General features: G+C 31.5%; 2 long non-coding RNA genes across 2 annotated transcripts; one reads left to right on the plus strand and one right to left on the minus strand.

The window, feature by feature from the left end:
• The first annotated feature begins 26,037 nt into the window (after positions 1–26,037).
• On the plus strand, positions 26,038–27,192 carry LOC132757176 (uncharacterized). The gene is made up of 3 exons (XR_009629413.1): positions 26,038–26,294; positions 26,667–26,752; positions 27,170–27,192. It is a non-coding gene; the product is annotated as an uncharacterized LOC132757176 (long non-coding RNA).
• Positions 27,193–28,340: 1,148 nt separating this feature from the next.
• On the minus strand, positions 28,341–30,109 carry LOC132757183 (uncharacterized). Its single transcript, XR_009629415.1, has 3 exons — positions 29,942–30,109; positions 29,454–29,563; positions 28,341–29,122 (listed from the first exon to the last, which is right to left on the minus strand). It is a non-coding gene; the product is annotated as an uncharacterized LOC132757183 (long non-coding RNA).
• Positions 30,110–72,089: the final 41,980 nt, after the last annotated feature.

Consider the following 72,089-nt stretch of genomic DNA (forward strand, 5'->3'; position numbering starts at 1 on the left):
AAATGAAGCAATTTACGAGAAAGGAGAATACCAATGTTTCATAAATTCCAATGAGTCTTGATATACTTTTATGATATTAGCCCCTTGACGCTACATTGTATGAGAAAAGATAATATGTTACAGTAGATTAAATAACTGACACATACGTTTCGCTTTATACTGATTTAAGAAAAATGGTTGTTACATGTACCAAACAGGGATATCATATCAGAAAAACTATTCAAACACTGTTTTAATCATATATAGGATTATGCTGTCTGTTGTTTTATAAATTTGTTTCTTGTTATAAGCAAGTGTAAAAACTTCATCGTATAAGCTACATGATTGCAAGAACCCTGTGATAGATGATAAAACTGCATTTAATATTACTTTTTATTCTTTTTAAATTAGTTTTTGAGATGTTGGTTTACATTAGCTTGCATCAGCTACTAACGTAAAGGAACGGAATATGCATTTATCTTACTGACCCAGCAACATTTTCAATTTGCCTTGTTGTGTTTTCTTTAAAAAGCACCCATTGTGTCTATTTTATTGTCAAATAAGCGTTTCGTGTACCGTTAGCATCGGATATCTGTAATGATTCCCGACTTAGAAGATACCAGAAATTCTTTTAATGGCATGTTGTAAAGGTATCTATAGGTCAAACACCATACACGAAAAAAAATCACAATGCACTGAAACAGTAACATATTAACCTAATGACGTTCAGATCTATGTTAAAAATCTGGTTTAATCGATCAAAGTACTTTACTGAAAATTGTTTTGTCAAAAGTGGTCTAAAAGAAACATGAAGAAATACTGATTTCTATCATTAATATGTTCAACTAATCGTGATAAATGAAGCCATTATCGACTGATTGAAGTCCATCGAGATTCAAAATAGTTATTACACACGAAATTATCATGGTATCATTATTTATTATGCAAAATAACACAAGAAATTTTAACTGAAACATGAAAAAAAATGAAATAAATCACCATTACCGCGAGTTAAATGATGATATACTGATTTCAAAATGGCCGACACGCGGTCTACATCTGACAAATTTAAACTTATTTTTATTGAATATATTGTTGTTTCCTTGTGTCATATAACAGCAAAATGACTAAATGATACAATTTATGACCATTTTTGCAGTGTTAGATTATTGTTTGTGTTCTTTACTGTTTTAAAGTGTTAAGTACCGTGAACTAAGAGGAGCACAGTATAATACATTTATAGAGATTTGGTACTTAAAACTATAATTTAAACAGTGCTTGATCAATATTTGACAATAAAAATGATAAGGATAAAATACAAAAATTACTAGTTTAGGGCGCATAATGCTTCAGAAACGAATAAATATTTCCCTATTTATAAAGGGTAGACAGGTGTTTTTAAATTGTTTAAATAGCGGTTTTAGAACATTAGATGCTAGATAGTTATTTCCTTGTTGTTTATTTCTTTTGAAAATTAAAATGCCTCCTGTAATTAATCTTAATTTTCGTGATTATGTTTTAATATATTTGAACTCATAGGTTGTTTTAAGACGCATTTTTAGAATTTCAACAAATATCTTTTTTCTTTAAAAGATAAAAGCCTCTTATTAAATGTGTTAAAATTTCCATGATGATTGATGAAAACGAATTGCAAGAATGAAATCAGATTTTACTCCTTATTCAAAATAAATAATCAGCTATTTAAGTTTTCGAAAACTTTTTAAAATTAACAGTATTTGTTATGGGTCAAATAGGTTCCAATAGAAAAATCAACTTATACATATGATTCAAAGAAGGAATAAACAATGCTCGTTTTTCGCTAATTTGGTAAATATAATATTTTCTTAAAACAGAACATTTTTCAAGACTCAAATTGTGACTTGACACATGAATACGAATCGGGAACTTAACAATAAAAACATTTTGAAAGGTTTAAAAAAGCAGGCATAATATCCTTAGGGTGGTTATACAGCATTTTAGTAGGACTTTTTGAACTACCCAATTAGAACTACAAAAAATATCAAGTAAATGGAAAAGAAATACCATAAACATGGACATAAAAAATAATGCCGTGTAGTCAGAGACCTGTTAAGTTATCATATTTTAAGTATTTTAATAGATAAGATAACATACCTAGTTACTGTCGTATTTATAAGATTATGTTATAATTCTAATAAAAAAATATATTATTTATTTAAGCTTACAAATTTGAAACTGATCTGAAATAAAGAGAATCAAAATGGGAGACTACGCTGTTACTATAAGCAGATTCATCCAACACAAAAATGACAAATGAATAATGCAGTGCAAATGAAATCGTTGTTTAATAAAAAAAGTAGTACATCCAATAAAATAAGAGACAGACAACATCTAAAGACACATCATTGCATTCTTATTATTCAATACAATTCTATTAAAGGATATTTATTACCACCGTATCAACAAGATACGTCTTATTGAATTACGATGTAATGTGAAATCTCATGGTGTATTACAAGTTAATATAAATCATAAATTGTGAAATTGATTGGCATAATAAGATGCCCAAATGAGACAGTGTGTGATTCAGACATAATGTCAATAAAGCTAGTATTGATAACTTCCGATGGTATAGACATAAAATTTGCATTACGAAACTTATAAGTTTTCAAATAGATTTATCTTTTTGTTGTTTTGATATCATGAAAATAAACTGAAATTATTACCGATTACCGAGGGCCACGAATCTAGCAGTAATAACGCTTTTACAACGAATAATTTATGAAAATAAACTTACCAAATCTAACAGTTTTTAGAAGCTTTAAATTGCATCCAATTTCTTCAAAATGACACATTCGTACAACAAAGAAGTCACTCAGAACAGTTTATTTAGGCCACCAAAGGTCACACTGTGGCAGCTATTTGCAATCAAACTCGCGGAAGACTGGTATACAAGCACATTTGTCTATTGTAAGGTTAAAAACAACTTTTTTTTAAGTCAGGAAGAACTTCAAATCATATCATTGTCACAACAAGGTTACTAGTAAATTCAACAACAATAACATAAAACTTTTGCATTTTTAACAGAGTCTGACAGTCTTAATTTATTCACAGCATTTGCAGAAGAAACTGACACCTCTTCTGAGACTTGATATTTCACTACAGTGTGTGAGATGTTTCCAGTGATCACATGTGTCACATTGAGCCCACTTAAGGATGACCAGACCTGGATATCCTTTCAAATGTGGTGGAAAAGAATTTTTGCACGGGCAACAGGGCTCAGAATCATCTTCTAAAGAGGAGTCCTAACTTTCAGTGCATTCATCAAGATTTATTGGTCCACCTTTGTTACTGTTTAGTCCTGATGTTGATGGTTTAGGGTTAGTTTTTATTTGGCGAACATTTGCATTTACTTTTGTGTTTTCAGATTTCAGACTATTTGCCTGATTGTTTTCTTTAATTCCTGATTTTTCATGATTTTCTTTAAGAATCTCCTGATTGTTTTCAGAATGAAGATTTCCAATAATTTTTTTTTGAGGATAAGTTTTTTCTTTGGCTTTGATTTTACAACTGTGGTGATTTTTTTACTTTCAAGGAATTGATTTCCTTTTTCAAGAATTGATATTTCAGGGGAAGCAGTTTCAACAGGACTATTAATAACCCGTGACCTTACATTTTCTACCTCTGTTGTGCAGGGAGCATGCTCTGATAGGTATATCTCTGCTTGAGCTGTTTGCTTATCGCATATCACGTCAGGATTAAAGGGAAATATCCAAGCTTTCTTAAAAGAACTGACAATATTATCAGGGCAAAAAGCCTTAGCATATGGCCTGGCAGTCAGTTTTGCAACCTCATATCTAGAAATATACCTTCCTGGGTTGGCATGCATATATAATTTGCATTCACTGTAAAAGTGGCGCTTCATGTGACCAAATAAACCAACATTAAGGGGTTGTGTCAGATGAGATGAGTGTGGCGGGAGTACAAAGAGAATAACATTATTTTCTTTTGCCCAGTCTGTTAAAGTCAAGGAGATATATGCTTTGCATCCATCGTATAAAACAATAATCTTAGTACATGTAGTATCATTTCTAAGATTGACCTGTTTGAAAAGTGGTTAATCATGTATGACTCAAATAGCCCACGGTTTACAAACCCACTCTCAGACATGTATCCATCAGCTCCAGGGGCACAACCTTCAAGAAGTTCATCCATCTAGCGTTTAGTAAAGCTAATTTTAGTTGAAATATAAATTCATTTAAATATATTAATGATGGAAAATATTAAGTAGTTTCACACTAAATTAAGTGGCCTGGACACAGTCTACTTAATTTGCATAAAATTTAGCACTTTGAGCCTCATTTGTTTGACAGACGATGGATGTAATTGTTGGATTTGGGTTATTTTCAGGAACATGTGAGTGAAATTATTGATAATTTTGTTTGAAAACGTTAAAATATTATTAATTGTGTATATTTACTTACCCAAATTGGCGGCATGTTGATGAAAAATATTTCCTTTGTAAGCATGAAGAAATCGGGTCACGATTGTTTATGTTTACAACGGCTAGGTGGCGCTTTTGTAAACACCGCGAGTTTAGTGATACCGCGAGATTGATGGCCCCGAGTATATGAGCCACTATTCCACCAGGCAAAGGTTTTGTAAAGACCATGCACAGTGGTTTTGATTTGATACGTTTTAATGCAAATATAATTATATCTTACAAAATTTTCTCAGCTCAATAACAATTCATATGTAGCTCGGCATTAATCATACTTAGCGTTGTCACATTTTAGTATTTATTTTATAGAGTGCATAAAGACGGTATAATATGTTTTAGTTAAAAAGAGACTCCTATTTTAAAATTACTTTTGCAAAAATAATCTTTGATGAATGATGAGGTTGATCATCCTAATGCAAAGACGGCATCGGTAGTTTTGTTATCAATACATATCTGTGAAACTATCATACAGTTAGATTTAATTAACTTTAAATATTGTAAAGTGATGTGATGTCTTTATACTGAACGTGATATTTTGCTGTACACATTCTCATTGACATGGTAGTATTAACAGCTTTGCAAATTGATGTAACACGTTACGTACACGTTGCTATTGAAAAATGGATGACTGATTGTATCATTTTAGGCCAAAGCATTTAAGAATCGTTGCATTTTTTATACACTGACTGCAATTCTTTCTTGGTCAAGTATTATATCAATGTTACATATAAATGTAAATGTTGAATAGTCGCCTTATACCAAGGAAAGAAAGGAATTAACTGTTTTGAAAATTCCAATTAAATAATCTAATCGTTGACAAGGGTCAATAATCATTTAAAACATAAGTAACAAGAACTTGCTATGAATATTTTTGACAATTTTAATGTTATATTCAAACCGTATCATTAAATTCATATATAAGCAAATAATATATAAAACGATAATGTTATATATTCTAAGAAATACCTGTTTTCCTCATTTGTAACAGTCCCTAAGTTAGTACACACTCATTTGGCACTTTCTATGCTTAAAACTGGCAAACAAACAAACAAGAAGACTTAACATGACACTATTTTTACTGTATTAATACGAGTTGTCTTATGACATGTTTGTTAATCTATTCTGGTTTGTTTTTGACAATTTAAAAAAAACTGTGCGTCAAAGTCAAAATTTAAATTCATAAAAACACAACACCAATATAGTATCTAAAGTATGGTCCGAGGAGCAGAGCGGTTCATTTTTGTCAATTCAGCATGCTATAGTAGGTGGCAGTGATTACGACTTTTTATCCTTTTGACTCAAAATGTGTATGACGGGTAGGATTTAAGTTATATATACAACGTACATTCTGAGGTTGGTGGCATTCATTTAATGCAGCCACTTAAGATTTTCGGTGAGGCATCAATCAGGTAGATGAGATACGTTTTGAGATGCATGGCCGACAGAGCTGCATCAGTACTTAGGGTGTAGTACTTAAGTACCAGTACCAGTACTTGGCAAATTATGCAGTACCATTACCAGTACCAGTACTAGATTTAAGCTCGGTACTGCAGTACCAGTACTTTTTTTGGTGAAGTAATTAAGTATCAGTACCATTACTTTTATATATTCATCAAAGTTTGAATAAATACAGTGTCAAACAAATAATTGCAAATATTATTCAGCAAAGAAATAAAATCATAATTTACTTTAAAGTTAACATAACATATTTACAACTTTATAGTTTTAAAATACTTTTTACAAACAATATTTACAACATATTTTCATGTCATATCTAATTGTTTAATAACCAGTCAACTGTATAAATACAATGCAAACATCTTTCATTTAAAACACAACAGTCTTTTGTTGCCTTTCACACCTTCACACCTCTGTTCAATTTATACCAAAGTAAATAACAACTTTTTATGGTGCTAACAATATCACTTTTTTCACTTGAAATGGGTTTATTTAGAAAAGAAGAAATTAATTAGTGTTTATTTTGCTCTTTTACTAGTAAATACAAACTAATAAAATATTTTAATAAGGATATTTTAGAGTAAAGAGTTATTGAGTCTGTTTATCTTAATTTATTTTTTACTTAAAGTCTTTGGTGCTTTTTATGATGAGTACTATGTTAACATTTGAAGGAATATTGCAGCAAATTATCTTTAGATTTGATAACTTACTTTTTCACAAAAATAAAATATAGTTAATTTAATTTACAGCTTTATTTTATGAGAAAAATTGATGCTATTTTTAATTTTTATCAAAACCCAAAGTACTGGGTAATGCAGTAGCAGTACCACTTTTTAAGACAGTAATGCAGTACCAGTACCAGTAGTAGCAAAATTTTGTAAGAGTAATTCAGTATCAGTACCAGTACTTGCAAAATCGCTGCAGTACGTACTGCAGTACCAGTACCAGTAATGCAGCTCTGATGGCCGATAATGAAATTATATTAATGAATCGCAAAGTGTATACCACACTCCTCTAAACTATTTATTACTACGGTCTTAAGGCAGGTTCTTAACAAATATGGCATAAAATTGTTAATGGATATTTCTAGCAGTTGAGGAAATGACTTGTTGAACATTGGATTGCAGAGATTAACAAAATTCCCCTAAAAAACAAATTTCTAGAAAAATTGAAGAATATTGAACGTAATCATGCAAATGTGAATAAATGCACGTGTTTATAATTTCTATAAATTAATCAACAGTAACGTCCGCCAACGTTTAGAAAACAAATCAAGAGGCAGCACGTTTCATTAGTTGGTTATCTTATTTTGCGTACACGTGGGCATTTCTGAGGTCCTTTTGCAACTTTACTACTTTTTTCAGGTTTCGTAATACCTAAGGTTTCCTTCTTTGTATTATTTCCGTTAAGGGTTGGTATCTGAGATGAGTAAACGACCTTCCAAAACCTACCGGGGTTATCTATCGTTCGAACCAATAATGTTAAAATGGATGCGAGTAAAAATCAGTGATTTGAAAAAAAAATCGGCCGCGTAAGTATTGATTTTATTGGGGGAAATCATTTAAACAAGCATTAGGATTAAATCATAAATTATAAAGAAGTTCTGGAAACATTTAACCTTGTGCTTGTCCATTACATGTTTAGACGAATTTTGTGTGCGACTTTCCAAAAAGCAGTTTTGCCTTATTGAGTTAGAGGTACTTTCTGTCATAATCATTTCAGAAGACAAAAGTCTGTATTTTACATTATAGTACCCTGGAATAATCGGTCTAATGAATATAAACGTCTTGGACGACAAATTTGTTATAATGGTCTCATAAATCACAGTTAAAAGACATCGATTTCTTATTGTTACCTAATATATCCGTGTACGTACTATTCAACTTTTAAGAATGATGGAAATATCAATTTCAACACAGTTAAGTTTTTTTGTCCCGGAAATTTGGCATATTTAGGTATTTTCTCTAAATAAGATAGAATACATGTGTCGTGCACAAGTCTTATATTTTTTATTTCTCTATCTTCGAGTATATCAATACGATATATAACATACGATGGATTATGTTCTTCGGTCATAATCAATAGGTCCTTACAATAAAAATCAGAGATTCCTGAAACTTAATTTTAGTTCTGTGGACCTGTGTTTACTAGTAGTTAAGACTTTTAGATATGCCAAACCATGATCGCTCAGATTATTGTCGAGAACTTGTCAATTTTCTTTTAGGTTAAAAGGTATTTTTATTAATATTTGCCTTGCAGTATAAGCGCCTGCATTGGCTTGATAAAATGCCATTTTTTCAATCAATACATCATCATAATAATCACAATAATATGGAAAAAAATATCAAAAGGTATTTGAACCCATGTGGCTTATGGGGGTTTGAGGCATCAGAATGGCAGTCCCCGTTTTCCTTGGGTGATCGTAAGATACGAATAAATGGGTTCAAATACTGGAGACTATGCATCTCTTATCTTCTGCAGATGAAGTGGTTAAGACATCTGGTGTTGCTTTAAGCTGGAAACACCCGAGGTAAGCTACACCTATTTTTTCATGTTCCGGCGCCATATGATCTGAAATATGATGGCGTGCCGCAAAACCAAACAAACAAACAAAAGGTCTTTTTCGAAACCAATGATAAATGTGTCCAGAATTTAATATCATTTGTAAGTTCACTGACTTTCAGTTGGGGAATTTCTAAAATAGCTTTCATCATTAGCACAAATCATTCTGCATAAAAGTGCACGCTCATTTTGGAACATGCAAGTTATTTAGAAAAAACAATTTCTCAGTCTGATTAATGTATTCTGTCATGCTAATATCTTAATTCAAACGCACAAGCTTTTACAGACGCAACAATAATATGAGCACATTTTTAACACCAGTTAGACTTCTTCAAGAAATTATTAACAGATGACATACTTGGAAAATCAAAAACACCATTCTTAGTTTTTCACTGTATAATTAATAAGACGAAACAAACATAAAAATATATATATATTTTATCTAATATTATATATTCTAATCAATATAATTTGGTAACAATATATTGCTCGTCTGGGATATTAAAATGCATTTATGTACGGAGCCCTTAAGGCGACATTTTCGACAATTTTTCCCTGGCATTTAATTCGTTTTTACGAAATATTAATTCGTAATAACGAAATATTAATTCGTTTTTTACGAAATAATAATTCGTTTTTACGAATTAGTAATTCGTTTTTACGAAATATTACTCCGTAATTACGAATATTTATTCGTCATTACGAACTATTAATTCGTTTTTAGGAAATATTAATTCATTTTTACGAAATATTAATTCGTTTTTACGAATAATAATAATTTGTTTTCACGAAATATTTATTCGTAATTACGAAATATTAATTCGGTTTTACGACATCTAATTTGAGGTCATTATGAGCTTGACAAAAACCTACACGTTAATCTTACAAAGGGGTCATTTACAAACCTTGATCAACCTTCCAATTTCAAGCCGGATGGTTTTCAAGTTTTGATATCTAAGTGAACAGGGTCTTTGAGTGAAAGTCATTCTCAATCCTCTTTTTCCCCCATTGTAAAAGACATGTTCCTATCAGCAATGTTTTAATTTTAAGGCAATTAATAATTTCTGACATGTTTCTTCAAGAAGGAAACATGCTATATTATTACTTTCTTTCTCATATACATTAGTAAAACTAAAAGGGAGGCTCCAGATTTTCGCTAATCTTATTAATTTAAAAAAGTATATTTCCTTACAATTTATGTATTGGGACCATGCGATCATAAAAAAACATAATATTTTATTTCAAAATTCTAAAATATCGACAAAACGAAACAGAAAAAAAAACATTTCCGTGTTTGGATTTGAAGCTTATAAGCATTGGGTTTCTAGTCAAGTAAATGCTACGATTGTCCGTTTATTAAATCTAAATACATGCCTAAATGATATAAAAAATATTACATTATGTAATTCAAATACCTTAACAAAAGTTTTAAATACTTGTTTTGAAAGACTGTAGAATATTTTCAAATGTTGCCAATAAAGCATCAAGAAGGCTAAATCCTCAAACCTACCGTGGCTCTTCCTTAAAGTTGTTGGTTTATGTTTCATTTTTTTTCTGATTTTGTTTTTTTGTTTAGTTTTACGGCGCGCAAACACAATTTTTGTCACAAAGTGCCGAAACATAAAAGCAACACACTAAGGGTCAGAACCATCATGCCTGCTGGAGCTAAGTGATGCATAGACTCCAGTAATTCGAACCTATTTAGTCGCCTTTTACGAGCACACGGGAAGAAACGATGGCTGCAATTCTGATGCCTCAATTGGAAAAATTTACTTATATATTTTCTAAATATTAAAAGCGTCATCTTTCGTTTTGTCATCAACTCATAGCGCGGTAGAAATGGACGTTTTCAATAGTTCATATGAACCTAGCGTGACAGTAAAATATATATTAAGACAAATTGTTGCTGGTGTAAAGATGTTCGTTTATTTTTATTTTGATGTAAAAACTTACTTGATTCTTGCACTCGAGTCTCATCAGTCATGTTAAAATGTTTCGTCGAAATAAATAAATAAATAACGTCAATTATGTAAAAATATAAAATATTTGCTAGATCTTTCATACACGTTGCTAATGAAAAGTGTATGACTGATTTAGTCATTTAAGACCAAAGCATTTAAGAATCGTTGCAATTTTTATACGCTGATGCAATTCTCTCTTGGTTGAGTACATTTACATTGAAATGTAAATGTTGAATAATTAATTTATTATACCAATTGCAAGGAAAGAAAGCAGATGAATATTTTGAAAATTTCCGATTAAATAATCTAATCGTTGACAAGGATTAATATGTATTTAAAAATTAAGTAACAAGACCTTTTTGAATACTTTTGACAATTTTAATGGATAATAAAATCAAACTATATCATTGAATGACTATATATGTACAATGCATATGCAAATAACATATAAAACGATTATATGATATATTCTGAGAACTCCCTTAAGTCCCTAAGTTAGTACATGTATACATACATTTGGCAATAATTCCTTTGCTTAAAACTATTAAAGAAACAAACTATAAGTATTGAACATGACAATGTATTATTAATTATGTTATGAGTTGTGATTATGACATATTTTACCTTTGTTTATTTATTCATACTAATTTTTTTGTGACCATTTTAAAGTATTTTGCGTCAAACTACTTAACTTTAAATTAATATTAACACATCATCAATATATTATCTAAAAGAGTGGTTTGAGGAGCAGAGCAGTTTATTTTTGTCAATTAAGTATAGGTGACAGAGACAGCGGGAAGGATTTAAGATATATACGTACATTATGAAAAGGAAGTTGAGGGTTCGTGACATTCATTAAATGCAGCCACTTACGATTATCGGTGAAGCATCCATCAGGTAAATAGTGTTTTGAGATACCTGTCAAATTTGCATGGCCGATAATGAAATTATATTTAATTTAATAAATCGCAAAGTATATACCACACTCCTCCAAACTATTTATTTTTACGGTCTTGAGGCAGATTCTTAACAAATATGGCATAGAATTGTTAATGGATATTTCTAGCAGTTGAGGAAATGACTTGTTGAAAATTGGATTGCTGAGATCAACGAAATTTCCCTAAGAAACAAATTTCTACAAAACTGATGAATATTGAGAGTAATTATGCAAATGTGGATAAATGCCCGTGATTATAATTTCTGTAGTTTAATCAACAGTAGGGACCCCAACGTTTAGAAAACAAATCAAGGTGTGGCAAGTTTCATTAGTTGGTTATCTTATTTGCGAGTGGGCATTTCTGAGGTGCTTTTGCATCTTAAATACTTTTTTCAGGTTAAGTAATACCTGAGGTTTCCTTAAGTGTATTATTTCCGTTACGGGCTGGTATCTGAGATGATAAACGACTACTCAAAACTAACCGGGGTAATCTATCATAGTCCTTCGAACAAAAATTGTTAAAATGGATGCGAGTCAAAATCAGTCAATTGAAAAAAAAAATCGGCCGCGTAAGTATTGATTTTATTGGGGAAAATCATTTAAACAAGCATTAGGATTAAATCATAAATTATAAAAAAAGTTCTGGAAACATTTAACCTTATTTTTGTCCATTACATGTTAAGACGAATTTCTCGCGCGACTTTCCAAAAAGCAGTTTTGCCTTATTGAGTTAGAGGTACTTTCTGTCATAATCATTTCAGAAGACAGTAGTCTGTGCTTTACATTATAGTAGCCTGGAATAATCGGTCTAATGATGATAAACGTCTTGGATGACAAATTTGTTACAATGGTCTCTAAAGACATCGATTTCTTATTGTTACCTTATATATTCGTGTACATACAATTCAACATTCAAGAATGACGTGGAACGATATTATAGAAAATATCAATTTCAATACAGTTATAAAGTTTTTTTCAGAAAGTTGGCTTTCTAGTACATTGTAATATATGATGGATTATGTTCTTAGATCATAATCAAGGTCCTTAAAAAAATCTGAGATTTCTGAAACATTAATTTTAGTATTGTGGACCTGTGTTTACTGGTAGTTAAGAATTTTAGATTCTTTTTTATTATGCCAAACCATGATTGCTCATATTATTGTCCAGAACTTGTCAATTTTCTTTTAGGTTAAAAAGAATTTTTTATTAATATTTGCCTTGCATTGTCTTAATAAAATGCCATTTTTTTTCAATAAATACATCATCATAATAATCACAATAATAAGAAAAATATCACATTTTAAGCCCGTGTGGCTTATAGGGGTTTCTATAAGTATTGAGGCATCAGAATTACAGTCCCCTTTTTCCTTGGGTGATCGTAAGATGCGACTAAATGGGTTCGAATTACTGGAGAATATGCATCTCTTATCTTCTGCAGATGAGGTGGTTTAGACATATGGTGTTGCTTTAAGCTGGTACTAACTAATTTTTTCATGTTTCGGCGCAATATGACCCAAATTGTGTTGCTGCGCCGCAAAACCAACCTAACAAACAAAAGGATTTTTTTTAAAACTAATGATGAATGTGTCCAGAATTGAGTAACATTTATAAGTTCACTGACTTTAAGTTGGGGAATTTCTAAAATAGCTTTCGTCATTAGCACAAATCATTCTGCAGAAAGTGCACGCTTATTTTGGAACATGCACGTATTTTAGAAAGTAATTTAGTTTCTAAGTCTGATTAATATATTCTGTCATGCTAATATATTAATTCAAACACACAAGCTTTTACAGACACGAAAATAATATGAGCACATTTTTTACACCAGTAAGACTTCTTCAAGAAATTATAAATAGATGACAAAGTTGGAAAATCAAAAACTCCATTCTTAGCTTTTCACTGTATAATTAATAAGAAGAAACAAACATTATATAAACTATATATTTCATCTATAAATTCTGATCAATATAACTTGGTAACAATATATTGCTCGTCTTGGAGGTTAAAATGCACATATCGATGTTTCAAGTGTTACCTTTAGTTTGTGTCTTAAATCAGTACTTGTCAAATTCCTCAACGAACAAATCACAAGATTTAAAGGCCCACTACAAAATGAGAAATCGTTTGCCATATAGGTAAGACATAGTTTGCTTTTACTTCTATAGGATTTGGCAATAAGTAAGTTGTATGGAACTTAAAATAATACTTTGTTTTCATTTTACTACTTTTATGGCAACATTATGGGTACTTCCATATCTACTTTTATGGCAAACAAGTATATATATAGTCTAGCTCTTTATCGCCAATTATTACGAACATGTTGTGCCTTTCTGGATAATATTCGGTTAACAAGTTTTATAACAAACAGTCAAATAAATAAGAAAATAATACGCTTTATGTAAAAATAAGTCGCTTCGTAGCTTCACATACATAACAAGACATAACTCAAATAATCTTATCGTGTATATATCTCTATACAAATATAGTACATATTTTTTTATAAGTGTATGGTGAAAATTAAACTTCAAACAACCACTGAGTGAGACATACATAGGTATAATCACATCATATATGAACAGTATTCCCTGTAACACTATAGTAAGCTTGTGTCTGTGAGAAGCCACATATAAGCAGTAGTCCTGAAATTATAAATGACAGAGGATCTAGGGATAGACTCTTATATATATCCGTTATTTATGAGTAGTAACAAACACTAATGTGTAGACATTTTTGTTCTGACTAGTAAGTAAATGTGCTGTTGATCTTAAAGACCTCAAAATTATATTAACTAAATGGCAACTCTTATTGAAACTTCACTCTAGTCGTGTTTATTTTGTTAATATATAGTAGTAATAATCTTCTCTAAAGAGTTCATAAGTATTTATACTTACATAAATAAATATGCCATTAGACGAGATGTGAGTAAATGATTCAGAATTAGAGAATTCTTCTACTCTTGTAACCTCGTACAGCGGGGCCGGTGCTCTGAGAATTAATTATTGTTGAGACACTTATCACACACTCACACTATGGGTTGGCTTGGAGTGTATCAGTTTAGTATATAATATACGCTATAGGATGAGATATATTATACACACATAGCGAACCATGACACTTTCATCACCAGTTTCTCTGATCGGACAGCATAATACTGAGGTACATAGAGCGTCTTCTTTGCATCACTGTTTCATTTAACGTCATGGCTATGACATTCGCTTTATTAGATTATATGGTGTATTTATATATTGATGGCTGTTTTGTAATCGAAGGAAAAGTGTGCATGTTTATAATCATAAAATACTTGATTACCATTAGAGCACGCATCCTATATATAGTCGATATCTAGATAAATCTAGAAGACAACTGAAGAATAATAGTACACCCACACTACGGTCGGGAAGCGTGGAGAGATGTCCAGAGTGACCAGGCTAACGAAAGCGCTAACAAAAAGGTATTACTATTACACGTGTTTTAGAGCTCAGCAGTCGAAGTATTAGTCTAATATGATACACACACGATCTGGGACATATTAGAGTCACGCAATGACGACGAGCTCTTACACTATAAGGACTAGCCAGTCAGAGTGATCGATACAATACCGGTTGCATATAGAGATGAACTAGTTACGTTTTGATAAAGACCGAGACTTATTTAATTCAGTAACAGCGTATCTCTTGAAGACGAGTGGAATATATTCTGGCCATCCGAGAGTAATATATCTCTTAAGTAATTATCCTAAGGCAGTATGAAGTGACAATAGGTATTTTGTGTACCTAAGGAACTCTATATCCCGGTCTTTTATCAGGGAATTGTCTCTATGTTGTAGCACCATCTCTCGAAGAGCAAGCCGTTATCTGCAGTATGTGATATAGCATAATTGACTCGGAGTTCGTTTGTAAAACATATTTTGTGTATAAAGGTAGTAGACTACCAGTTGTATGATCAGCGTCCCTAAACGTTGACTTAATGGTAAGCAAGCACACTGTTCGTATAGTTTTGGAGCATGACAATTTTGGTAATCATGTTGGGTAGTATCACGAGAGCTATGACAAGTGATGTCTGAAGATATATTCTTGTATAAGAAATGAGAGAGGAGATGAGTAAGCACGTGGACACTGTTATAGTGAGACAGTCAGAGGAAAGACTGCTATCGTGTTATCTCGATCTATGTTTGAAGGTGAGTGCACACCCACTTATCAACGCAGCAAGGAGAGATTGTGACCAGCACATAAAGAGGTCGTTCGAGTGAGTCAGATTAAACCAGTGAGTATGAGGTTTCGCAAAACGAGTATGTTGTGAGGAATTATTATATAAAGTCATAGGCAAATAGAAGGAAACAGAGCTTAATACGGGTGAGCAGTTTTCTCGGGTAGCGTCCGAATATCACATCACGAAAAGTTTTAAAAGATGTGTAGTATGTCTATAATATTGTAGTGGGAGAGGACTCTCAGTGTGTTAGTGTTGAGTTCTTATTGCCTGGTCTCTGTGTAAATACAAGGAGAAAGTATCCTAGTTGAGACGACTTCATGAATATAACATAGATAGTTTTTGATGATTTTGGGAGCTATATACGAGTAGGACAGGGAGACAGAGTAATTTATTATCATCGTTATAATAATTAGGTCTCAAAATATGCAGAATTGACATGTTTTCAGAAACATTTGATCATGCTAGAGAGAGACGCCAGAGCCAGAGTATCCGTTATTTATTTTACGCTACCAATTTCGACAATTTAGTCATTCTATCTGACATATATGCGGCCATATGTAAATATGAGATTAAACAGTCTCTAGACAATAGACTCTGGAGATATCTGAAGGTATGACCTAACCGGCGGCTTTATTCGTTTATTTTCTACCAAACTTTCGTATCATTATATATTAAATTATGTCAAATGCTCTGAGAAACCAGATTGGAAAACCTAGTATATATATGTTTCAGGTTAACATATAGTGCTTAGTAAACTCTCGTTTGAGAAAAAGTATAAAATAGACACAAGATTGAACCTAATTGTTCCTAGTTTCACGTTTAAATGCGTCTTGAAAAATAGAGAAAGAGCCGAGAGTTAGAATCATTGATGCTTATATAGGGATGTACCGAGGTCGAGATATGTGACAATGAGGGCGTACATGTATAGTGCCGATTAGATTCGGTATGCTACATTCAAGTGAGAGGAGTTTTAATAATCTCTGTAGTTATATATTGCAGTTATACAGTTTACCGTACTTTCGATATATTAGATTTTTCTGAGTACATGAGTATTAGACTCTTCGAGTGATTAAATTCTTTAGTTATAATGGAACTTGTTACACTAGACTACTGCTGTGTGGAGCATTATATACACCAGATAGGGCTATTCCACGGTAAATGTAATGGAAATGGTTACACCGCTATCTGGTCGTTATATCACGAGACTTTGTGTGTTCCACTCTGATGTTACGTCTTATCCTCTCGGCCCTCAGTAACCTACTTGAAGGACTATTAAGGCTTATTCTCGAGTTTCAGATTTCTTAGATGTACTTTCGATCCAATTCTACATTTGATGTGTGTTCACATATCTCATACTGGGTCTTCTGAGGTAAATTAAAACGTGGGAGAAAAATTAAAACTCGTTTTTTTCTTAATTTCAGACATTCTATATAGCAGTTTTCATGAAATAATATTGAAAAATATAGAGTATTAATTAAGGTCAGACAATTACAATATCTTCTCTAGTGAGCCTGATGGAGGTACATAATAGTGACAGAGTCGGGATAAGGCCTTCGACTTCAAATTATCTTTCATTTACTGCTGTAATTGAAATGCAATCATGACTTTGGATTCTTTGTATGTGAGGAATCTATCAAGCTAATTTACGGAAGGTCGGTGGTTTTAGTCAGGTGCCCGCTCGTGTCTGAAATGTTTCACAAAGGGTATCTGGGGTCTTTCTTTACACTAAAGCAGGAATGTTACACTAAAGCAGGAATGTTTTCACATGACCTCAGTGTCGTTGAAACTTAAAATCCAAGAAAGCCAAACGTAACAAACCCTTTTTAAATACTTACAAAATTCATTATTGTAGATTGAAATTCCAACTTAAAATAAATTTATGGTTGAAATATTGCTCACTTAAATACTGTTTAATCATTATAAGGGTATTGCCTGCTTGTTAATTGTGTCTTTTGACAGCTTATCTATGGTATGCAGGCTTCATAACCTCCGATTTCATTTTATTTAGTTTCACTCATTGTATTCTCGTTTAGGACACACGAAATTTTTAACCTGGGGATAATATGCCGCTTTTCATAGAATGGCAATAACGTGTCACATTGAAGGTTCCATGATAACCGTCATATGAACACATCCACAGATGTTAAAAAATCTAAAGTGTACCAGTTCATGTTTAATGTGAATTCTGCTGAAGCCGGTGCTATAGGAGGCGTGGACGGTAGCTTGCAGTTACCACTACCGTCCATGAACAAGTTTAATCAAACTGATCCTGCAACATTTTCATGTTTTCCGTGTTGGACTTCTGTTAAGGATTCTTTTTTCTCTATTTTATTACTAATAGGCATTATATAATGTGTAATGAAATCAAGCAATTTATATTCATTCTTCTCTCAATACAATTCGATAAAAGTTACTGTTGTTGTCGTGAAAACAGTCCTTACTTAGGACATTACTTATTCTGCAAAAAGTCTCAATCTGAAACTTAAAGTAAGAAAAATAGCAAACTATAACTTTTCTGCTGAAGAAAAAAAGTAATACAACCTTTCAAGAATGTATTAAATAGAAAGGTATGAGTTATTTCATAAAAATAATGGATACACGAACTTTGTTTGAAATTTGGCAAGTATCTAAACTGTAACCGAAATCTGGGTATAAACTGTAACAAAATTGGATCGAAGTCGCTAGGTCTATGCTGTAACCCTTCAAAATTCACCTCGCTCTATACTGTAACATTGTTTATTTTTTCAAACTCATTTTACCAACAGGAAAATAGGTTCAACTGGTCATTTACTTTTATAAACGTTTCTAAACACAAAGGACTAACGTTTTGTAGATTTACTTTTTTAGGCATGCTTAAATAATGTCGGAATGAGGAAAAAATGAGTTGGTCTCTCGATTCAAATTTTTAAACCTTCAAATCTGCACATTTATGAGACAATATAGAGATAAATCTGCGGTGCAGGGTCTGAAGAAATATATGATTAGATACCGGATTTGTTCCTTACAAGCAAAGCACATACACATCTTTTAGAAACTAAACTACTAGTAGTATGGACCTGAATAAAAATCATCTACATCTCTTCCCATAAATAATCCTCCATCTTGAAAATTCTATACTGTAACCGAAAAACGCGATACTGTAACACGTTCCCTACGGTGCAGATGTCATACCAAATATTTTTGTAGAGAAATCATGTCATGCGGAAAAATAACAGTATGGGCAGCAATTAACTCTACAGGAATAATTGGGCCATTCTTTTTCCAAGACCAAGACGGAAATACCGAGACAATAAACAGTGACCGCTATTTGTCTCTTCTAAAATACAAATTCCTGTCTGCACTCAGTCGGAAAGGGGTTGATATGACACAAACATGGTTCCAACAAGATGGTGCCGCTCTACACACGGTCCAGAGAGTTCTTGAAAGGCTTAAAAAAACATTTGACAAGCAATTCATCTCTCTGAAGATGAAATGCAATTGGCCGCCCCACTCTTCGGATCTCAGTCCTTTGGATTTTTTTTCTTTGGGACTATCTCAAGGACAGAGTCAACAAAGTGCAGCCAAAGACAACAGATCAGCTTAAACAGTCCGTAAGATGTGAAATAAGAAAAAATACTAGTGACATGTGCAATAATGTGATGGAAAACTTCATGAAACGTGTAGAGATAGTGCGACGCCATAATGGACGTAATTTACAGTATATGCTATAAATGGACACTGTTTTCAAGCGTAGCTAAAATATAATATTGGTAGGTTATAGTGTTGGCATCAATGATCCCGAAGGACCAGAAAATATAACAACACTGAAGTGAAGTACGGGGCAACTTTTACGGCTGCCACACGGCACTTGACACCTGCTGTTGTAAAGTACAAAATTCTGGAAACAAAGTGATCCCTCGGAAGCCGAGCCCGAAGGACCAGAAAATATAACAACAATAAAGGCTTGTGCTGCAACATTTGTAACAACCTGTAACATTTGTAACAATCATGTGTGAAATTTTCATTTCATTCTCAACTCTCGTAACACTTGTGACAATGCTGTGTAACTATGTTACAACCTTGTAGCTTCTATGTAATCCTATTTATTCCGATTTCTGTCCATTTTAAAGGCTTACGCTGTAACACTTGTAACAACCTGTAACATTATTAACAATAATGTGCGAAATTTTCATTTCATTCTCAACTCTCGTAACATTTGTTAAAATGCTGAATCAACTATGTAACAACCTTGTAACATCTATGTAAAATAGATAAATACAGAATCCCTTAAGAAAGCCCAACACGGCAAAATTGAAAATGTTGCAGGCTCGGTTTGATTGAGCCTGTTCATGGACGGTACTGGAAAGTGCAAGTTACCGTCCATGCCCCCTAGCACCGGCTTAAGCAGAATTCAACATTTAAACATGAAATATATGTAGTAAAATTTTGAATTTGGAAACATCCGCATATATGTTCATACCCTATTTATTCAAATTTCTGTCCATTTTAAAGGCTTATGCTTAAACAATTGTAAAAACCTGTAACGTTTGTATTAATTATGTCAACCTTAAGTATCCTGCTGCCTTGGAAGTAAACGGAGAAACAGTGCGCAATTTATTCCCTGGATGGCACTTAATTCTACGGGGCTCACGTAACTCTAAAGTGGAATCACGTGTCAACGAGACTTACATGAGAGCAGCTGAGAAATAATCTATACTCGTACGTGACGAGACACTTATCGAGGAAGACACAGGGGATGACATTGATTCGATCAAAAGCGATCATAATATAGTACGAACAACGAGCCCAAACCAATACAAAGAATCTGCGAAGTCATACCCTATAGGTACAACACACACATCCAAAGGTTATTTGCTAGAAGTCCCTGTCCCACTTCAAGGTTTTACACTTCTAAGGACAATTTTACAAACTTGTGTTACCCGGGGTATACTTCTGTGAACAGTGTAAAGATAGTCCATGCTCCTCTTAAACATTGGTACGTGAACATCTTAGAAATTGTGATCTTTCTTTAATACATAAATCAGACATAAACATCCAAGAAAGGATCGACACTAAAAATATCGTGAGTGGACAAAATATTACGTTTATGAATCAAATCCCCATTGCATTTCATGGACACTTGAAAATTGAATCGCTTAATGTGTGCGGCTTAAAAAACTAGGCTAAAGTATCCTGAATTCATAAACATGATAGTACAGTATTCAATTTTGTGTGTAACGAAGACTTAAATTGATAAAAATCACATTATATCTGTACCAAATTATACTTTCTTTTCCAAACCTAGGACTAAACATTGTAAACGAAAATCTGGTGGAATTGGTTTTCTCGTACACGATTCTTATGTTAAATATATAGAGATTCTAGACTCTAGAAATAAGTAGGTTCATTGGTTAAAAGTTAACACTCATATAGACGGCATAGTGCAAAATATCATCATAGGTTCCATGTATGTACCACCGAAAAATCACGCTTCTTTAATGTTGACGAGTTTTATGATTTTCAAAATGATATTTCTGTTAAATGTAGTAAACACGAATTTGTATTGATAACTGGAGATTCAAATGTGCATACGTAATAAATATAGTATATGAAACGAGTTAGTTTCGAGGATAAAACACTGGATGGGGCGACATCAAGGGATGTTTCTGCTAAACAAAAATGGCGAGGCCGTTAGGCCGAGACAATATTTTGCAGAAACATCCTCAGATGTCGCCCAGTCAGTGTTATATCATTATAACTAACAAATTCATATACTATAACTGTGTTATCGCAATGGCATAATGTTTTATTTTTTGTAAAATAAATAAATAAATAAATCGTTAGCTACATTACATTTATTAATGATAAGTTGTTTCCAGTTGTTTTCGCTGCCGCAAGAAATAAAGATATACAAAAGACGTCCAATGTTAGAGGCGGATTGTAAACTGTTAATATTGATTCAAGTTTAAAGGGCTTTTTTTAGAGGAAATAATACATTCAGCGGATGTACCTTTTGTGTAAATTTCATTTCATTAATCATCTGTGTTTATATTTTTCATTAATTTATTCATTTATTTTATTTTATTGATATAATTGATTCTATTTTTTTTTGCTACTCGAAATGTTCGTTATCACAGCCCCATTGAAGCCTCTGTGAAAAAACTACATTGATATGTACAAGGTTCGAAAAAAACTCAACTGCTATATGAACAGTGATATGAATCAATGAAAAAACTGTTCGGCTATATATCAATATAGTTTTAAAATGCTCATTGAAATGTACTGAGTATAATGGGTAAGTAAGAACAAAGGAAAAGTTCCAAACAATGCGATAATTCTACATTTATTTACAAGATTATCTAGACTTTTATCATCCTATCTTACTGTTGATGATGCTACTTTAGATTCATTAAATCAATTAATAAGCTGGAAAATTAAATAGTCCACGTGATCGATTATCTCAGTGTAGTAAAATTAATAATAATGGTATGAAATTTCTCGAAATTTGTAAAAATAACAATTTGTTTATTCTAAATTGTAGATTTGGTTGTGAAAAGTCAACAGGAGAATGTACTTTCAGAGGTAAAACAGTTATTGATTACGCCGTTGCTACCATAAATTGTATATTGTTGTTAAATGAATTTGATATAATCGAGCTTGATTCCCTGTTCTCAGACGGGCAATGTCTATTTTCACTGAAAATTCTTATCCCTATGCCAGAATTACCCCATGTTTCACCCAATGAACCCAGCATTAGGAAATCGCAAAATAAATTGCCAAAATGGGATGATAGTAAATCCAGTGAATTTTTGGAAAAATATTGATTTACAAGCTGTGCAAGATTTGGGATTTATGTTAGATTACGAAAATTCTGACCAAAACAATAAACATTACATCAATACAGTTGCTGAGAAATTTTCAAAGATATTTCTTAACTCCACAAAGTTAACGTTTCATCCCTCTAAAACAGGTTTTACCAGTCCACCTTCCTCAACTTATTTTATTTTACCATTTCATGTTTAAATGTTGAATTCTGCTTAAGCCGGTGCTAGGGGGCGTGGACGGTAAATTGCACTTTCCATTACCGTCCATGAACAGGCTCAATCAAACCGAGCCTGCAACATTTTCAATTTTGTCATGTTGGGCTTTCTTTAGGGATTCTGTATTTATCTATTTTATTTATTATAAGTTCATTAATAATATTAATAATTATTATTATTCATACTTCACAATAGCAGGTGTCAAGTACTGTGTGGCAGCTGTAAAAACTTGCCCGTTCTTCACTTCAGTGTTGTTATATTTTTCTGGTCCTTCGGGTTTATAGATTCCAGCACTATAAAGTGTTAAGAATTGAGTACCGCTCAAGCCGGTGCTAAGGGCGTAAGGGATTTGCATTTATAACAAACCATTAATACCTTTATATGTAAACACAGGTATAATAATGAATGTAAATTGTGTGTGCTTAGCTCCAAACAACCGAAAGATTACCGGCGTTATCTAAACCAGTTCTCACGAAAGAAAACTGAAATGCCCCCCTGATATACCCGAAGTTTTCAATTTCTTTAAAGACATAAACTCCCAAAAAGATGAAAACGAAACTTTATCAGGCAACTTTAAAATCCCCAACCCATAAGATAATAACGCACTTCATAGAGAAATCTCGGAAGAAGAAATTTGCAAAGTCATTTCAAAATATAAAATGGATAGGCTCAGTCACAATTTGAAAGTATATCAAATGAATATATCAAATACACAAAATCAATAAAGGTCCCATTTTATCACCAGTTTTTACTTTTGCTCATGTCTCTTGTTGTTTCTCGTCTACGGTAAGTATCTACCCTTTGTCCCTGGTATTTATCTATTTTATATTTATTTTATCCCCCCCCCCCTTCCACGTGTCTCATGTCCCTTTCCCCTGTGCCTTTTGACATTGTGGGCCTTATATTAAATCATTTATTTGTTTTGTTTTATTTCTTTATAAGTTACTTATTATGTATTCTGATGTGGTGGTTTGCCTGCCCGTGCTCTGCCTTGTGCCCTGTCCTGTTTTTCTTTGGGGTCCTCCTGGGCTCCTTGCCGCTGGCGCTTGTTGCTGGGTCGGGTGGGGGCTGCGTTCATTGAATGCCGGCTTTCCTTGTCGATCTTGTCTATCATATTTTAGACTCTGGAGTCATGCCTGACTCGTGGTTAGTAGGAGCTATTTGTAAAAATAAAGGATCCCCTTCCGATCCAGGTAACTATAGACCAATAACTATTTTGAGTTGCTTTGGAAAATTATTAATGGCGCGCAGGTATATTGAGGAAACTCTGATATTAGCATTACAGAAACACTTTTTTCTGTCATCCAAAATATTTATTCTAATATAAAATCTTGTATTACCTCCGAAGGTCAAACATCTGCTTTTCCCCAATTTCTACAGGTCTAAGACAAGGCGAGAATTGATCGCCCATGCTCTTCTTAATCTACATAAATGACCTAGAGTAAGCCCTTAATAAGAACAATTATAACGGAGTCACAATTGACGCTACAGCCCAGTTTTTAAAAATATTTATAGTACTTTATGCAGACGACACGGTCGTAATAGGCGAAAATCCGGAATCATTCAAGTCCTGTTTCCCCAATAATTTCACAATTTGCGAGATTTAAAATTAAATAAAAACTTTCAAAAACCAACCTTTTTTTTTGGGAAAATGAACCCAATCATACCTTCAATAAAAAATGGCCTATCAATCAACAATAAGGGAAAAAAGAATCTGGGTGTTTTTTTCTCTAGCTCGGGTTCATTTCTTGTGTGTGGGAACACCTATTTCACAAGAAACAAATAAAAAAAAAGGAGATACGAACCCCTTTAAAAAGCCCAAACCGAAAAATTGAAAATGTTTCGGCAAATTTTGATTAGTTTATTCTTTTCTGGACCGCAAGGGGAAAGTAAATTTTCCTTCCACGCCTCTGCACCCCACAAAAAATGTGAAATTTTGTGAATTTAAAAAACACCCACAATGTTTTCAACGGGTTATCAGGGAAAACCTCCAAGTGAACATAGTGCCATTCCATGAAAAGCGGCGTATGGTCATGAAAAGCGGCGTATGGTCCCCAAGTAAGAGAATGTTTGTGCCCTAAACGAGAAAACAATGGGCGGAACTAAATACAATGGCATTTTGAAAGGGATCTGAGGTTATGAAGCCTGCATATCACAGATATGACGTCAAAAGAAAAATATAAAAAGCAGGCAACATATTTTAAGGGTGAGGTAGGAATACTGGAACCACCAAAGTTGAAAAAGGGCAAATAGAAGAAACTTTAAGTACCACATAAAATGTATACATGCTGAACGATCTTCATGGATCGAAAATATAAAATCATTGATTAAATGTACGGGGATACTTTTTACAGCCGCCACACGGCACAAATAACACAGATGTGACAATGAAATAGAGAAATACATAATCCCTAATACCATGAATGTTCTATATATTATGCGAATAAACAACCTTGACCTTCCCTTAGACCTACAAATAAAGTTATTCGACCATACAGTGCTTCCCATTCTTACATATGGAAGTGAAATATGGGGGTTCGAAAATTTAAATATCATAGAACAAGTTCATTACATTTTTTTACTCAAGATTACTAATACCAGGAAAAGAACTCCTAGGTACATGTTATATGATGAACTTGGGCGCTATCCTATTGAAATAAACATAAAATCTCGTATGATAAATTTTTGGAATAAATTAATTCGTGTAAGCATTCAAAGATTTAATATATGTTTTACAAGTATATGATACAGTCTTACCAAAACTTTAAATGAATTAACTATGTTAAAAGTATACTGAATTCAACAGTTAATTCTATTTTGTGGTTAAATCAAAATAATATCCAAGCTAAATGTATTTACAAATTGGTTAAACACACATTCATCGATCGGTATAAACAAGAATGGTTCTCACAACTAGAAAACTCGCATAAAGGTAGACTCTATGGTAGTTTTAAAAACAGTTTTAAAGTAGAATATTATCTAGATATTCTCCCCCATCCCCTTAGGTTATCTCTTCTGCATTTCCGAACTGCTTACCATCGTTTTCCAGTAGAAACAGGTCGTTGGAATCAGTCTTTTAAACCTCATGAGCAAAGAAAGTGCCAAAAATGTAACTCGGGGAACATTGGTAATGTGATGCATTATCTGTTAATATGTCCTTTATTCAGAACTAAAAGAATACAGGTAATACCAGAGAGATTCTATATTAGACCAAATATACTGAAATTTAAGGAACTACTTAACACAACTGATAGCGAGAGCCAAACAAACCTTAGCTTATATGTTAACTATATCATGAAAAAATTAACGATTAATAACAATTACATGAATTGATTTATTTTACATACCTTGTGATTGTTAATCCTAATTATCCCCATCGTAATGTGTTTGTTATTCTGTTTCGTTTTTGCTTTTGTTTCATTGTCATTACAATTACACAATAGGGTATGTAAGTCTCGTCATGTGACTTGCGAGATTTCACGATATTTTGCACTTCCGGGTACAAACAAATATCAACAACATTGCTTATCTATATTGGGTAATACTTGTATGCCGGTGGGAAAGTAAAACTTACATGGAAAAGCAAATGATATGTGGAAATTGGCAGAGTTTTTTGTTTTGTAACGAAATGCAAATGGTTTCATCTTGTGAACAAGTATCAATGAAAGACAACTTCGTATAATCTTCAGGTGGGTGTGTCTTTTCAAATTCAGTTTATCCCAATAAATGATGTAATATTTTCATTTCCATGTAAATCTAATAAATTTGTTTTTTGATACAACATCATTCGCATCTGACACCAGACTGGTGAATTTGATTTTATCAATTTTCTATAGCGCTACCTGATTATCTCTCAGAAGTATATAATGTTTAGAAATTTCGGACAGCGCATATTTCGGATAAACGTTTCAATATGATTATCAGTATGTTTTAGTTGAATATCTTTTCTTCCAACTGAAAATGTCATTTATTTATAATTATTATCTTTATAAAGCACAGTCAAGCTGTATATAACCAATTTAAATTGTCATAAAATTCAATGAAATATTTTGCCCCTGTAGATATTTTGACTGAGGACAGTGGTGAGATGAAAGACGTCAGTATCCGATGTAAATACACATGCATGCTCTGCTGTAAAATCGTTTTGGTAAGAAATATATACTTAAAGCTACTTAAACTACATTTATTTAATGAAAAATAAATATTATTGTATAACATAATTATAATGTTCTCGTTTTTGTAAATAATTACAGTGTAGCTAAATAAACAAACAGTATGGCATATGTAGTTAATTCATGTCAAATACTGTTTAAAGTATTTTTCTCAAGAAATTAGGTCATATTTTTTAGTTAAATCATGTTCAGTAAATGGTTAAAAGAACTTAGTCACTATCACATTTTTTAAAGATCAGTTGTCAAAGCAAATCTACAAAAACTAGGACACCAAGAAGTGTTTCTTCCTTTTCAACATTATTTTCTATTCATGACAATATGATAATGATTGAAATTTATAGCTGACCAATTATTATTGCTTTCAACTCATGATTAATTTTCTTTATATACAGGTATGTGATTTCATGGTTTTATCTTGAGTACTTGTCACGGCTCTTGATTTATTTTGGAGTGTTCACCATCAGATTAGAAATCAAAAAGTGATACCATCAGGCATAGTTGAAAGGAAATGTCCATACACAGTCTTGGAGTACATAGTGGTAGAGACATGGCAGTCCATTACAGATTTTGACTGAATTAAAGCTTCTTAAAGCTCCATGTCTTGTGTAAACTGTCTGACTGAATGTTTGTATTCTAATAAAAACTAAGGTTGAAGACACTTCAAAGATATATGTCAGTGTAAAAATGTTAAACAAAATATCTGTCTTTGTTAGAAATAAATAACCTGTCTTTATTAGAAATAAATTACCTGTCATTTGTAACTTTGTATTAACTTAATTATTCAAAGATAATTCATCTTTTGCAAATGGCTGCCCAAAACAGTTTCAACCATGCATCATGTAGTTTCAAAAGAGTTAAAATAAATTTGTTATAAATAGACTTGTAAATTAACAGGAATGGTAAAAAGATAAATGTTCAGCATTAAAATGTTTCTATCTTGATTGAGTTTCATTTCATATTATCATGATCACTGCAATTGTAAAAGTAATGTAATCTTTAACCATTATTTAAATATCATAAAAATCATCTCAAAGAAAAACTTGTTTCTGAGGCAAGATGTGTAAAATTCCTTCCAGTTATAGCCTTTCACTGCTCTTAGAAAAGCCATGATTTGCATTGTACATGGCAGGTAGTAATACCAGAATAAACAATATTAATGCAATTCATCTGTGTTGAGTATTCTGTAGCAAAACACAAGCTTGCTAGCCCTTGTAAGCCCAAGTCTCTCTCTTAATTGGAGAAGACTTGCAATTCTGCATTCCTTGAAGATTTTAGTATCAGAGGGGTAGTTATTCCATGTACATATGTGTAAATGTAGTCATTGAAGAGCTGTCAAGAACTTTTCATCATTATTATTTAGATAGTGTCTGTTTCGATTTCAGGACAGACAAAATTCAAATGACATGCATAGTATTTAATATAGTCAATGCTTGCATATTCAAGCAATCTAGCCATTGCTGTTAGAGAATTAAAGTACACAGTGACACTTATTTTGCAGATGAACTCTTATGATCAAGCACTGCTATAAATATATGCCAAATAGTAGAAACAAAAAACAGTTCATAAGTTTAATAAACTTTTATTTTTACACAATTTATAGTGCACTGCTTAGCATATATATCACACTGATTTTCCAGTGGAAGAAAAACTTCAGGAAAGCACTTGGAATTATTATTAGTTATTTGGACAATGTAACTTTACACTGTGAATGTCTACTGATACAAGAATAAGAATATTTCCTTTTACAAATGTAAAGACTTTGAAAATTAACATGAACAAATTATCATAGAGTTATAAATCATATTCTAATTGAAAAATGTTCAGCTTGATATCAAAGCTTTGATTGCAAATTTGTGAGCTTATCAATGATTACCTCACAATATTAGTAGTAGATGATAATTATATAATAATTTTGCTAATCTTTACTTCATAGTCATTTAATGTCCATAATGTCATATGACTCTACTGTGATTCCATGAAAAAACCTTATCTCTGGCGTGTTATCAGCTTTGGTATAATTATATAGAGTATCTAGTTTTGATACTTAAAACTGCAATGAAATGTGGATATTTTACTCTGTTTCTATCATTGTGACATTAACATGTTAACAAGATCAGTGTCAAACACCATAAAATCGTACTCTTTATACATTAAGATTTTTGTGCTGGATGTCATTCATCTTCTTCAAAAAAGTACATTTGACTATTTTCAGTGGCTTATATTAAACTAATATTTCACTGTAACTGTGTGTTCTCTGATATCATTCTCAAATTAAGGAACTGGAAGATGGTAGTTGCAATAAAGGTCTTCATGGACAAATCCTCCTTCATCTTTTCCCTTTTTATCTGCAGAATGAAAAATCAATAAATATGTTGTTTCAAGTATAAGATACTAGAAATGATATTTACATTACATTTAATAAGCTGGTCATGATTGACAGAAAAAAATCATATTTGAAGTAAATAAACATTAAAGATAAACAACAACACATAATATATTACAGTCAAAAATATTGATCTTCTTGAATGTGAAACATGACTATTTTTAATGTTTTATTTACTTATCAATTATCATGCAGTGAAATCTAAAAGTTATTAAATTATAATAATATATTTTGATAATTGTTTATCTTTCTGATCTCAACTAAAATTTATCAATTATTTTACATGTATTTACCTTTGATGTATAGATATTTCAGGATCATAGGCAGTGCAAACAGTTGATTAATGGTCCATATTGAACAACTGTATATTCTATACTTGTCATATACCCCCTTGTCTATACATCTGAAATGGTTCAATCAAATATTATATTTTTCAATTCAATCATTATTTGCTAGGTACCATATTAACATGTATATATAATTGAAAAAGGAACAAGAATAAAATGGAAAGGAAAAAATATCCGAATTACTGTGCAATGTCCAAATTTTGTATAACTTTAATATACACTAGAATTAAAGTGTTTCTCCGTTGTTTATTTCAATAAGTTAAAATGGTTTGAATTAATTTCTCACATCAGTAGTTTTAAAACAATACTAAAAGCTAAACAACTAGAATTCACTACCTTGACAACACATCCGAAACAATTGTCACTATCCAAAAATAAACTAGTTTTATTAAACTCTATAAATCCCTCGTTTTTCCGTCAGATAAGTGACCTACCTGCATTTTTGTACCCGTGCTATCCATTCCTTCAAATCTGAAGAGGACCGAAACAAATTTAACTTCTATATCCCTCGAGTTCTTCGGGTTACCTATATGCGTAACGGTAAATAAGTCTGCCGATGTACCCGGAAGTGGTAAATCGAAAGTGAAAGTAAACGAGACTTACGGGCCTTATTATGAATAGCCTGTCTCAATGCAATTTTACAACTTTACACCTGATCTATTTATAGAAATGTCACGGAAACCTCGTGCTGCAATGTTATTGTTATTGTTAGGATTTTTCCAGGTCAGCTCGGTTGTACATAGGCCAAAATTGAAATTATTGGCTACTTTATTTATAAATTTTTGACTACTTTATGTTCACTGACTTTTTTATTGTTAGTTGTTATCTTATTAATAACTCAAAACTGTGTTTTTTTACCGCTTTCAAAGAAATACTTCAAATATTGTCTGCTTTCCCCCATCGAATACAGAAACACTAAAACCCAAAACATAATTTATTAGAATATTTTTGATCATGTTGTCACCTATAATTATTATTTATGCTACTCTTCGTTCACCTGTTTTTGCTTGATACATGTTAAATGTGTATTATGTAATTTGTGACAATTGAAAATAAAGTGATTTGTGTTGTATTGTATTGTATTGTATAAAAACTCTCATGACAAGGAACAAGTAATATTGTAAACCACATGTATAAACAAAAGCAGATATAAAACATAGATTTTAAACTGATATTACAAAGTACTTGTGTGAATCTGAAATAAAACTTGGTAAATATCTAAGCTCTATCTCTTTGAGTTTCTAAAAAAATATACATCTTGTTTTATAAGCATTAGGAAAATTATTGACCCTCCCCGGGTCGGGCTAATTTTGACCCCAGTGCTTTATTTGAATAAACTTGGAAAACACCCACTAGAAGATGTTTCATGCTAAACATCTAACCTCTAACTCTTTTTGTTTTTTTAAGAGGAAGATTGTGTTTGTTTTTACAATAATTATACGTATAAGGAAAATCAATGATGCGCTGGGGAGGGGCCAAATTTGACACCAGAGCATTTGTTTGAACACACTTTGTAGACATTTATTTAAAAAATGCTTCATGCTAAATATCTTAGCTCTAGCTCTATGTTTTTTTTTAAGTTTTCACTATATACATAAAAGGCAACTCAATGACCCTGGGCGAGTCCAATTTTAACCCCATGGCTTTTATTTGAACAAACTTTGTAGAAACTTTCTTGAAGATGCTACATGCTTATTATCTAAGCTCTAGCTATGTTGTGTTTTTTTAAAGAATATTGTTTAAGGTTTTATTCTGTTGCTATTACAACCAGAGTTCTGCATTGAATTGAATTTTTCGAAGGTGACCACCAAATGCTTAGCAGTTTATGGGAAGATGTCGTTTAAAATAAGAGTTTACGGACGGACAAACGGGCGCCGGACGAACGACGAAAAACGATCACAAAAGCTCACCTTTTCATTTTGTGACAAGTGAGCCAAAAATGTGTGTAATCAGTTATTATATATTTTGAATTATTATGCCTTTTTGAGAATAAAGATTGAAACATACATTTACTCTTGCCTCGAACAATAAATCTACAGCTAAATACAATAATCTTGATTATATTTTAATATCAAAGGAATGTGTGTACAAAAAGTGTAATGATTCACCAACGAGAACTAACAACGGAATTGTCAATATTCTCCTTCCAAACATTTTTGTTTAGCAGAATGTTCTGTTGCTAATATTATGTTATCGAGCTTTATCGATATGATATGATAATAAGAAACCATTAAAAACACTTTAAATTTATTTTATGAGAAATCATTTCACTTGTTATATACTTTTATCAGTACCGTGAACATTTAAATAAAAATCATATTTTTATATTATATTACTTTAAATATTTATCTGGAACGTTGAATCTTGGGAAGAGAAAATATCGGTAGAGACATACTACATGCATGAATTCATCATTTCAGCCTCATGAACTCATGATTTTACATATTAAATGCATGATGTTGCTTAATACATTGTAATAGTAAAAGGTTTGTAGCTTTTTACGGGGAAGCAATGACATCCTGGTTTCATAACACAATAGAAGTAATTGATATAAAATCTTGTTTATGACTAGAAAAACTAATTAAATTCTCTCTGAAAAGTGTCATATTTCGAGGCAAAAGTAGGTAGAAAAAATCAAAATAAAAATATGTACGGGAGCGAACTCGTCATAGTATAAAAGTTTTATCTTTATTTCAAATCATTCATGTAAAATGTATGTTGCAAAAGATAAGATTATCTGACCGCACATTTTACATTCTATACGAATCATAAATATGGTACATGTACCAACAACAACAAATATGCAGATAAGTTTGAAAAGTATCAGAAATGTAAGCATGTGATGTAGTACTTGTACACCAAAACTACAACGCGAAACACTCTTCATTTGATCTGTTCTTGTCCAGTTTAATCATCATTTACTGTACCTTTCTGTTTATTATACACTTATATTTCCTTTATTTTTAGCTTATATTGTACATTAAATCTATTATGATAACAAAGAGTGGCATTTGACTAAGTATTTTGTTGAAAAAAAATGCATTGTCATCCCTACTCAAATGTACTTCCTTGTGAATTTGAAGTGTTATACATGTCCTACTCTCTTATCTTTCATGTAATAAATATTTATAAATAATGTTTTTGAGACTTAATCTTCCCTGTCTTATTGACTTTATAGATAAGTATCGTTCGTTTCTAAATAAAAACATAGCTGAATTATAAAAGGATACAAGCAAATAAAGTACAAGGAATGTCACTGAAAGTTTTTTTTATTGATTACTTCCATATTTAGTGTAAATATGATAGATATAAATTAATGAATAATTTAATAATCAAATAAATGAATAGTTTTGAATAAATAATGGAAAAAAATATATATGAATGAATGAATGAATGAATAAATTAATTAATTAAAATAAATGGAAAAAACAATGAATCAATAAATTCAACACTGTTAGATCAATAATCGATTTTCCAGATTTATCAATTAATTCTTTATTACAGTTATATGGCCTATCAATACATAATACAAGCAAGAATTAAATCTTTAAGGTTTAAACATGGGCGTAGTATAATCGGAAGAGCAACTGGAGATAAGCGCCGCGCGATCTTTTCGATCATTCAGGCACCCGCCTCCATTTTGTCTTGAATAAAGCTATTAAAGGGTTCATTGTCAGTAAAAACGTAGTGCATAAGATAAGTATAAACCACAAAGCTAAATGTGTAAACACTCTTTTCGTATTTAAATTGTATAAATTTTATGTTATAAAAAGTCACCGGTGTGTTGTTTGTCAAAACGGCTTATCGACCGAGAGCTGTCAGTTTGATGCCAACCGGAGATAAGGTCGGTAGTTGCGTGTCCCGTTTAAAGTCGTCCCAGTTAAAAATTAAATAAAATAAAATTCGTTCCGAATAAATCTAAGAAAATGATGCATATAACATAATGGTAAGAAATAGTTTCCAAATTACGACCGATGTAATACCTTTTGAAACTTAAAAAATATGTACATGTATACTTGTTTATTGGTGAGAGGGAAAATTGAAAATTGGAAACGCATTACAGTTATGAAACTGAAGTTGATATAACTACTATCGCAGTATCATTCTAGTAAAGCAATTTCGACCATCTGGCTACAAGGTATATCTTTGTTTAATCGGTGAGTTAATGTTTGCATATAGAAACTGACGTCACTGGAATGCTCAGGGGTTATCACCATATATGTAAGTTTAATTTATAGATCACGTATACAAATAAATAATTATAAAAAAATGACACGGAAGTTTGAAACTTGAAAATTATATCAAATCTGTTTAAAGTATAATAATCCAGTTATTTTGTTGAAGACAAAAACAAGACATGTAAATACTTTTGCAGATAGTTTAACTAGACAGTTCATGAAGACATGACTTAATATACAACCCGAGTAATTGAATATCCAGATTCAGACTCAGAACATGAGCCTTTAGTATCTATTTACATTACTTGACAACATCAGGTCAGTTCAACGACACAAGAAACTGTAACAATTTCAAATATCAGTCTCACAAATGACTTAACTCAACCAATAAGGTAATTAGTCCTCACTTATTCGAGATAAATAATTGGCGTCACATCACTAGCATCAAGTCATTTTATCGCCGCTTAGTATCTTTCCCATTCCTATATGTGATGTCGATATTGCTATTTTGAATCTTTTGTTCCATCTAACACATTCAAAAAGTGAGACTTGCTTGTCGATTCCTTCTCTTCGTTTATATGACATCTGAACGAGTATATCCATTATGTTGGAAAATTTGACAATCGCAGGAATTTCTAGTTCTCCAATATGATGTCATATTGTTATTTCAACCGCTATGACCACCTCGGTTCAAAACTTATTTGTTTAGCCTTTACGTTTTAATTGACGTTAAAAGCAGATATGACATCGGTGTCATATTATAAAATGTTGACAAAGGTAATGAAATACAGACGTCAAATTATGAATTAACTGTAAGTACAACTAAGCTACAATATTATTGACACGCTTGGCCGGATGCGTATTACCATTGTTATTCAATTGTGTTTAGCAAAATAATTTGATAAAACTATTTTCGAATTGGAGAAAACAAAATATTTGAAATTAATGGAAAAATAAATTAATATAAGGATGAAAGACTTCAATCCTCTTCAATTTTCAACAATTCTCGTTTTTGGTTTTAAACTATGATCAATTATTGACATTCATTATATAATATCGTTATTTTATAAATAGAATAATACATACACACATATATATATATAGACACACACAGTGATTTGTTACAATATACCGAAATTGATAAAGAGATCGATACAATCGTGACAGTTAAACAACTGTAAATCAAATGAGCTAAAATTAGTTACAAATAAGAAAACGTGTACTGGTGAGAAAGTGATTGCGAACAGAAGTGTATGTAACTCTTTCATTTCTCTAAGTGTTAAATGAAAATAGAATTGATATAAAAGTAAAATCAATGTTTTTTTTAATTAATGACACAATTTATGTATCATTGGATATATTATGGAAAATAGAACATTTGTTTGTTTTTGCGCCGCAAGAACACAATTTAGATCATATGACGGTGAAACAGAAAAGACGATTTTATCTAATCTCGATAGTTGCATACAGTTACATACTTAAAGCAACATCACATTTCCTTATGGAGCTAAGAAATATTAAGTAGTGTTAATGTGTTTGTTTTGATTTAATATGCTGTTGTAGACATGGTAACTGATTTCACTGTGTTTTTTAATTGAAATTATGGACAAAAGTGATTTAAACATCTCTACAGTTGAATTTAAAATATGATATTATATAAAATATTTTGTAACTGAAGTAAATTCAGTGCGAGATGAGATTAGGTTAAAGTGATTATTTACCTATAAATTAATAAAATAATTGTGAGTTTATTTCAGTAAATTAAATACAGAGTAAAATATATCGGACCATAGAAAACAGAAGTGCAGCAATATCGTTATCTAGGTGTACGAGCTTATACATTTTCATTCTATTAGGGGTGCAAAGATTCAGCTTTACATCGATTGGATTCTTGATTCTTGCTTTACGATTGATTAATTTTTTTTTCGAAAAACCAAGGTTCATTTTAAAATTTTTTTTATCTTAAATAAATATTTGCTAAAAATATAGACACCCGATGATACAAAAGTGGGAAAATTGTTGTTTTTCTTTTTCCCTTTTTCAGAGCCGTTTTAGTGTTAACTTCACACGCGCGATAAAAACGTAAAACCAAAACAGAAAGTTTGTGAAAAATCAGAAAAAGGGGAAACGAATAAAAACGAAAGGGGCTATGGGTTATTATCAAGTTTAATATTAGTGTGTTCATATTCCTAAATAGATAATCCAAAGCTTATTTGACTACTTCATTGTAATATTTTAATAGTTAAAAAGATGAAATAAATTATCCAATCAAATCTTCTATATATTTAGATGTACAGGTTGAACTATGCATGTATCGTCGAAATGTATAAAAAAAAATTGAATAGTGTCCCGATGTACAAAATACATGTTTGGCAAAATTTGGATATAATTATTATTACGTGAATCTCAACTTCAATGCACTTCACGCCAAAGAACAAAGATAGCGACCAAGGTGCATTGACCCAATGTAGGTGATATAATTAACAATACGAAGTACGTTCTGTAAAATATGAACAAGCAATGTCTTCAATTGCTCATGATATATCCATACTTTTTGGATTTTCAAATAAGTGTGATTGAAAGCGAAAATTTCGAACTCATCTTGTAAAACATGGATTATATTGAGGAACAGGTGAATCACAGGTATGATATTGAACTTGAATGTAGCATTGCGCATATATATTGATAACATTTGTTTTTCAATTATATTACCGAAACATTAATTTTCAAACGGATGACTTATAGATGTTTTTTCCACTAAAAAGTAACGATATCACCTTCTTCCTTAGTTAACTTCTACAGCCATTTGAAAAAAAAGTTAATCGGTCTTATTCGGTGTTTATTATTTGTAATCTAGGCTAGGTGTCTCTATATTTAGAGTGGACGTGTTAAGACGCGTTTGTGATACCGAAACATGGATGGTACATTTCTATTATTTTTTAATTTACACGGTTATAACATTGGATTTCCATTAAAAAACATAATCTTTACAATCATGCAGATTTTCTTTGTCTGTGCTTATCTGAATATACGTTCGCTTTAAACTTTTCACTGACACATATTGACTGTTTATGCCACGTGTAATGATTCGGTGGACGCAATCTTTTTAATTGAATATGAGTGTTTCAACATATGATTTAAATCTTCCCTTTATTTTGTATTTAAATTAATTTAAAAGGTGAAAGTTTAAAAAAGCAGATTGGTCAGAATATGTGTGGGATTTACAGAAAAAGTGAATCTAAACAGCAGTGCAACCTACCCCTACCCCCTTCCAAATTGCTTCCTCTCATTTACTAAAAAGTTTGAATTTCTGCTTTTGCATTTCAGTACCAAATTATGGAGCTTTATAAAACAATATTTGACAGTAAAGTCAACTTGTTCTGATCCCTAAAATGTTATTTGTAAATACAAACAAGTTTGATAAGATAATTTAAGGAGTCCCGTTGCTATTAGATTCTTACATTTTTTACTTTCATCTACAGCAATGAGTTTGACAATCCCTATATCTTCAAAAATGACCTTTGTCTTTTGCAATACATTGTATTCAACTAAGCATAGCATTTTATGGTATTTCTCATATGGCTCATACAGTTGTTTGTTTTATAACTTTGACTTTTGTAATGTTGCTTTAAAATTCTTTTCCTAGCTTTTTAAATCTTTGATTATTTCTGTTTCCTTTAAGTACTCTATAAAATCGATGATTATTCATTTGGCTAAGAAGTCATCTTGTTCATGAAAGATGTAATATTTGCTTCATTATGTATCATTGATTGTTTTCTTGCTTGATTTAGATTAATTGTTCAATTGAACAGTAAAATTTTGCTTAGTTACTATCCTTTGCATTTTTTTACGTTTATTATATCTAATAGAATGCTAATCATATTTCAACGTCATGTGAATTATATAAGCTTCAACCTGTTATCCTCAAGTCATGATGTATTTCCAATTTTTAAATCCTTTTCTTTTAAATAAAACAAAATTGTTATATACTTAATATATGGATGAATATGATATTAAACATGAAGAAGTACATTATGTATTAGTCTTTTTCGGAAATACAGTTTTATTTTAGTCATGCGATGAAAGAATTGACAGAAATAAAAATTATCATTAGTTCGGACAGAATACTGACCTGGTATGTTAAAAAGGGATATTCAGAGAAGCAACTGCTAAGCTATGCTTATGACATTTTTCTCTATTAGATTCAAGTCAGTAACCCAAGAACCTGTTTTGCATACTTGGTTTATAAAAGAAAATGACATTTTATAGAAGTATAAAGTTTTTATCAACAAAGATAAACACTTTTAACCATTTAATTAAGCTGACAGTTGGATGTATGATAAAGGGGAATATCCTAAACATCATTGGTTCAACATTTAATTAATCATTTTAATGTTTTGCCAATGACAACAATTTAGTTTTTTAACCATATCCAATGTTAAAATAAAAGTCTATAACTAACTGCACTGCATAAAATTATATGCCTGTAGCCGTGACTACAATGACATAATACATGATAGAACATGTATGTATAAATCTAACTTATGTTTATTTCTTTAAAAACAATACAATTGAATTGCTGTAAACATCATGTTCTGTTCATGCTACTGACAACTTTTTTTATTTAATTTTAGACAAAGAGAATGTTCTAGTGAATCCCAGACGGTTTTTTCAAGACTATGCTACAGCAGGTAATACTTTAATATTTACTCTTTATAATTATGCCAATAACAAAATTTTAAACAATTAGTGACAATATTTATATAAACAAAAGTAAATAAACTTATTATATTTACAGTATATAAAGCATGAAAATGTCAAGGAACTTGCCACTTATTATGGATTTTATAGAGGGTACAGTTATGAATTTTGGTATGAAATATTGTCTGGTGGATCTTCGAAGAAATTGTTCAGATTATAGCCACTAGGTCAAAATTGGCCTCACCAAACGATAGGGGGCATCGATTTACCCTGCATGTAGAAACTATATCTCTAAAACTACAAGAGCTAAAGCAAAGTTTGTTTCTTAAATGAAGCATAATCTAGTAGACCTCTACCACGTTTGTTCAAATTAAGCCCTTTGGGTCAAAACTGGCCTGGCCACAGGGGGTCATTGACTTATCTGATATGAATCAAATGAAAACAACAACAACATTAATTTATTTTATTATACTACAGAGACTTTATCTCAAATATATGATATGAAGTGTTGTCTACCGGACCTCTTCAACATTATGTCGTTCATAGTCAAAATTTATGATGATTAAATATGTCAAAATATATAATATTAATACATGTAAAAGTAAATAAACTTCTGTATTTATCTATTTCAAAAACCTACAGTATATATAGCACGAACATGTCAATAAACTTAAACACTCATTTAGAATATTATAGGAGCTACAGCTTATGTAAATGGTATAAAACATTGTCATGTGGACCTTCACAAGAAATTGTTCAGATTATAGCTATTGGGTCAAAATTGGCACCAGACAAGGTTAGTTGGGGGACATAGACCTTTACATAGTAAAACTTTATCTCTTAAACTACAAGAGCTAAAGCATTGTTAGTTTCATTTTACATATAACATTATCTAATAGATCTCTACTACGTTTTATCAAATTAAAGCCCGTGGGTCATATTGTCTCCGCACCAGGGGGTCATTGATTTTTCTTATAATACATGTATTGAAACTACAATAAAAACCTCATGTATTATACTACAGAGGCTTTATCTCAAGGGTTTGATATGAAGTGTTGTCTGCTGGACCTTCGCAAAAATGTGTTCAATTTAAAGCCCTTAGCACACAATTTGCCTCGCCCAAAGGGGCCATTGATTTCTATCACATGCATATAATAAAAACAACAACAATATATTTAATTATAATACATCAGCTATATTTGATATTGTAAGCTAAGTCAAGAACTGTTTAAATAACAACTTTTTATGATAAAAAAGTTAATTTCATAATTTCTTTCTCAATAAATTTGATAGATTCAACAATGCAAGTTTCCATGAAAATATTAAAAAAATGCTCATGTCACCAGTTTTCGCGACTGTCAGGATTAAAAACCAAAATCTAAACTGAAAACAGCCTGTCATTGCTACTTATATAGACTCTGACATGGCCAGGACTGTCATTATTGACCAATCATTACATTGCATTTGCCCTGGCAGTCTCGCAGGAAAAACAGGAATTTCTTCAAATGGCAGCCATATTGACAGGAATGATTTAGAAAATGTAAATTACAAAGTTAACAAATTACAAAATATGCAATGAACACTAACATGTATAACTTAATGCACCTCAAATCTTGACCAAAAACAATCATATATATAGCTTTAATAAAATGAACTATTTATATAAAAAGAGTTCAAGTGCCCGGCATTTGACTTTTCCGTCCTCACAAAATTAGAGGTCAAACTGGTCATCAAGATTATTATAATATACAGCAATGCCAGCTAACTGTTTGGAAAATAATTTAAGTCTTAGGTAAATAACGATTACATTCTATGGTCTTACATGTAAAATAATAAGTACTTGTATATATTTATGAATATAAATGCATTTAAAGTTTTGAACAATTTTTATCGGCCATTTTGATGCCAGGATAAACAAATAAAGTAAATAAATCATTTCTTGAAGTATAAACCTCCTTAAACTGGCTTATATAGTTCTGGAGCCTCAGAATATTCTATATCATGGTCTTAATTCCTTCACATACCAGAAAATTATCTAAACATATAAAATCAACAAATATAAATGGCTGAGGCATCCTGACAGGAAAATGTAAAATATGATAAATATTTTCAAAAAGGAAAGGCGGCGTTCAATGAACGCAACCCCCATATGACCCAGCAACAAGAACCAATGGCAAGGAGCCCAGGCGGGCCCTAAACAAAAACAGGACAGGGCAAAGACAGAGCACTGACAGGTTAATCATAAATTATGATAAAGAATTTGTAACTGATTAGGAATTCAAAGAAAAGAATAATACGCCCACAAAGGGGAAGGGGACAGGAGACCGGGGGAAGGGGGTGATAATCAAAGAAATAAAAACTAGAGGCAATGGGGAGATACTTACCATAGACGAGAAAACAAGAAGGGACACAAGCAAAAGTATCACCAAAACAGTATGAAACAACATAGACATACACCTGAGGAACCAAGTGGGGCGCCGCCTTGGAACGGTCAGCAGCATAATAATGACTGCTGGGGAGTTTAAACCGGTTAATGGTAAAGCATTGACTGAACATTATTACCTCATTCGGCAATAATTATCCTACTTTGTTATTCATATTTTCATTAAATATATTTTGTTTTAAACTGATATATTCATTACAAGGTCCTAGAAGAAATTTATTTGGTAATCATTCCAGGTCCCTTACAATATCAAGTATTTGTCTGTTGGACCTCTACAAAATTTGTTGAAATTGCAGGCCTTTGGTCAAATGTTATGATGGTTTAATGTCAAACATATTCATATCAATAAAAAGTAAATATTAAACTACAAAGATCTACAGTATAAAGCATAAAGCAAGAAAATCTCAATGAACTAAAAATCTTATTAATGATATTATATAGGCGAAAGCTTAGATGTTTGGTATGAAAAATTGTCAGGTGGGACTTCACAGGAAATTGTTCAGATTATAGCCAATGGGTCAAAATTTGCCCCACCCAGGGTTAAGTGGGAATAGATATTTTTTTGTTAATTATACATAGTAAAAACTTAATCTCTAAAACTGCACAAGCTAAAGCTCGTTTTTTTCTTACATGAAACATTATCTTGTAGACCACTACCACGTTTGATCAAATTATAGCCCTTGGGTCAAAATTGAGCCCGCCACAGGGGGTTATTGATTTTCCTTATATGCATTTGATAAAAAGAAAAACAACAAAAACTCTTTTATTATACTACAGAGACTTATCTCAAATATTTGAGTGTTGTCTGCTGGACCTCTTCAACACCTGTTCAAAAACAGCCTTTGAGTCTAAATATTTGATGATTTAATATGTCAAAAATATTTAAATATATAAAAAACAAATAAACTACAAATACCTGCATTATATATAACATTAGAATCGCAATGAACTAATCAGTTATTTAGGATATTTGTTTTGTATCAAAAATTAAATACATAATCCAAGTACCATCATTTTTTTTTTCTTTTTGAAGAGTATTTATCCGTGATTATCTCGCATAAAAAATACCGAAAACGTCTTTAAGTGATTGGGCGGACAAGCTTTTTCATTCAATGCCCTTGAAATTGATCTTTGACCTGGTGACCTCAAAATCAATAGGGGTCATTTACTAATCATGATCAATCTCAATGTTAAATATGAAGAATGTGGATCAAAGGAATCTTCAGTTATTAGGCTGACATTTCTTTAAGGCAAGGCCCCTGTAGCCTTGACCATTGACCCAGTGAACTCAAAATCAGTAATGGTCATCTTATGGTCATTTCTAAAATCGATGCCAAATATGCAGACTGTGGGTCAAAGGATTCTTTAGTTATTTGGTGGTCATTTTTTTTTAGTCAGGCCCGAGTGAACTTTACCTTTGACCTTGTGACCTCAAAATCAATAGGGTTTATTTTGTATATCAACGAGAGATATCTCATGAAACTATTGTTTGTCCGTAACAAATTATGTAGGTTCTTCAAATTAATATATTTTGGATTAAAATTGGTCCTGCCACAGGGGCATATATTTTTATAGGTCTTATTATTACAAATTCACTCTCTAGGCTATAGTCGTGATCCAAATATCGTTAGAAAATTAGTTAGAGAAGTTGTTAAGATGATTTCTAGGACAAGGTCGGAAAGGGGTCGTCTGGGGGTCAAAATTAGGTTATACATCCCAAATATGAAAAAAAAACTTCTAGAAAAACCCTCTAGAGGCTACTATTTGTGTCCAAATAACATGGACATTGGTCAGAAAGGTTGTAATAAGGAGTTCTGGCTCAGGTTCAAATATGGTTTATGTGTAGTCAAAAATCAAGGTCACGCAGACCAATCATTTTTTAACACTGTAGAGACTAGTGTTTTAGTCCTGATGTCCTGGAAATTAGTCAGAAAGGTTGTTTATATGGTTTTGAGATCATGATCAATATGATCTTGTGGGGTCAATAACTAGGTCGCAGAGCCATATAATGGAAAAGCATTTTTACATTCTAGAAGACTTATTATTTTTAGCCGAAATATCCAATAAATGCCAGAAATGATAATGTGATGATTTCTAGCTCAACTTTGAACATGGGTCATTTGTGGTAAAAAACTAGATGACACCAAAAATCTAAAAAACTTTGTTATCACTTTAAAATTATAGATTTAGCTAAATATCCTGAAAATTTGTCAGAAAAGTAGTTTTTATGATATCTAGCTAACGTTTGAATATGGGTAATCTGGGGTTATATAATAGGTCACAGCATATAAAAACTCATAGTTATATGGAAAAAACGTCATAAACATTTGAACTTACATGTATTCCAGGTGCAGATAGTGAATGTTATGATAGTAGTTAAATTATTGCATCGTTTCTGTCTTTCATTCATTGCTAACAATATTAATTCAGGGCGTCAATAATCGGGCGAGCGAAATTAAAGCCATTATGGCCGTTATGTTCTTTCTTAATTTTTTCAGATATATTAAACATTCTTTGACACAGCACCATTAATCTTTTATCAAACCCGATATATATATATATAATTTGATTTTACTAGTTGTACCTCCGAAATTTGTTTTGATAAAAATTAAATTCTTCTAAATAATAAATCATGATGTTGTCTATAACTTTTATTACCCTCGTAATTATTCACTTACAAATAATAAGATTTGAAAACTGTATTAAATTCTTGACTGTGTTTGTAACACATTGTGATTCTTTTTCTTTTAAACATCTTCTTAAACAGTTATCATAAATATTTATGGCTTGGCAATCATGGGTAACAATTGCAGCATCAATGTTTTAAACAAAATAATTACGTAAACAAAAAAGAAAGGTCTCTATTATAAAAATGCAGTAATTCTTAGTAAAAAAAGTAGCAAATAAAAATTATGGAACTTTAAATTAATGTGAACCAATCTTCAACCAGCGCATGTGATAAATAACGTTACCAGTAACCAGTTATCATTTTGTTTTAAAGATATCAAGTAAAGTATCTTATTAAGTCTATTCTGTAAAATATTATTATAGTTTTATATTATTGTAAATGCAGATATAGATATTTCCCATTACATTTTTGTCTAAAGCAATTATCGGGCACATGTTCCTGGTAGAATTTATCGTGTGAATTCACTAAGATAACTTTTTGCCTCAGTTCCAAAACCCTGATCGAATACTTAAAGGATGTAAATTTGCACTAACGCACTTTTACCAGCACCTTTTAGGTCCACTTGTTATAGTTTTCGGCGCGTAATGTCACCGTAAACAAACCGAACAAACAAATAAGAATATTAACTTATTATTTTAATTGCGAAAATTAAATCAAAGATGTATGGAAAACTGAAAAAATTAGAAACTTTCAGTATTGGAGACAAATTGCCATCGGAATTGCTTAACTGATCCGTTTTGTAGCACGTTATGATTTGTATAAACGTCTAACTAAGCCGTTGCCTAAGGCATGCATAAAGGTCATAGATTGTCAATTTCAAATTTGTGAAATAGTTATGCATTATTATTATGCCCCCTTCGGAGAAGAGGGGGTATATTGTTTTGCTAATATCGGTCGGTCTATATGTCGGTAGACCACATGGTTTCCGCTGATTATCTTAAAAACTATTTATCACAAAGTCGTCATATTTCACATAGTGATTGGACATAACTAGAAGATGACTTATTAGCTCACCTTGCACAAAGGCCAACCAAATGGCGTCCGTCGTCTGTCGTCCGTCCACATTTTAAATATTCTAAGGACATCTTCTATGATACCGCAAGGCCAATGTTAATGAAACTTGGCAGGAATACTCTTTGTATGAAGCTCTATCAAGATTGTTCAAAGAATTCCATTTCATGCAGAACTCTGGTTGCCATGGCAACCGAAAGAAAAATCTTTAAATATCTTCTTTTAAAGAACCGTAAGAGCTAGAGCTTAGATATTTGGCATGACACATCTTCTAATGAGTGTCTACCAAGTTTGTTCAAATAAAAGCCCTAGGGTCAAAATTGGCCCCGCCCCAGGGGGTCATTGATTTTCCCTATATGCATATAGTAAAAACTTAAAAATCTTCTTTTAAAGAACCCAAAGAGCTAGAGCTAAGATATTTGGCATGAAACATCTTCTAGTGAATGTCTACCAAGTTTGTTCAAATAAAAGCCCTGGGGTCAAAATTGGTCCCGCCCCAGGGGGTCATTGATTTTCCCTATATGCATATAGTAAAAACTTAAAAAATCTTCTTTTAAAGAACCCAAAGTGCTAGAGCTAAGATATTTGGCATGAAACATGTTCTAATGAGTGTCTACCAAGTTTGTTCAAATAAAAGCCCTGAGGTCAAAATTGGCCCTGCCCCAGGGGGTCATAGATTTTCCCTATATGCATATAGTAAAAACTTAAAAAATCTTCTTTTAAAGAACCCAAAGAGCTAGAGCTAAGATATTTGGCATGAAACATCTTCTAGTGAGTGTCTACCAAGTTTGTTCAAATAAAAGCCCTGGGGTCAAAATTGGCCCCGCCCCGGGGGGTCATTGATTTTCCCTATATGCATATAGTAAAAACTTAATAAATCTTCTTTTAAAGAACCGTAAGAGCTAGAGCTTAGATATTTGGCATGAAACATCTTCTAGTGAATGTCTACCAAGTTTGTTCAAATAAAAGCCCAGGGGTCAAAATTGGCCCCGTCCCAGGGGGTCATAGATTTTCCCTATATGCATATAGTAAAAACTTAAAAAATCTTCTTTTAAAGAACCCAAAGAGCTAGAGCTAAGATATTTAGCATGAAACATCTTCTAATGAGTGTCTACCAAGTTTGTTCAAATAAAAGCCCTGGGGTCAAAACTGGCCCTGCCCCGGGGGTCATTGATTTTCCTTATATGTGTATAGCAATAACTTAAAAATCTTCTTTGAAAAAACCCAAATAGCTTGAGTTTAGATATTATACATGAAACATCTTTAAGTAAATATCTACAAAGTTTGTTCAAATAAAAGCCCGGGGGTCAAAACTGGCCCTGCCCCAGGGGTGTCATTGTTTTTAACTATATGTGTATAGTAAAAACTTAAAAATCTTCTTTTAAAAAACCCAATGAGCTAGAACTTAGATGTTTAGCATGAAACATCTTCTTATGGGTGTCTACCAAGTCTGTTCAAATAAAAGCCCTTGGGTAAAAATTGACCCGGGGGGGGGCTATATACAGGTGAGCGACCTCAGGGCCATCATGGCCCTCTTGTTTTTATATTGGGGTCACTAGGTAAAAGGTCAAGGTCTTAGGGCCTTAAATGTCAGAATGGTTTCCGCTCATTATCTTTGTTATAAATCATCACAAAGTCTTCTTATTATCATATTGATTGGCCATAATAAGTAAGCGAACCCTATTGATTTTTGGGTCACTAAGTCAAATGACAAGGTCACAGAGGCCTTGTATGTCAGAATGGTTTCCGCTGATTATCTTGAAATGTAGTCATTATAAAGTCTTGATACTTCGCATAGTAAATGAAGCCTTTTGATTTTAGGGTCACTTAGTCAAAGGTCAAGGTCACAGGGGCCTGAAATGTCAGAATGGTTTACGCTCATTATCTTGGTTATAATTCATCACAAAGTCATGATATTTTACATATTGATGGGTCATAACTAGTAGATGACCCCTATATATTTTGGGATCACTAGGTCAAAGGTCAAGGTCACAAGGTAATCGCATGTTAGTAGGGTTTCCGCTTATTATCTTCAAAGCTATTTATAACAAAATCTTCATACTTCTAATATTGATTGGTCATAACTATGAGATAACCCCTATTGATTTTTGGTCACTAGTTCAAAGGTCAAGGTCACAGGGGCCTTTAATGTCAGAATGGTTTCCGCTCATAACCTTGAAAACTATTTATTACAAAGTCTTCATTATTTTTAAAAAAGGGGGGGGGCATATGTGTCATTCGACATTTCTTGTTGTTGGTAGTTTCTTTATTCGAATTTATTCGAATTCGAATAGTTTAAAATAAAATATTTTGAGTTTCTTTCTTTTCAGCACGACAGGTAGAGTCAAATGACCATGGAGAATTCAGTCTTAGCACAAGCTGTAAGTTTTCAATATTTTATTCATATTAACTGTTTGGCATATAATAAATGAGTGTAATTTATTCTTTTATGAAACTGTAAGATTATTTAAAATAAAAGACTTTTTAAAGTAACTGAAATAGTTTGCATTTTCTCAATTATTTTGCTACTTCAAACTGTATAAATATCAGCAAAAAATGAAAACAGGTAAGACAAAACAAAATTAAGGTAAAATGTAAAATACTTTAACTTCCATCTGTTCTCCTACCATTGACACTTGGTTGGGCATAACGTCACTTTAATTTATTAACTAGCATACTTTTAAATTGATTTTTATATAATATCTTAGAAGGTCGATAATTATCAAAACATTTTCTTTTATCAGGTAAAGAAATCAAATGCATCATGGAGGTAGCCCAGCTGCCTGCATCAGTTAGAATTAATGGACAACAACGTTGTCTATTTTTAGAACCACTAGACGGCATCGCTATCTCGGGTAAACTTATAAAATATAATATGAGCCGCGCCATGGCAAAATCAACATATTAGAAGTAGAGAAAATAATAGCGAACATCATGGATCCTGATCAGACTGCGTGAATGCGCAGGCTAGTCTGGATCCATGCTGGTCGCAAACGCACAATGTTGGTTTAGTCCTGGCGCGGCTCATATATGTACACATAAAAATAATTCATGAAATGCTATAATGTGTGACGAAACCAGATGTTAACGTTAGTGTATTACAGAAGCTCCTGATGCAAATCGTCAGCATTCGAACACATTTTAGGAGCATGGCATTGTGTATTTTAACAAGTCTGGTAATATAGATGAATATCATTTGTATTTTGTATCTGTCTACACATTTATAGATTAATTATATTCATAATATTAACCAAATTGTATTCATTTTATAAATTTAAAGTTATGTAGTATTTTATGTTGCTTGGTCATTTTGTTTGCTCTGTACGTTCACTTATTAACTATTTACTATATACTCGTACCATTTTTTGTGCATTGATATTTTATATATATTCAACACAGCAGACATCAAACCGGGCATGCCGGGGGTAAAGTAAGTTACCCCTTTTACTCCTTGACCGTAATCAAAATTCTGGGCTAAAAATCTCGGAATTCATAAGTGATATTAGGTGTTGGGTACATGTAACAAAGATATGCTTATATAAATGTTACAGCTTGAGTTCTAAAGTCAAAGACATCCTGCACATAGAATATGCACCGGGGCTCTTGAGAATGTTGCTTCTGTAACAGTTTAGTGAAAAGTACCTTTGGAATGTAGGAGGAGTTGAGAATAAAAAATCTTTTTTTTTCTAACACACACACGCACACTCTCACACACACACCAACACGGGCGCGCGCACACACACACACTCACACATAGGCCATGACTCCGCCTAACTTGTTTGAATTGCAAAACACCGACAATATGCAACTGTGCACTTGATGACAAAGCCTTGAAAGTTTGGTCAAAATTCCTTCAGAAAGAATTGCGTACAAGAGAAATGTCGGTAAATAAGTCTTGAGCGAAAAAAAATTACTTTATGTGACATAACAATGATTTACACCTATACTGAACATTATATCAGGGTTGAATAAGTATTGTTTAAACAATTAAACTATCCATAATAAAATCGAAATTCTTCTCAGTATTTTGTGATTTTGTGAATATACAGGGAAAACAATAATTGCTTTTATTAGGTCAATTCTTACATAACAGTAAAGTTTAATTGGTTCTTGAAAGACGATTTGCTGTTTGAAATACTTGTTTTTATGTCTACTTTCTTGCCTTGAGCATTACCGGTGAAACAAGATTAAAACGGAGACCACAGACCTTATTTAACATATACATAATAATACATCAAACCATTTTTGTAAAAAAACAAGATTACTCATTATCCTTATAAGCGCTTCGGAATCCTTATAATTTATTTTGAATTACTAGTGTATTGATAAATTATTAACAATTATTTGTGACTTGCTAAGAATATTAAAAGTAAAACAGAATGCAAAATTGAGACAATTGTCATTTTTACTTTGACTAAATTATGAAAATACTCTTAGACTTATGTTCAATAACGTTTTAAATGTTTCTTTTTTTTTCAGGACAACCAAGAGCCGGGACATATGTTGTTAAGTATGCGGATGCGGTATTACAATCCCCATAACATATGTATTTGCAGTATAAAAGTACTGATGTATCGGAAACAACATTTGTTATGTTCAAATACTTCAGACAATCATTTCAAACAATTTTAGTTAATATTGTTTTGATTTCGCTTCGTGTTCAGTTTAACAATTTAGTTTGATATTATTTTCATTTCCCTTCCGTGTTCAGTTTGGCCATTCCAGACACTGTAAAGGAATTCATGTGTTCTCTATTTAAGGGTATTTTCAAAAAGCGCTTGCAATGATATATCGTAAAATTATTTAGGTACAATAAAAGCGATTACATTTAAGATCTTTTCATGTAGGGTTAAAATGACCAAATTTACAAAAAAAAAATGAATTTTAAAGGAAAGTGTTCATTCATACGGTGCTTGAAATGCAGTCATATGACTTTCTAGTCGAAAGTGTAGTAGACTGAGCAGCCACAGTCTATTACCAAATTGAATAGGTTTTGACGTAACGACTAAGTGTAATGAAATAAATCTAAAATGTTCACGAAAAAAATGTGCAACAAAGGATTTGTTTTGAATCAAATAGCAGTTTTAACTAAAAAAATGACACTTTACGTTTGTTAGCATATCTTTTGACTTCGAAATGCATCTAAGTTTAAGAATAAAAGACGTTTTTTCATGTTAACACGTGCAATTTAGATCGTTGTGTTCTATTTTTACAAATATTAATAAATAAATAGGTCATCTTTGTCTTCATTTGTGTATGTTTATTATATTTTGGATATATGTCATACATATGAATATTGTATTTAAAGGGTATAAAGCTTTAGGGTAAAGATTAAGATTAAAGCTAAAGATCTATCAACAGTAAAATTTGTTAGGAAAACTGTAAATGTTTTATCCATTAAGCAATGATTTTGTACATGCACCATTCGCTTTTAAGGTGATTTTCATCTATATTTCTTGCATACACGTATTATTTAAAAAATCATTTTTTAAGGAAAATAAAGATTTTGCAGAAAATATATCGCTTTATACACATTAAATAATATAATATATGTATACGTTTGTTATTCCTTTTTAGCTATTGTATGAAAACTAGTTTGTGGTGCGATTAAAGGGACTCAACTGAGGTTTTTTGACATAATGGGACTGAAAATATTTTTTCCAGCTAATTGTACTATTTGATGGAGGTTTAGACCAGTAATCTTTGTGCAAAATTTCAGATCATTCGCGCACACCGTTTTTCCAGAATAATTATTTAAATTGTAAAAAACTGACCCAAACTGAAAAGCGTTTAAACGCTTTTCACTCAAATTAGGGTAAGAAAACCATAAAAATACGATTTTCAATTTATTTCAAAATATATTTCTTAACTATCTTTGCATATATTACTGTTTAAAGTGCCCCAGCTCATTGATGTAAGAAATTCAAATGTTATGTTTTTAGACTTTTTAACCTCAGTGGAGTCCCTTTAATGCATTCATTTATAGTTTCAAACAGCTTAAGAAAATCTCTTAAGACATTGTTTAGCATACGTAGCATGTTGACATCAATGGATTAGACGGGAAACAAAGTCAGACAAAGGGAGACAATACAAAAATATATTTTGACGTGCAAAAGTATTCAATTAATATTAAGTTTTATAAATGCTATGTTTTAATGAGTAAATATTTCTGTGATAGGTTATGTTGCGTCAAGGCAATATAGATAGCCTATCTATGTTTACTTTCTTATACAAACAAAACATAACCAACAATGGCCAGTAACAATGTATAACTAAACATTTTGTCAGAATGGTAAATATTCTAGGACCCTTTAAATTATTTCGACCAGTAAAGACCTTTTTCTTTAGGCTTATATTTGCATATGTATATGATTCCGGAGCTGTAAGATATTTGGTTTATATCGTAATGGATGATATAGCTATTTTGTTATAAGTTTAAACATAATAATATTAAAATGCATCTCATCGTAACTTGGATGTTTCATATGATGACAAACTTTTTTATTGCATTTAAACACCCTTAGCTAATGAATATGGTTTAACAGATAATAATGTTAACTTGAGCGAGACAAAACGTTAATATTTGTATATTTCTTTATTCCCTTGGAGTTGTTTATATTTTTTCGTGCTGCTCTATCATATTTAACTAAATTGACGTTATGCAATGCAGACAAAATGTTCTTCAACATTCTCCAAAATATTTTTCTTGTATAATGAGTAAACAAAATCAAACCGAGATCCCACTTGGGATTTATAAAATTGCTCTTTAAAAACGTTCAAACGCATGAGGAAATTGCATTCAGTTGAAGCATCGGTGGTTTTGCTTCTCAGTACTTAGAAACACAATTTGACAAGGACTGAACATTGGGGAAAAACGTTATTTATTTCAATTTGGAGCCGGCAGCAATTAAATTACCCGTGCCGTCTGGGAAATTACTTTCCCCAAGTGACGTCACTGGGATAAACCATTAAAACATTTAATTCCTAATTTCGACGTGCTCATCTTAAGATGACACTTTTCTCTGCAAAGTACGACCATTAAAGTCAAAGAATGTTGATTTTTTTTCTGAGAACTAAGCTCAAAACGTCATTTGAGTCGTCAGTTGATTTCTTTCGAGAAAAGCAACTACATTTTTATTGGCAAGATGAGTATGTAATGTCGGCAACCGGGGAGAAATTTAAAGAAAAAAAGAAAGAAAACAACAACAACAAACAAGAACTGTCATGCAAAAGTGACGACTGCCCTCAAAAAAGGTTTCGTAAGTATTGAGGATGATACTTTGAATGAAAAAGAGAATAAGAGTGACGTAACTAATTGCTCAGTGCCATTCTTAGCAATATTACTACCTTGACCTTAAATGTAGGGACATGTGTTTTGTCGGAATGTCTTGATTAAATATATAATTATGCCAAGTTATTTTGAAATTCTTCAGAACATAACAATGTTACAGTCCGGACACAAAAGAGTAATTTTAATCTCTTAAATGTGACCTTGACCTTTTAGGAAGTGACATTAGACGCGACACATCAGTATGATGTGGTAGACATTTGTGTTTAAAATCCTTCAAAGCATGCCAAAGACACAGTCCAGACACGAATGTTGTGTAAGTGGGGACGCACAGAGATACATATGGCCAGACAGAAAGGCAGTCGAACTTTGCGATTTTAAATATGCCGATGTTCGGTGGCATAAAAAGGAATCTGACGCTGACAATAATGCAGTGTTGAATAATGAAAAGTATTGTATGTTACCTCGGGCAGCGTCCGTTAAGATGTCGCTGTTAATAAGTGAAACAACACATTGCATTGAAAGATAAATATCAGTTCTCAGAGATTACATAGTTTTAGAATATGTATACCCCATTACGACAAGACTAATGATATTGCTTATTTTGAAACTGTAAGATACATAGTGTTTTGATCTGGTTTACATCTTTATTAAAGTTAATTTTACAAAACCTTGAAGCTTAGATCAGTTTCTTTATGTCACTTTAAACTACATTTATCAGGAGCTGTGCTTCTTTAACTTTGCAATTTAAGCCGGTATTGAGTAAGTCACAACTTTCTAGTTTTAAGGATTTGTTTATTGTTGAAAATACATTTGAAGACCCTATTTCATTCTTCAATTTAAAATCTGATATGGTTAGCTACACCATGCTACAATATCGCTAATAAGATCCCATGGAGAAATGGAAGCATTGTGCAAATGAGTGTCATAATTAAGTCAGACAGCGCATCATTGGAAGTTAACAACGTCTAAACAGCTATTTATAGATATAACAACATTTTCTTAGGCCATGTACCAAACATTTGGAAATTTATTAGTATTTTTCAGTGTTTCAAGACATTCAAACAGCTTTGTACGTCATTAAAATGAGTTTAGTGACATTTTATTGTTGTTTTTTTGTTTGTTTTTTTTTAGAAAAAAAAAACTATAAGAGAAGACTATAAATGTATGCATAGTATTTCCAACTTTACCAAGATGACTGGAAATGCAACACAGAAGCACCACACAGTCGATAAATATTTTCAACAACTTCATTGCTATTTTATAACCTTTTTCGTCGAGTTAATATAATTTGAAACTAATATATGTTCTCTCTTAGATAATGCGAAAGTTTGACATTAATCTAACTGTCGTTTTATGTTCCATAACCTTTTTGAAAGCTCATGTAGGAAACTCAACGGATATGAATTATATTATAAACGCTTCGATGATGTATATACAATAAAATTGGTAACATCTATTACGGTACTATTTTACAGCGTTATACTATATTGCACACATTATTTGTTGAAGTTTGAGTAAAGTTGATATTCCGTTATAATTGAAAACTTAGTCATTATATGCCGCTTTTTGACTATGGGGTTGCCTTTAAGGGCTGGGTCATCAAAATGTTAACCACCGTTTGTCCCTGACGATTGTAAGAGGTAATTCAATGTGTTCGAAATACTGGACTCTATGCATCTTATAGCTTAAGCAAATGAGGTGGCTTTGACATCTTGTGTTGCTTTAGTTTTAGTTCTAAAACCCGAGGTTAGCCTAAATTGTCTTTTCTCTTCGGCGCAATATGACCTAAATTGTGTTGGCGCGCCGTAATTGTGTGAGGATATTCGCTTTTTATTGCATTAGCAACAATTGGATTTTTTAATTGATACAAACATAGTAGATAATACAATATCATGTTTTTTACAAACTACTTGATCTATATTGCAATGTGTTGTGTTGTTTGTATTGTTTACTAAATATATGTTATCAGTTACATTTCTTGCAATGTCTTATCGTTAGTTTCACATACACTTGCCTTTGAATGGCATTGTTCTATTCTTTTGTTTAGGTAAATTATCATGATAGTTTAATTGTTAGCTAATATCAAAATTTTATTGATTACCTTGTTATCTAAACATATTTTAAATGAAAGTATTACAACTGTCTGATCAATTGTAAAAGATCAAACATAAAGCGCTAATATCGTCGTCTTGAGCAGATCTGAGATATATTGCAATGTTGCTGAGTAAAAATAAATGTAATAACCCATTGCCGAACAAACATGCATAAGATAACATGATATCATGTAAATTGATTATACAAAACAAATTATATTACTACATTGCAACGCAATACAGCCCACGCTCCAACATCATAAATATGTTATGTCACATCATGTTTAATTAGTATTTCTCCTTTCCAAAGTATCACTTCTGTAAGGAATACAATTTTATGTCCAGCCACCTTCTTATACGAGACATACACACATTGTCTTTTGAATTCACAAAACACACAAAGTTTAACAGTCTAAAATTTCAGATATACTGAGAACTGTTTGATGTAAGTCTTAATTAACAACTTTTCAATTCTTTCCATTGTTCATGATAGTTTGACTAGGCATCCCATTTTCGCTTTTTTAATTTTATTTTCTTTTTGTTGTTGTTGTTGTTGTATCCCGTTAGGTTTTTTTATTGTGACACTTGTATAACAACGATCGTAATTTAGTCTAGTACTTTTCTACAGTTTTTAGCTTTCTAAAAATAACTGTTATTGCTATTCAGCCCTAAAGGCTGAAATTGATAACCATCTTCTTGGTCGCGTCACCGTCAAAGGTCGCCATTTTTATTGTACTTATATGAGCACTGAATGAAATAAATGATGCACTATAAACATATATTATATGTCTTCAGATTTCCTAGAAATTTCGGCACGTAGCGTCAGGCATAAGGACAATGTCAACGTCATAACTTGAGGCAGTTTTCTGGCCCTTTTTGCATATTTGCCCACCTCAGGTCTGCAATAATATTTTATTAATATTTAATATAATCATGTATATTTATTGAAAAAAAAAAAACGTTTCTTATTTTACTTCAAATTAATTGAGATACACTTGTGCAAAATAATTTTAAGCTCGGACGTTATAGTTTTGCTTTACATCCACTGTCCACGACTTTATGGGGCTGCACTCGTATTTCCATATACTTCAATGTTTCTATTTTCAGTTTAAAATAGGATATTGTTATATCTTATTTATTGAACAAAATCAAAAAAGAAACGCAATAAACAACAATACAAACATGTATCGTTATACAAGATATTTAATACATAAAATTATACTCCTATGGAGGACCGGAATGAATTGACTCCCTGTCATTTATAACATTTTATGAATTGTGTTATAGAATGTTGAATATGACAACTTTGATAGTGTGTTATTTGTATATTGTTTAAAGCTTTAAACTGCCAGCTCTGTGTACAAGGGGTGTTCAAATATAAATGCAACTAAGCCAATATCTCGCTTTTAACCGCCTTTAGCAACGAACTTTGTACATGTATCACTTCGATGGTTGTGTATGCTCCCAATTGATACGATACATGTGTAAATCAGTTCACTTTAGCTTTGACAATAGCTCGATGAACGCTATTTACTCGTGTAAACTAAAGATAAAATGGTTGGGAAAAGAACCCCTTTCACTGACAAAATACGGTCCTATATTAAGAACCGCTGTATTCTTTGTATACAGGCAAAAGAAATATTTAAATAAAATATGTTGTGTTTATGGGAACCTGTCACACGGTGGTGTAAGAAATTTAAAAGATGCCGCTCATGCACGCCGTCGAAAACTGAAACCTCGCCAAAAATGTTCAAATTGTAAGATATTGGATTGCTACTAATGCATGATTTACAACTAGGTATATAGCTTAATGCGTTGGTATCTCTGTAAGAGCCGCTAATACAATTATCAGACGTGATTTAAAAATGAGGATAAGTGCCAGATGGATACTCTATCTCCTTACAAAAGAGCAAAAAATTGCTCAAGTAAGAATATCCAAACAACAGTTCCCTAAATTCAACAATCGATCTTTCGCAAATATTGTCATTGGTGATGAGACGTGGGTTCACTTTTATGAGCCCAAGCGAAAGATACATTATAACAAAATATGGGCAACCAAATGAATTCAAAGACCAATGCATAAGAAAACGCGCCATTAGCGTCAAAAAGGTATTGTATATAATTGTCTTTACCAATCAAGGTCCTGCTATTCAAATTGCTGTATCAAAGGGTCAGTCTATAAATGCCAAGTTTTACAATGGCAAGGTCCTTCATAAAGTAAAGAAATATTTCTCATAAACCGTCAACCAGTAAGTGGTCTCCGTAGTGTCAGGTTGTTGCATGACAATGCTTTGTCACACGAAGCGGATTTGGATACTAAAACTTTGTATATCAAATGGTGTTGAGTATTTTGAAGGATTGGGATAATTATTTTAGCACTCTTTGTTCAGTACTTATGAAAATTGACCCTGCTGCATTCATATTTGATTAAACAAAATGAAATACAAAATAAATGGTTTACGGATGTAATTGTGAACATTTATAGCTTCTCCGTTGTTAGAAAATGACGATTTCTGAAAACATGCCTGTAATCAGCATTGTAATGGATTAATTCAGAGTTTGTCCGATTTTAATAAAACATCCGCTGCATTGTTGCACCAAAGCCGTTCTAAGATCAATCCTGATTTTGATTAAAATGATAAGAATATTAAATGAAATGATTCTTTCAGTGCTTTTATCTGAGGTAAAAGTGATATTGCACATCAATGAAGGATTATTATCGACTTAAAAACCAAAAAGACATTAAGATGTGAAAAGCAGAAAAAAAACACTATTTTTCAGTATCATATATTTATATTAAATTTTATTTTACTAGACAATATGCTTGTTAACTTTGTTTCTGATACTAAGTGATATAAATGAAATAATACTTGTACTATGCTATAGAAATTAATTTCAAAGACAAAGTATGATAACCAACAGAATAAATACAAGTGAACGCTAACACATATTATTTGATAACCAATTATGGAATTAAAAACACTACGTGAAAGTCTGAGATCAACATCACTTGCAACCTGAAATTATGAAATCTGCAGTTGCTTTTTAAATGAAAAATATTTGGGGACAATGAAAGAGGTTCGTGGATATTCAACAACCACATTTTATGTTTGACAGTATACTTTTTTAATGAAGCTGTATTTTAAGTGTTTCTATTTGAAAGAACATCCTTAACATTTGTAATATCAGGACATCCCTGATAATGATATTTATCTATTTGTAAAAGATATGCTTATTATGCTTAACTAATCTCCAAGCGTAAACTTTATTTCCTCCCATATGTTATCAATTTGATTTTGTTATCATTTACTTTAGGTATGTATCAATAAAATAAGTAAATTCGGCCTTGCTTTATTTAAGGAAGTAAGTAGAATCGTAATACCAGCATCATAATGCAAATAAACAATTTGTTGTATAATTTCCACTGAATTTCTTTTATTAAACCATAAGGCGTCTAAGTCATAAAAAGAAAAGTAAACAAGCAAGAACGGAAACATAAAAGTCTTACGGGTGAGCTCAAAACAGATCAAGAATTTGAATTTTCCTTATTTCATTGTAAATAGTTGTGTGTGTCACTCATATTCAGATGAAGAATTCTGACCGAGAAGTCGTTAAATAGATCTCACGTTCTTACGCTGTAAGTGTCATGGCAATGTAAAGAACGTACTGTTTCAAGATATATTGCAACTCAAAGAAAACTTAATTATCATTACGCGGGAAGTTCACAAAAGAGATCTAGGGGAAAAATATACATACAAGATACAGTGGACCTACACTATTCCTAATACAAAACAGGAAATTAATAAAACTGTGATCCTTATTCATACACCTGATTTAATTTTTAATCTAAAGCACTTAAGAAGTTTCATGCAACAGGTTCATTCATTATTCTCATCAAAATAAATATTTATCCAGAATATAATTTTGCCTTACCTTGTTCAAACATTTGAAAGTGTTTTTTTTTTCTAAACAGAACACGGAAGTTAATAATGTTCAGTTGATTTTAATTAAAATAATATATAAAACACAGTGAAATAACTTGTTTGACGTGTGTTATACTAGACATCATACCATGTTATTTATACATGGGGAATAAAAATGAGTATTCACGATTTGAATAAAAAATAGCTTCATATAAATCAGATCGTTCAAAAAAACCTTCCATCGATACATCCCAAATATATGCGACAATTGATATATGTAGATATGTTCTTTCGTCTTGTATTTGAACTGACTGACACAAGATATGTATTTTAATCACATTAAACTGACTAGTTCATACTATAAAAGATGCGCATGATATGCAGCAGATCTAATTTACATTATCACAGACTCCATAATGAGAATGAGCTATATAAGTCGATATCTTGTTATGCAACATGATTAGTTGAATCTGTTACCGAATATCTCCCGGGAAATCACGTTTGAACACAATCGAACTTCGTGTTAAAATCAGAGGAAATATTATATTAATGAACGCTTTATTTCAGTTACTTAGAATATTTATGAGCTAGGAAGTTGCATATCAATGTCTATGTATTTCCTTCTTTGATACGTATATATTAGATGCACAGGCATCATTACTTGTGGTATATGTATTGTCATATAAATTATATATTTTCAAAATTATTATAAAAACGCCGAGTTACTTTACAAAGTGGTCATAACAAAACATCAAGCTATCAAGCTCACCTTACTCATTTGATACAATTATACAATTCATTTAATCATAAACAACAATCTTTTAACAATTCAAATAATTATAATTTAACTATCTTTACCAGTTGCAAAGAAATCGTAGAAATGAGCCGGACATGTTCGTTAAAGAGATATAACTTTAATCCTAATATCAAAAGCAATCGCAAATAAATATAACTTTCACGCAATTTAAGCAACATTTACATTCAACTACAAAGTTTTGAAGTATTCATCCAGTCATCTAAACTTGAATGGCGTTTTTACAAGAAACATCAGAAAAACTATAAGTCTTAGAATGAAATGTATTTTACAATTTGCATCGGCAGAAATGCGTTCCTGGTGTTTTTGAAAGTGATACAGATTACTGAAACGGTTAACTATTTTAATGGTTTTATCTTTTATCAAATCATGAGACTATTGTATTGTAATGGAAGAGAATTTTTGGTTCTTATTTGAGAAATTTCATCTTAAACGGCACGAGACTCAACAATATTGCCATTCTTGCATCATTTTGATGAAACAAAAGATATCAGGTAAACAATGGCTAGCAAGAACAAGTTAATTATGGTGACTTAGGACCTAGGACAAAAAAAAATGATTGAAAAATTACTATTTACAATAATGTAGCATTATTATTATATATCAAGTACATTTATCTACAAACTGAAAGATAACTTAAAAAAGTATTTTCTTTCTTGAAGAAAAAAATGAACCTTAAAGAGTTATTTGCCTTAGAATCATTTAGGGGTCATAATTATGTCAAAGGTAATCATGATTGTACCAGATAGTATATGTGACATCCGATATCAAATGTGGTATTCAACAAGCTTCACAAATACATCCAACCAGTTGCTCTTTACCCTTCTAGATGTCAAAATTACCACCATTGTTAAAATTAGTAAGAATTATTATTTAATTTTAAAAACAAAAGCTGTGCATACAACGAGTTGGCGCAGACACGTTTTTTATTTAAAAAAAACTTGTTTTTGTACGAACCATTGTTTTAACCATCTGGGGAGTATTTAAATTATAGTATTTCAAGTGTATTTCACGAATCTACGTCAAAAACAAACTGAAGTCGCAGTCTATAAAACGGAAAATAAACAAAAAGATTTAAAATAGTAAAGAGCAAAGTTTATGCATATAGAGTATAAAATAAAATATACAACAGAATTGACATACATGCCCCTCCATCATTGCTAAAAGCTTTTATTAAAATTCACATGGTTAAACTTGTTTTGTTTTTCTCTTTTTAGTTGTTTTTTGTTGTTTTTTTTTTTTTGTTAAGTGTTTTTGTTTTTTATAAGTGTTTTTTTTGTGTTTGTGTGTTTGTTTGTTTGTTTGTATGTTTGATTGATGGTTTTCTATTTACTTATTTATTTATTTGTTTATGTTTTAGTTTGTTTACATTTGAAAATATTTAAATTTCAAAACAAAATATATATTACCGGCAAATTCGTTTTCATTGAATCTTTACGCATGTAGGATAAAAGTTTTGGTACCTTATAAATTTTCAAATTGATTGATCTTTCTGTTGTTTTGATATCATGAACGAACACTGAAACTATGAGCTATACATCCACTGCACATAATTCCAATAGACAATATTTTTGTAAAAAAACATTCAAAATGGTTTTTAAATTAATACATTTTCACGCAAATATAATTATATTTTAAAATGTTCCCTCAGTCAAAATTACAATGCATATGTAGCTCGACATTATTCATGCTTAGCGTTGTCATATATTTGTATTTCTAATAGTGCATTCAAAGACTATACTATAGTATAATATGTTTTAGTAAAAATGAGTTTCCTATTTTAAAATAAATTACTTTTGAAAACATTATCTTTGGTGAATGATGAGGTTGATCACCCTAATGCAAAGACGGTATTGGTAGTTTTGTTGTGTAAATATCAGACGGTAAGATTTAATTAACTTAAAATATTGTAAAGTGTTGTGGTGTCTTTATTCTGCACGTGTTATTTTGCTGTACACATTCTCATTTGACACGGTAGTAAAAACAGCTGTGCAAATTGATGTAACACGTTACGAACACGTTGCTATTGAAAAGTGTTTGACTGATGTTATCATTTTAGGCCAAAGCATTTAAGAATCGTTGCATTTTTTTATACACTGACTGCAATTCTTTCTTGGTTAAGTATTATATCAATGTTACATATAAATGTAAATGTTTAATAATCGCCTCATACCAAGGAAATAAAGGAATTAACTATTTTGAACATTCCAATTAAATAATCGAATCGTTGACAACGGTCAATAATCATTTAAAACTTAAGTAACAAGAACATGTTATGAATATTTTTGACAATTTTAATGTTATAATCAAACCGTATCATTAAATAAGCAAATTATATATAAAACGATGATTTTTATATATTCTAAGAAATATCTGTTTTCCTCATTTGTAACAATCCCTAAGTTAGTATACACACATTTGGCATATCCTTTGCTTAAAACTAGCTAAGCAACAAACGAGAAGACTGAACATGACACTATTTTCACTGTATTAATACAAGTTGTCTTATGACATATTTTACCTATGTTTATCTAGTCATGGTTTGTTTTTGACGATTTAAAAATATTGTGAGTCGAAGTATCATGATTTAAATTCATAATAACACAACACCAATATAGTATCTAAAAGTATGGTCCGAGGAGCAGAGCGGTTCATTTTTGTCAATTCAGCATGCTATAATAGATGACAGTGACTGCGACGTTTTATCCTGTTAATTCAAAATGTGTATGACGGGTAGGATCTAAGTTATATATACGATACGACTACATTATGACAAGGAAGTTAAGGCTTTGGTTACATTCATTTAATGCAGCAACTTAAGATTATCGGTGTAGATAGTGTTTTGAGAGACCTTTCAAATTTGCATGGCCGATAATGAAATTATATAAATAGATCGCAAAGTGTATACCACACTCTTCCAAACTATTTAGTACTACGGTCTTGAGGCAGATTCTTAACAAATATGGATTAGAGTTATTAATGGATATTTCTAGCAGTTGAGGAAATTACTTGTTGAAAATGGGATTGCTGAGATCAGCAAAATTCCCCTAAGAAACAAATTTCTAGAAAAAATGAAGAATATTGAGCGTAATCATGTAAATGTGAATAAATGCAGGTGTTTATAATTTCTTTAAAAAAAAATCAACAGTTACGACCACAAACGTTTAGAAAACAAATCAATATGCAGCACGCTTCCTTAGATGGTTATCATATTTTGCGTACACGTGGGCATTTCTGGGGTGCATTTGCAACTTTACTACATTTTTCAGGTTAAGAAAGGGGTTTCTTTCTGTGTATTATTTTCGTTACGGGCTGGTATCTGAGATGATAAACGACCTTCCAAAACTTACCGGGGTTATCTATTTCGTGTGCGACTTTCCAAATAGCAGTTTTGCCTTATTGAGTTAGAGGTACTTTCTGTCATAATCATTTCAGAAGACAATAGTCTGTATTTTACATTATAGTGCCCTGGAAAAATCGGTCTAATGACGATAAACGTCTTGGACGACAAATTTGTTATAATGGTCTCATAAATCACAGTTTAAAGACATCGATTTCTTATTGTTACCTAATATATCCGTGTACGTACTATTTAACCTTTAAGAATGATTGAAATAGAGGATATTGAATGAGTGTAGGTTTAATACTAAATTTATTGAACGAGTTGAATAAAATCATATTATGCAAGCCTCTGGCGGGCATAATATTCTTTTATTCAACGAGTTCAATAGATTTAGTATTGAATCTACACAAATATAATATTCTATTTATCACATATATAAAATAAGAATGGTAAATTGTTAAAAAGAGTCATTTTTCTTTGACGCGCCTATAATGTAACGCTAACATTAGCGCGCTTTAACGCTATGTTTATAGCGCAAAGGACGTGACGTCAAAGTGTTACTACACTAGTTTAATATTGTCTAGTGTAATATTGTTTTTATTAAATGGCTTTATTACACTCCTGTGCCGCGGTTTATGTGATAAATATCAATTTCAACACAGTTAAGCATTTTTGTCCCGGAAATTTGGCATGTTTAGGTATTTTCTCTAAATTAAATATGACTACATGTGTCGTGCACAAGTCTTATATTTTTGATTTCTCTATCTTCGGGTATATCAATACGATATATAACATACGATGGATTATGTTCTTCGGTTATAATCAATAGGTCCTTACAATAAAAATCAGAGATTCCTGAAACTTTAATTTTAGTTCTGTGGACCTGTGTTTACTGGTAGTTAAGACTTTTAGATATGCCAAACCATGATCGCTCAGATTATTGTCGAGAACTTGTCAATTTTCTTTTAGGTTGAAAAGTATCTTTTTATTAATATTTGCCTAGCATTATAAGCGCCTGCATTGTCTTGATAAAATGCCATTTTTTCAATCAATACATCATCATAATAATCACAATAATAAGGAAAAAAATATCAAAAGATCTTTGAACCCGTGTGGCTTATGGGTGTTTGAGGCATCAGAATTGCAGTCCCCGTTTTCCTTGGGTGATCGTAAGATACGACTAAATGGGTTCGAATACTGTAGACTATGCATCTCTTATCTTCTGCAGATGAAGTGGTTAAGACATCTAGTGTTGCTTTAAGCTGGAAACACCCGAGGTAAGCTACACCTATTTTTTCATGTTCCGGCGCCATATGATCTGAAATATGATGGCGTGCCGCAAAACCAACCAACCAAACAAAATGTCTTTTTTGAAACCAATGATAAATATGTCCAGAATTGAGTATCATTTATAAGTTCACTGACTTTCAGTTGGGGAATTTCTTAAATAGCCATCATCATTAGCACAAATCATTCTGCAGAAAGTGTACGCTCATTTTCGAACATGCAAGTTATTTAGAAAAAAAAAAACAGTTTCTCAGTCTGATTAATATATTCTGTCATGCTAATATCTTAATTCGAACACACAAGCTTTCACAGACACGAAAATAATATGAGCACATTTTTAACACCAGTAAGACTTCTTCAAGAAATTATTAACAGATGACATACTTGGAAAATCAAAAACACCATTCTTAGTTTTTCACTGTATAAGACGAAACAAACATTAAATAATATAATTATATATTTTATCTATATATTCTAATCAAATTAACTTGGTAAAAATATATTGCTCGTCTGGGATATTAAAATGCACATATCTACGGAGCCCTTAAGGTGACATTTTCGACACTTTTTCCCTGGCATTTAATTCGTGTTTACGAAATATTAATTAGTAATTACGAAATATTAATTCTTTTTTACGAAATAATAGTTCGTTTCTACGAAATATTCATTCGTTTTACGAAATATTCATTCGTAAAAACGAAATATTAATTCCTTTTAACGAAATAATAATTCGTTTTTACGAATTAATAATTCGTTTTAACGAAATATTTATTCGTAATTACGAAATATTAATTCGTATTTACGAAATATTAATTCGTTTTTAGAATTTTTTTTTTTTTTTTACGAAATACTAATTCGTTTTTACGAAATAATAATAATTCGTTTTTAGGAAATATTAATTCGTTATTACGAAATATTAATTCGTTTTCACGAATCTTATTTAGGTCATTGTGAGCTTGACAAAAACTCTACACGTTAGTCCCACAAAGGGTTCATTTAGAAACCTGGATCAACCTTCCGATTTTAAGCCGGATGGTTTTCAAGTTTTTTATATTTAAGTGAACAGGGTCTTTGATTGAAAAGTAATTCTCGATTCAAAATATCCTTTTCCCCCATTGTCAAATACATGTTCCTATCAGCAATCTTTTAATTTTTAGGCAATTTATATTTTCTGACATGTTTCTTTAAAAAGAAAACATGCTATATTATTACTTTCTTTTATCATTATAAATTAGTAAAACTAAAAGGGGGGCCTCCCGATTTTCGCTAATCTTATTAATTTAAAAAAGTATACTTCATTACAACTTTTGTATTGGGACCATGCGATCATAACAAAAAAAAAACATAATATTTTATTTCAAAACTCAATTATATCGACAAAACGAAACAGAAAAAACATGTCCGTGTTTGGATTTGAAGCTTATAAGCATTGGGTTTCTAGTCAAGTAAATGCTACGATTATCCGTTTATTAAATGTAAATACATGCATGAATGATATAAAAAAATATTACATTATGTAATTCAAATACCTTAACAAAAGTTTTAAATACTTGTTTTGAAAGACCATAGAATATTTTCAAATGTTGCCAACAAAGCATCAAAAGGGCTAAATCCTTAAACCTACCGTTGCTCTCCCTTGCTGGTCTATTTTTCTTTTTTCCGAGTTTGTTTGGTTTTACGGCGCGCAAACACAATTTATGGCACAAAGTGCCGAAACATAAAAGCAACACACCAAGGGTCAAAACCATCTTGTATGCTGGGGCTAAGTGATGCATAGACTTCAGTAATTCGAATCCATTTAGTCGCCTCTTACGAGCACACAGGAAGAAACGATGGCTGTATTTCTAATACCCCAATACATTAAAAGGTAACTGAAAAAATTTACTAATATATTTCCTTAATATTAAGAACGTCATCTTTCATTTTGTCATCAACTCATAGCGCCGTAGAAATGGACGTTTTCAATAATTCAAATGAACCTAGCGTGACAGCAAAAGTTTTTTAAGACAAACTGATGCTGGTGTAAAGTTTTTTTTTTTTAATCTATTCAATAATCTTCTTCATACTCAACTAAATCTTTTTCAAAACGGCAGAACATTAAATAGTTATCGGATCTGTTGTGTAATTGTAATATTATTACGCTAATTAAAATAGATAATGACGATTCTGGTCAAAATTAATTAGCAAATAATTGTATATCCAAATCAAAAGTTTGGGTAATGCTTAAGAATTATTTGTAATTATCAACAGATTTATTTCATGATTATCCTTTCGTAAATCATGGTTACTTATTGACATCCATTTCCATTTACCATAAAATGAGCTCTTCTCAGTATATATCTATATATCCTTGTATATTATATAAGTATATTATATAAGTATTTTTAAAGTTCCTTTAGTAACAATAGACAATTATCAGTATAGTATATGTTCCAGCAGGAATAATCAGCACCATGCTAATAATTATAGCGTTAAATAGAAATAGTTTTTCTGGTCGTCTATATTTATTTTGATGTAAAAACTGACTTGCTTCTTGAACTCGAGTCTCATCAGTCATGTTAAAACGCATTCCCGAAATAAAATAAATAACATCAATCATGTAAAAATATAAAATATTTGCTAGATCTTTCATAGAACGCTAGGCATTCATATTAAAGGTGTAGCATAATACCTCTATTGTGAATAATGTCGTTAACATGAGCACACATTTTATTTTAAATATATATTCAAATTTCTTACGATTGTTTACATTGTAAGGCATGGTTAAAACCACTTTCTAACAAAGAAAAAGAAACAACAAGAAAAACAAAAAAACAAAAACAAATGAAATGAACTCATATAGATTGCAATGTATAAAACAGGCAACACAAGTTGTGACAGAAAATTATTTTTATAATTTCTTAATGTATGTCTAACAAGAGAAAATCTCTGTGTTTAAAATATGATTTATTTGACTTTTGTAGCATATATTTCTTCTAAGACATTAATACTGACTTAAAATCGATAATTCCAGGAAACAAAGACAATAAGCATTTTATGTGAATGAATTTTCCAGTAATTAAAAATATACTATAAGTCGTTGTTGTACACAAGTACCAGTCCGCCAGTAAAAAAGACCCAATAAAAAGGACACAGCAGTTCCTCCTTTATTCGGTAAAGGTTGAAAAAATGAACAAAAAGATACACAAGGGAATGCGGCATTCACCAAACGCAGCTCCCAATATTATCCAGCCATTCAGGACCAAACGTAATGCACCAAGCAGGACGGAAAGTCGCTTTATATAATTTTAGTTTCCATGTGCTTAAAAGCAAATCATATTATGATGTATCAAGTAAGAAAGATAAAAATGCATTGAGTCAAAGACCCTCGCCACAATTTATCTTACATTATCAGAAACAAAAAAAATCATGTAAGATGTCCTTTATTCAAGTAAGCTTTTAAATTACCAAACAATTATGAAATGAATATGTAAAAAATGTGTTCAGTCTTCTGGTGCTTGTCTCGCAGTGTTATGACTTGCCAGTTGAGAGTATCTTTTTACCATAAATTGCGTTACACAGGATTTGTTTTCAATCTGATGCGTTTAATAAGTGGAAAAAAAACACTTTCCGTTTGCTAGCATTCATTTCAGTTGAAATTACGTCTAAGAAGAATAAATGACTTCTTCTTTATAAATTTGACGTAGACTGTTGTGTTCTATTTTAATACATAATTGATAAAAACGCCACCTTTCACTTGATTTGTGTATGTTTACTTTATTTCAGAATGTGATAATATGTAGTGCATTCAAAAGGTATAAACCTATGAAATATATTAAAATTTTATACAATTTATCAATAGTAAAATTATAATGTTTCCAGAACCTTAGTGTCGATTTTCGATAGTGTTTTAAGATAGACTATTATTAAACGCACGTGTACATTGTACAAAAACAGAATAATATGATATTATGTCATTTGAAGAAGGCTTTTATCCGTTTAACAATGATAGTTTGCATGCGCCAAGGCATTACCTCCGCTTTGAAGAGTATTCAAATAGACTAGAACTACTGAAGGCCATGGGTTCAAACCTCAGATGGGTCAACTTTTTTTCTTTCTTTTTTTTTTCTTTCAACATTATTTATGTATCTCTTCATCCATTTTGGGTAGAAAAAAGTGTTTGTTTCTTATAAATTAATTTGAATAGGTATTTTTTGGCTAAATAATGCTAAATCTAATAACAAGTATGGTACCTGATATTTTCAAAGCGTAATAAAATCAAAACTAGACGGTAAAAGTATTTAATATTTTACAAGATCAACCAATATACTTTTTTTAAAATTTAGGGAAACTGAAAACAGGCACTCATTTGGGTAAATTTTTAGGATTTTTTTTAAATAAGGCTCCCTAAGTAGGAAAATGGTCAAACACGTGTTAAAATGGGTGGGGGAGGGTTACATTTTTATGCATATTTTATAAATTTTGAGTAGAAACCATAATTTTGTTTATGTTGATTGTTAGCTGAATAGTACTGTTTGTTTCTTACCAAAAATTAATGGGTAAACGTTTTTCATTAGAATGTTATTGCAGATTATTTAAAGGTTACTTATTTCTGAAAAAGGGCCCTCATACACCCTAGCTTCAGTTCATAAAAGTGGTCATAACTCGATTTCCGTACGGTAAAGTTTGTTTAAAGTTTCATACAGGTGTATTTTAAGGTATATATATCTGACCTATGATATAAATTTTTTCAGTTCCTAATAGTGCCTGTAAGGGTGGTAATACCTTAAATACAAGCTCTTTTGAAGTATTCGTTTTTCGAAAAATCAAAAAATAAATTTGTAGTACACATGTACATGTATACATTTTAAACAAAACTATGCTATTCTAGCTATTGTACATAAACGTTTTGGTCGTACAATTTGTGCATGCATTTACATAAAGGAATTGATATTGTTGCCTCTTTTTTATTCTTATTTTCGTATGTATTACATGCTAAGTTCTGATGATACATCATTTGCATCTTGCCAAGTTGGTGTATACCTTTGGTGGTTTGTCATTCTAACAAATATTGTGCTTTTCACCATTTCTGAACCCCTCTTTTAACTATTTTCAATATTTTGTTAATTGCATATTTTCTTTCGTGTGGTTTTGATTGTTTTCATTTACATATGCTGGAATGGTGCCTTCAGTATTTGTTTCATTTGAAGTGTTTTTGTTTTTGTTTGTTTTTTGTTGTTTTTTGCAAGGTTCGTCCTTTTCTGTATTTTGTTTGTGCTGTGACTCGGTTGTAGTAGTCCCTTGAAAGATTTCTTCAGACAAGTATCATTTTATATGTAATCCTGATTATCAGGATCATTGTCACTTTCTTCAAACAAAAGATTATGTCTGTAAACTACTGGTTGTAAGTTTCAGATTCCGATAAGTGTCAAATGATTTTCCAACTTTACGAACTTTAAATTAGGCAACTTTTATGCAATATAAGGCACATGTGTAGCTAAAAAAAGGACCATCCCATTTTCAAGTTTGCAAGACAACCCAGGATTATGTTTATGATCTTTCCTTAGTACTTTTTCAGAACGGATGAAGTCTGAATCATTTGCCTTTATGTAATGTTTTTTCTTTACTACCGTTTTGTGTTAACGGTGTTGCTTTTTGCTGTACCATGAACTTATTACATGTATAATAATTCACTGACAATGCCTTTGTCTTGAGGTTTCAAATTGTCACAAGATACCAAGGTGGTGTCAAAAGCTTTTTATGTATGGACTTAAGGCTGATGTTTCTGTGTTTGGGTACGATCTTATATAAACGAAAACAACTATAAAAGTGTGATGCCGATTCCTTTGGTCTTTTTGCACAAATTCTGATGTGAGCGTGGGTGTGCCGGGAGCTGCGTCCTGTGAACGTTTCCTTTGCCTTGTTGTTCTTTATCCTCGTTTTCTTCTTTTTTTTTACTTATAATGTAATTTTGTCTTTCGACACAGTTAATGGTAACTTGCGGTATTGTCGATGCAAATGATAGCTTTCGCATATGACACTGGCAGATTTGGATAAACATTACGTCATCTTTCAGAGACGCTTTGTGTCTACAAAATAATTTAATTATGCAATAAGCGAGTGCTTGTGGTGTAAACAGCAGTTTGCACTTGACAGTATCGTCCATTAACTTGCTCAATCAATCCGAAGCTGCAATATTTTCAATTTAGCCGTTTTGTACATTCTGTAAGGACTCACATTTTCTCTACTTTGGACATTTTCTGAAGCAGGCTGTGATTTTAAAAGAAATTGTTCTACCACTCTAGTAAAATAGTAGAAATCAGAAGAATAAACAAAATTCAACATTGAAACACGAAAATGGTAAAATTGTGAATTTAGAAACATCAACAGATGTTATCATATGGCGGACACCATGGAACCTTCAATGTGACACGTTATTGCTATTCCATGAAAAGCGGCATATGGTTTCATGTAAAAAATGCCATTGTGTGGATAGACAATGAGATATTGCTTTAGCAATTTTATTTAGTCTTCTACAGTCTACATGAAAACAATATACTGCAGTTTAAGAGGTGTCTGTGTTTTTTCCACTAAAACAACAGATGAGTGCCAAGTTGAATTGCTGTCCATATGAATACATCTGAAACCAGTTTACCTTGTTTAATATGCATTTTATGAGTTTAATTATAAAATTGAGTCCGAATTGGTTTCGCAACTCAATTTAATGAGCTTGAAGTTGAGTATTGTCTAAGCCACAAGGACAATCAGACAAAAAAAACGTTGATGTTTCCCTGCAAAACATTTAACAAAAGTATGTTACTGAACTTTTACTTTATACAAAAAATGGACAATTATAAAGTTTGACACTTACAAAGATTACCTCATCGACAAAGATATCGTGTCAAATTTCATCGCATACAATTTCACAAAGTTTATTTCATCGACAAAGGTTTTGCAAATTGTCATCGTAACAGTAACTATTTGCTTGGGAAACCGTTGTCTTAATATTGTTTTTAATGTTACGACCCTAAAACCAATAGATATTGATTCTGGTATCGGAAAATTGTAACGTTTCCGAAATTATATTTTTAACTCCCCGTTTATATGGTTATAAATCACGTCATTCTATACCAGTAGGTAAATTTTTCAAAACAAAATTAGCGAAAGTAAAATATAAATGCTTTTCTCCCTATTTATTTTATATCTTGAAAAGAAAATAACTTACCAACACATTCAAGTCAGACAAATAAAAGAATATAGTTATGCAATCACCGCTTCGCTTCAAATTATACATTAAGTTTAAAGTATTTCTAAGTTATTCCACGCTTTCATGTTTGTATTTCATCATTTTCATGTGTAACAGTTACTTAAAGCAGAATGCCTCGGAGTCCATGCTGATTATAAATATTTTGATTTTTTTAAAAAGTGCTCCAAAAAAGTAAACCTATTGTAAAGTGTACAAATAAAGCGATTCAACCCTCTGCAATAATAATTATACAGAACAAATACTAGTTTGATAAAGAACACTTAGTACTTCTTAGGTAATGGTAGGAAATATGGTCATTATTAAGATTTATATGGCATAAAATATTTTTATACTAGTTATAGTATTATCAGTTATCGTTAGTGTTTTAATGAAAAACATTTTAATATTATTAATAATATTTTTTGTTGAATCTTGTGACTTGGATTTGCTTTAGTGAATACCGGTAGGGACATACTACTATCATGAATTCATCATTTCAAATTCATGAATTCACGAAATCTTATTCAAGATTTTCATTAAATATAAAAAGTATGTAGCATTTAAGGGGCAGCAATGGCATCCTAGTTTATTAATACAACAGTAGAAAAGGATATAAAATCTCGTTTTTGAGTAGAACACAAAATAAATTCTCTTTGAAAAGTGTCACATTTCGAGATAAAAGTATAAAGGAAAATCAAAATAGATCTATGCTTTGTAAGGGAGCTAACTCGTCATAGCATGACAGTTTTGTTTAATTTCAAATCAATAATGTAAAATGTATGTGATAAACTTTTTATCTTCAGGTGTACTAGATGAATTATTACTATGGTACATTTGTCACTAAAAAGAAATAAACATATCAGTATGAAACGTGAAGGAGATGTAAGCATGTGAGGAAGTACTTGAACACCACAACTTCAATGCGAAACATCATAATTTGAACATTGCAGTTTAATCATAACTTATTGTACCTGTACTAAACAAATGCACGTCGTCATCTCATGCAATCCCAATTTGATTTTGTTGCCTTTTACATTTGAAGTGTTACCCTTAAATGTCGGAAGAGCATAAGTGCCAGGTGTATGTTTTTATTTACTCGAAATTTCGAGATACTTAACTCGAAATTTCGAGTAACTAACTCAAAATGTCGACTTACTTATCTCAAAATTTTGAGTTATTCACTCGAAATTTCGAATAACTTACTCGTAATTTCAAGTAACTTATCTCGTAATTTTGACTTACTTACTCGAAATTTTGACTTATTTACTCGAAATTTGGACTTACTCACTCGAAATTTCAAGAAAATTAACTCGAAATTTCGACTTACTAATCCGATATTTCGACTTATTAACTCGAAATTTCGACTTATTTACCCGAAATTTCAACTTACTTACTCGAAATGTTGAATAACGTTACTTCAAATTTCGACCTACATTGCACGACTTGCATTGGTTGCCGGTGAAAGCAAGGATTGAATTCAAGATACTTTCTTTCATGTGTAGCTGTTGAACATTGACAGAACATCTATGTATTTAACAGAACAATTTAATAGGGTCAAATGTTTCTTGTGTCTAAAGCACACAT

Source organism: Ruditapes philippinarum, unplaced genomic scaffold (assembly GCF_026571515.1).
Source record: "Ruditapes philippinarum isolate M1 unplaced genomic scaffold, ASM2657151v2 ctg1265_1_1_1_1, whole genome shotgun sequence".
Taxonomy (NCBI): Eukaryota; Metazoa; Mollusca; class Bivalvia; order Venerida; family Veneridae; genus Ruditapes; species Ruditapes philippinarum.